General features: G+C 43.5%; 3 protein-coding genes across 4 annotated transcripts in view; 1 reads left to right on the top strand and 2 right to left on the bottom strand.

The window, feature by feature from the left end:
- Positions 1–23,411: 23,411 nt before the first annotated feature.
- On the bottom strand, positions 23,412–32,156 carry LOC139274882 (cytochrome c oxidase assembly factor 5-like). The gene is made up of 3 exons (XM_070891607.1): positions 31,837–32,156; positions 24,739–24,822; positions 23,412–24,209 (listed from the first exon to the last, which is right to left on the bottom strand). The coding sequence occupies exons 1-3, from the start codon at positions 31,936–31,938 to the stop codon at positions 24,168–24,170; spliced, it is 228 nt and encodes a 75-aa protein (XP_070747708.1). The 5' UTR covers positions 31,939–32,156; the 3' UTR covers positions 23,412–24,167.
- Positions 32,157–32,303: 147 nt separating this feature from the next.
- On the top strand, positions 32,304–60,502 carry unc50 (unc-50 homolog (C. elegans)). 2 transcript variants are annotated; one of them, XM_070891604.1, is made up of 6 exons: positions 32,304–32,426; positions 49,467–49,751; positions 52,399–52,519; positions 56,486–56,625; positions 58,560–58,661; positions 59,597–60,502. In XM_070891604.1, exons 2-6 carry the CDS (start codon positions 49,472–49,474, stop codon positions 59,731–59,733), a joined length of 780 nt encoding a protein of 259 aa, XP_070747705.1. In that variant the 5' UTR covers positions 32,304–32,426; positions 49,467–49,471; the 3' UTR covers positions 59,734–60,502. The 2 variants fall into 2 exon arrangements, with proteins under 2 accessions (XP_070747705.1, XP_070747706.1); XM_070891605.1 differs by having other exon boundaries at positions 32,425–32,509.
- A 5,607-nt stretch (positions 60,503–66,109) lies between these two features.
- The window catches only part of mgat4a (alpha-1,3-mannosyl-glycoprotein 4-beta-N-acetylglucosaminyltransferase A), a 281,493-nt gene continuing 275,513 nt past the window's right edge, over positions 66,110–72,089 (bottom strand). The window contains exon 15 of the mRNA XM_070892430.1: positions 66,110–69,617. Within this exon, the coding sequence (XP_070748531.1) occupies positions 69,591–69,617 (27 nt within the window). The 3' untranslated portion in view covers positions 66,110–69,590. The remainder of the gene's footprint in view (positions 69,618–72,089) is intronic.

Raw genomic sequence — 72,089 nt, 5'->3', positions numbered from 1 at the left:
TCACAAATAAAGCAGAGCCAGGTTCATACCTGTTTTAGTTTACAGCATTCAGTCTATCGAGTTATTACATACATAACATTTGGTGACAAGGTAACTTAAGAACCTTCGCATGCAAAAATGAGCATAATTGGAATTCTCAAGAGATTCGTGGAGGGAGAGGACTGGGCAGATTTTGTAGCTCGCCTGGACCAGTACTTCATGGCCAACAAAATGGAGGAACCCACTGACGCAGTTAGGTGCAGGGCGGTCTTCCTCACGGTTTGTGGTCCGAAAATTTATGGACTCATAAAGAATCTTCTCTCACCTGCAAGTCCAACGGACAAGGACTATGAGGAATTGTGTGCTCTGGTACGTGACCATCTCAAACCAGAAGAAGGCATCATCATCTCACGATATCGATTCTACAAGCACGTTCGTTCTGATTGCCAGGATGTGTCGGAATTCGTTGCCGACCTAAGACGTCTAGCTGGACCGTGTATGTTCGAAAACGCATTGGGAGACATGCTGAGGGGCTTCTTTGTAATCGGCATCAACCATGACGTGATCCTGCGTAAGCTACTTGCGACGGAGATGCTGGATTTGAGCAAGACCATCACGATTGCCCAGGCATGCATGATGACGGACAAAAACTTAAAGCAGATATCATTGAAAAATCGGAACTCGGCAAGTACTGTAAACAAGATTATGTCGTCGTTTGGCAGAACTGCGTATGGCAGGGCCTACACGACTGCGTATGCGAAACCTGTGGCTGCCCAAAGTCCGCCAATGGGAATGAATCCGATTTCACCGCGTTGTGGGGGCAATCATCAGTGTAGGTTTAAACAGTACATTTGTAAAGGCTGTTCGCGACTGGGGCATCTCCAGCGCATGTGTCCGCAACTGAGCAAGCGCGCTACGACACGTCATGTGGAGGATGATGACCAATATAGCACGGATCTGGATATGCAACCCGAGATACCAGAGGAGGAAGTGTATGGACTGTATTCGTTCCTAAGAAAGAGCCAACCGATAATGATTAATGTGAAACTTAATGGTGTGCCGGTACCGATAGAATTGGACACAGGTGCGAGTCAATCAATAATGAGCCAGAGGTCATTCGACAAGCTGTGGGATACTAAAGCTGTGAGGCCTAAGCTAAGTCCAGTCAATCTTCTGTCTGCACTAAGGAAGACACAAATAACCTCTCGAAAATATTAGGGGACCGAGGGTCTAGCGAGAAGGAGGAACTGAGGGAAATCCATATTAGTCAGAAAATAGTGTTAGGGAAATTGATGGGATTGAAGGCCAATCAATCCCCAGGGCCTGATAGTCTGCATCACAGAGTACTTAAGGAAGTGGCCCTAGAATTAGTAGATGCATTGGTGGTCATTTTCCAACATTCCGTGGACTCTGGATCAGTTCCTATGGATTGGAGGGTAGCTAATGTAACCCCACTTTTTAAAAAAAGAGGGAGAGAAAACAAGGAATTATAGACCGGTTAGCCTGACATCGGTAGTGGGGAAAATGCTGGAATCAATTATTAAAGATGTAATAGCAGCGCATTTGGAAAGCAGTGACAGGATCGGTCCAAGTCGGCATGGATTTATGAAAGGGAAATCATGCTGACAAATCTTCTAGAATTTTTTGAGGATGCAACTAGTAGAGTGGATAAGGGAGAACCAGTGGATGTGGTGTATTTGGACTTTCAAAAGGCTTTTGACAAGGTCCCTCACAAGAGATTAGTATGCAAAATTAAGGCATAGGGGATTGGGGGTAATGTATTGACGTGGATAGAGAACTGGTTGGCAGACAGGAAGCAAAGAGTGGGAATAAACGGGTCCTTTTCAGAATGGCAGGCAGTGACTTGTGGGGTACCGCAAGGTTCAGTGCTGGGACCCCAGCTATTTGCAATATATATTAATGATTTAGACGAAGGAATTGAATGTAATATCTCCAAGTTTGCAGATGACACTAAGCTGAGTGGCAGTGTGAGCTGTGAGGAGGATGCTATAAGAGGCTGCAGGTTAATTTGGACAGGTTAGGTGAGTGGGCAAATGTATGGCAGATGCAGTATAATGTGGATAAGTGTGAGGTTATCCACTTTGGTGGCAAAAACAGGAAGGCAGATTATTATCTGAATGGTGACAGATTAGGAAAAGGGGAGGTGCAAAGAGACCTGGGTGTCATGGTACATCAGTCATTGAAAGTAGGCATGCAGGTACATCAGGCAGTTAAGAAAGCAAATGGCATGTTGGCCTTCATAGCGAGAGGATTTGAGTATAGGAGCAGGGAAGTCTTGCTGCAGTTGCACAGGGCCTTGAAGAGACCACTCCTTCAGTATTGTGTGCAGTTTTGGTCTCCTAATCTGAGGAAGGACATTCTTGCTATTGAGGGAGTGCAGCGAAGGTTCACCATACTTATTCTCAGGATGGCAGGACTGACATATGAAGAAAGACTGGATCGACTAGGCTTATAGTCACTGGAATTTAGAAGAATGAGAGGGGATCTCATAGAAGCATATCAAATTCTGACGGGATTGGACAGGTTAGATGCAGGAAGAATGTTCCCAATGTTAGGGAAGTCCAGAACCAGGGGTCACAGTCTAAGGATAAGGGGTAAGCCGTTTAGGACCGAGATGAGGAGAAACTTTTTCACCAAGAGAATTGTAACCTATGGAATTCTCTACCACAGAAAGTTGTTGTGACCAGTTCGTTGGATATATTCGAAAGGGAGTTAGATGTGGCCCTTATGGCTAAAGGTGTCAAGGGATATGGAGAGAAGGCAAGAGTGGGGTACTGAAGTCGCATGATCAGCCATGATCATATTGAATGATGGTGCAGACTCGAAGGGCCGAATGGCCTGCTCCTACACCAATTTTCTATGTTTCTAATGCCAAATTGCGTACGTACACTAAAGAAGTCATAACGGTGATTGGCAGTGCAGTAGTCAAGGTGTCGTATGATGGTGCATTTCATAATTTACCGTTTTGGATTGTTCCAGGCAATGGTCCACGCAGTTTGGCAGGAATTGGCTAGAGAAAATCAAATGGAATTAGAACGATACCAAAGCATTGTCGGAGGAGGATAATACTCCATGTGCTCGTGTGCTGAGCAAGTTCCCCTCGCTGTTTGAACCAGGCATCAGAAAATTCACGGGAGCCAAGGTGGACTTGGATACAAGACTCGTCCATCATAAAGCTCGGGCGGTTCTGTACATGATGAGGGAGTAGGTCGAAATTGAACTAGACAGACTCCAGTGTGAAGGGGTCATATTACCGGTCGAAATTAACGAATGGGCCAGCCCCATTGTTCCTGTGTTGAAGAATGATGGCACTGTCAGGATTTGGGGAGACTACAAGGTTATGATCAACCGAGTTTCGAAGCAGGATCAATACCCGTTACCGAAGGCTGATGACCTGTTTGCAACGCTAGCCAGGATGAAGTCATTCACTAAACTGGATTTGACGTCGGCCTACATGACACAGGAGCTGGTCGAGACGTCGAAGAAACTTACGCGCATCAACACTCATAAAGGAATGTTTATCTACAACAGGTATCCTTTCAGAATTCGCTCGGCTACAGCCATATTTCAGAGGAACATGGAGAGTCTGCTGAAGTGTGTCCCTAGAACCGTCGTGTGCACAGATCGTGACACCGCTGAACATCTGAACAACTTGGAAGAGGTTCTACATCGTCTGGACAAAGTGGGACTCAGATTGAAACGTTCGAAGTGCGTCTTCATGGCACCGGAAGTTGAATTCCTGGGGAGGAAAATTGCTGCTGACGGCATCAGGCCTACGGACTCGAAAACCAAGGCCATCAAAAATGCACCCAAGCCTCAGAATGTGACGGAGCTGCGTTCGTTCCTTGGTCTACTCAACTACTTCGGTAATTTCCTACCGCGAGCACTTTATTAGAGCCACTGCACATGCTGCTAAGAAAAGGCGACAACTGGGTTTGGGGTGCATCTCAAGACAGAGCTTTTGAGAAAGCTACTAATCTGCTTTGTTCTAACAAGCTGCTGGTGTATTATGATCCGTGTAAGCATCTAATATTGGCCTGTGATGCTTCGTCATATGGAGTTGGTTGCATGCTCCAACAAGCTTTTGAGTCAGGTAAACTACAACCTGTTGCATATGCTTCTAAAAGTTTGTCAAAGGCGGAAAAAGCCTACAGCATGGTAGAAAAAGTAGCATGAGTCTGTGTATATGGGGTTAAAAAGATGCATCATTTGGTGTTCGGTTTGAACTGGAAATAGATCACAAGCCACTCATTTCATTGTTTTTGGAAAACAAAGGTATCAATACAAATGCATCGTCCCACATCCAGAGGTGGCCGCTGACATTATCTGCCTATGATTATATCATTCGCCAAAGACCTAGCACCGAGAATTGTGCCGATGCACAGAGCAGTCTGCCGTTGCCCACACTGGAGATGGAGATGCCACAACCTGTGGACCTACTGTTAGTCATGGATGCTTTTGAAAGTGAAGGAACCCCTGTCATGGTTCAAAAAGTTAAGACCTGGACCAGCCAGGACCCGATATTATCAGTTGTGAAACGTTGTGTCCTTAGTGGTGCTTGGTCTGCCATACCCAAGCAAATGGGTGATGAGACCAAACCTTACAACCATTGCAAAGACGAACTATCCATTCAGTCAGATTGTTTACTGTGGGATAATCGTGTTGTTATGCCTAAGAAAGGCAGAGGGAAATTTGTACATGATCTACATAGCACTCATCCCGGTATTGTCATGATGAAAGCCATTGCCAGGTCTCATGTATGATGGCCTGGAATTGACTCTGATCTGAAATCATGTGTGCATCAGTGTAACACTTGCATGCAGTTAAGTAAAGCACCAGTGGAATCGCCGTTGAGTCTGTGGTCGTGGCCATATAAACCATGGTCCAGATCCACATCGACTTTGCAGGTCCCTTCCTGGGAAAGATGTTTTTAGTTGTGGTGGATGCATATTCCAAGTGGATAGAGTGTATAATCATGTCATCCAGTACATTCACAGCTACTATTGAAAGCCTTCGTGTCATGTTTGCCACTCATGGTCTGCCCGACATCGTTGTAAGCGACAACGGACCTTGCTTCACTAGTCTGGAGTTTCAAGAGTTCATGAAACTCAATGGTATCAAACATGTGAGGTCAGCACCATTCAAACCCACATCTAATGGTCAAGCAGAGCGTGCTGTCCAAACCATTAAGCAGAGTATGAAACGTGTAACTCAAGGTTCACTGCAGACTCGCTTGTCACGCATATTGCTTAATTACAGGACAAGACCCCACACACTTACCGGGGTCACCCTGCTGAACTATTGATGAAGAGAGGTCTCAAGACCAGGCTCTCTCTTGTCCACCCTGACTTGAACGATCATGTTAAAGACAGACGTCAAAGTCAGCAGTGGTATCATGATCGTGCTGCTGTGTCACGCGACATTTCTGTTAACAATCCTGTGTATGTACTAAATTATGGTCAAGGTCCCAAGTGGATCACCGGTACTGTTATGGCCAAGGAGGGTAACAGAGTGTTTATTGTCAAGCTCAAGAATGGGCAAACATGCAGGAAACATGTTGATCAGATAAAGCTGTGGCATAGGGATGAACCAGAACAGTCTGAGGAAGACACAATCAGTGACCAACCAACCTACCCTCAGTCATCAGAGGACTCCGCTGTCATCAATGAATCTTGACTTTCAATCCCTGACGTGGTCATTGCCACTCCTATCAGGTTGGCTACCCAGCCCCCAGTCATAACAGACTCAGTACGCTCGCCCAAGGTTGGAGTTGAACGGAGATGATCAACTCGGGAGCGGAACGCCCCGGACCGTCTCAATTTGTAAAAAGACTGTTACTAATATCTTAAAGGAGGATATTGTCATGTATGTATGCTTGGGGTTACTAGCCACCAGGTGGCGCGACTGTCGGAGGTCATTGGGCTGTACACACATGTGTGCGGCCCAGGTATAAAAGGCAAGCCATCACGTAATGTATTCACTTTGGGCCCGAATAAAGCAGAGCCGGGTTCAGACCTGTGTTAGTTTACAGTATTCAGTCTATCGAGTTATTACATACATAACACATTTAGAACTGAGATGAGGAGGAACTTCTTCTCTCAGAGGGTCAAAAATCTATGGAATTCTCTGCCCAAAGAACTGTGGAGGCTGGGTCATTGAATATATTTAAGATGGAGATAGACAGATTTTTGAGCGATAAGGGAGTGAAGGGTTATGGGGAGCAGGCAGGGAAGTGGAGCTGAGCCCAAAATCAGCCATGATCTTTTTAAATGGCAGAGCAGGCTCGAGGGACCAAATGGTCTACTCCTGCTTCTATTTCTTATGTTCTTATGATTCCTTATGGGTGTCAAAAGAAAAGTCATCTATGAGAAATGCTGTGTCATTCCTCTTTGATTCTGTTTCAGATTTCCACCATTTGTAGGTCTTGTTTGAGTGACAAGCAGGCTGGTGACTAGTCACCATCTAGTTAGCAGTCACGAGTCAGGTAATTTGATTGAATTACCAAGTTATATCAAATTGAAAAATAATGGCTGTATAATAAATTAGTCTTTAAATTGATTAAATATCTTGGCAGAAATGTAGAATATGTATTTATGGTTAAATTATAGATAGGTACACAGTTCAAACCAAAGAAGTAACATGTAAAAACTGTAATTAATCCTGCATTTGTATAATACATATGTTTCCATTTGAGAGTTCAGGAACTGACGTATCCTATTAAAACACTAAATAACAGCTCAACTCCAATGTGTTTCCCAGATGTATTCATTAAAAAAAGCTTCCATCTCAGTCTGAATTTTGTACGCAGCAGTACTACTTAGCTGAAGAATTTTTTTTTAACACAGCGAGAGGTTAGGATCTGGAATGCACTACCTGAGAGGGTGGTGGAGGCAGTCTCAATCACGGCTGTCAAAAGGGAGTTGGTTAAGTACCTGAAGGAAAGTAATTGCAGGGTGATGGGGAAAAAGGAGGGGGAGTGAGACCAGCTGCAGTGCTCTTGCAGAGAGACGGCATGGGCTTGGTGGGCTGAATGGCCTCTTTCTGTGCTGTAACCATTCTATGCTTCTATAAGATACCCATAAGAAAATAACAGAACAAATACTGTGTTGTCTATATCTTACAAACAACTTAACATAAGAACGGGAGAAGGCCATTCAGCCCTGCCAGCCTGTTCCGCCATTCAATTAGATCACAGCTGATCTGTATTTTAACTCAATCTACCTACATTGATTCCATAACCCTTAATACCCTTGCCTAGCAACAATCTATCAATCTTGTTATTTTCAATTTTCAATTAACCTAGTCTCAGCAGCTTTTTGGGGGAAAGAGAGTTCCAGATTTCCACTATCCTTTGTATAAAGTGCTTTCTGACATCACCCCTGAACGACCTACCTCTAAATTTAAGGTTATGCCCCCTTGTTTTGAACTCCACCGAAGGAAATAGTTTCTCTCTATCTATCCTATAAAATCCTTTAATCATCTTAAACACCTCAATTAGATCACCTCTTGATCTTCTATATTAAAAGGGAACACAAGCCTAATCTATACAACCTGTCCTTATAATTTAACCCTGGTATTCTAGTGAATCTACACTGCACCCGCTCCAAGGCCAATAACCTTCCTGAGGTGCGGTGTCCACAACCGAATGCAGTACTTCAGATGGTCTAACCAGAACTCTTTACAGCTGTAACATAACTTGCACCCCTTTTTATTCCAGCCCCCTTGAGATAAAGGCCAACATTCCATTAACCTTTTAAAATTTTTTTGTATCTGTCCATGAGCTTTTAGTAATTTCTGTACACAGGCCCCTAAAATGCTCTGTTTATCCACAGTTCCTTGCTTCTCGCCATTTAGAAAATACTTTGATCTAACTTTCTTAGGTCCAAAGTGAATGATTTCTCACTTTCCCACATTGAACTCCATCTGCCATAGATTTGCCCACTCACTTAATTTATCAATGTACCTTTGCAACTTTCTGCTCCCTGCTACATTATTTACTGTGCCACCTAACTTAGTGTTGTCAGCCAAATTAGATATATGGCTCTGTATTCCCACATCAAAGTAATTTATAAACAGTGAAAAGATGTGCCCCAGTTCCAATCCCTGGGGCACACCACTAGTCACATCCTGCCAATTTGAGTACATATCCATTATCTCCAGTCTCTGTTTCCTACCTCCTAACTATTGTGTTCCTAACACAGATGAGAATGCACACAGGGAGGTTAAAGTAACAGTGACCTCAGACTTTATTAAGACACTCCAGAGTGAGGAACAGGCCTTAGGGGCCAGCTTATATACCAAGGGATGCTGGGGTCCCTTGGGACTTCAGGGGATGAGCTCCCTGGTGGCAGAACATGAGAGTGCATGCTTTACAGATACACAGCATTACTCCCCCCCCCCCAAAGTCAAAGTGAAAACTATTTACAAGGTGAGGCGGTCAGGAGCCTTTCTTTCCCTGGTGGACCGCCTCGGTACAAATGTCTGTTCTGGTGTGTTGGCTTGCCCTCGCTGGGCTGGCGTGTTGTTGGTCCTGCAGGGCTGCTGGGTGAGCCTGGCCTTGCTGGGCTGTTGGGCGTGATGGGTTCGAAGTCCTGGTCCGGCATGGTGTCGTTGATCCTTTGGGTGCGTGTTGTGGGCTCGAAAAAGGTGGTGTCTGCTGTGGGTTGTTCAGGGCAGTCTGGGAACCACAGCCTAATTTGGTCCAGGTGCTTCCTGCAAATTTGTCCATTGTCTAGTTTGACTACAAACACCTTATTCCCTTCTTTAGCTATCACCATGCCCGCGATCCACTTGGGACCATGTTCATAGTTTAGCACATACACAGGGTCATTCAGATCAATTTCCCGTGACATAGTGGCGTGACCATCGTTTACATTTTGTTGCTGCCGCCTGCTCTCTACCTGATCATACAGGTTGGGGTGAATCAGTGAGAGTCTGGTTTTAAGTGTTCTTTTCATGAGTAGCTCAGCCGGAGGCACCCCTGTGAGCGAGTGGGGTCTCGTGCGGTAGCTGAGCAGTACTCGGGACAGGCAGGTTTGGAGTGAGCCTTCTGTGACTCGTTTAAGGCTCTGTTTGATTGTTTGTACTGCCCGCTCTGCCTGCTCATTGGAAGCTTGTTTAAACGGGGCCGAGGTGACATGTTTGATCCCATTGAGGGTCATGAATTCTTTAAATTCGGCACTGATGAAACATGGCCCGTTGTCACTGACCAGTATGATAGGCAGGCCGTGGGTGGCAAACATGGCCCTCAGGCTTTCAATGGTGGTGGTGGCGGTGCTTCCCGACATTATTTCACATTCAATCCATTTTAAAAAAGCATCCACCACCACCAGGAACATTTTACCCAGAAACGGGCCCACATAGTTGACATGGATCCTGGACCATGGTCTGGAGGGTCAGGACCACAAACTTAGTGGTGCCTCTCTGGGCACGTTGCTCAACTGAGCACACACGCTGCATTGCCGTACACAGGACTCTAAGTCAGAGTCGATACTGGGCCACCACACGTGGGATCTGGCTATCGCTTTCATCATTACTATACCAGGGTGTGTCCTGTGGAGATCCGAGATGAACGTCTGTCACCCTGCCCTTTTTGGGTAGCACTATGCAGTTACTCCACAACAGGCGGTCTGCCTGAATGGACAGCTCGTCCTTTCACCACTGGAACGGGTTGATTAGCTCTTGCATTTCAACAGGGATGCTGGCCCAGCTCCCATGCAGTACACAGTTTTTTTTACTCGGGACAGCAGGGGATCTTGGCTGGTCTAAGTCCTAATCTGGCGGGCCGTGACAGGTGATTTATCATTTTCAAATGCTTCCATGACCATCAACAAGTCTGCGGGCTGCGCCAACATCAACAAGTTTGCATGCTGTGCCATTTCCACCCCCGTGGTGGGCAATGGTAGCCGACTGAGAGCATTCGCACAGTTCTTGGTGCCTGGCCTGTGGCGGATGGTATAGTTATACGCTGAAAGCGCGAGTGCCCACCTTTGTATGTGGGCTGAGGCATTAGTATTTATCCCCTTGTTTTCAGCGAACAGGGATATGAGAGGCTTGTGATCGGTTTCCAGCTCAAATTTGAGGCCAAACAGGGACTGATGCATTTTCTTTATGCCGAACGTACATGCTAATGCCTCTTTCTCAATCATGCTGTAGGCCCTCTCGGCTTTAGACAAGCTCCTGGAGGCATAGGCGACAGGTTGCAACTTCCCCGCAATGTTAGCTTGTTGTAATACACACCCAACTCCATACAACGATGCATCACATGCTAGCACAAGTCTTTTACACGGGTTATACAATACAAGCAGCTTGTTGGAGCATAAAATGTTTCTGGCTTTCTCAAAAGCAATTACTTGTTTTTTTCCCCATACCCAGTTCTCACCTTTACTCAATAACACATGTAGAGGCTCTAAGAGGGTGCTTAACCCCGGTAGGAAGTTACCAAAATAGTTGAGGAGTCCCAGGAACGACCACAGCTCTATGACATTCTGTGGCCTGGGTGCGTTCCTGATAGCCTCTGTCTTGGCATCTGTGGGCCGTCTGCCGTCTGCCGCGATCTTTCTCCCCAAAAATTCCACTTCTGTTGCCATGAAGAGGCATTTCGACCTCTTCAGCCACAGCCCTATGCGATCCAGGTTTTGTAGGTGCTCGACGGTGTCCCGACCCATGACCAATATGTCGTCCTGAAAAACCACCGTGCGTGGTACTGACTTGAGTAGGCTCTCCATGTTTTTTTGGAAGATCGCTGCAGCCGACCGAATTCCAAACGGGCATCTGTTGTAGATGAATAGCCCTTGTGCGTGTTGATGCAGGTGAGGCCCTTCGAAGACTCCGCCAGCTCCTGCATCATGTAGGCCGAAGTCAGGTTGAGCTTGGTGAACGTCTTGCCTCCTGCCAGCGTCGCAAATAGGTTATCTGCCTTAGATAGCGGGTATTGATCCTGTAGTGAGAAACGATTAATAGTTACTTTATGATCGCTGCAAATCCTGACCGTGCCATCACTTTTGAGTACTGGAACAATCGGGCTGGCCCACTCCCTGAATTCCACTGGGGAGATGATGCCCTCACATTGCAGCCTGTCCAGCTCGATTTCCACTCTCTCCCTGATCATGTGAGGTACTGCTCGGGCCTTGTGGTGAATGGGTCGTGCCTCTGGGACCAAGTGGATCCGCACCGTCGCCCTGGAAAAGTTTCCAATGCCTGGCTCAAAAAGGGAAGGAAAGTTGTTAAGAACCTGGATACATGAGGCCTCATCGACATGTGATAGCGCTCGGATGTCATCCCAGTTCCAGCGGATTTTGTCCAGCCAGCTCCTTCCAAGCAGTGTGGGGCCATCGTCCGGGACAATCCAGAGTGGCAGTTTGTGCACCGTGCCCTCGTAGGTGACCGTGACCATGGCGCTGCCAAGGACAGTGATGAGCTCTTTGGTGTACGTTCTCAGTTTTGTGTGGATGGGGCTCAGGGCTCGTCTGAGTGCCTTGTTGCACCACAGTCTCTCAAACATCTTTTTACTCATGATGGATTGGCTAGCGCCAGTGTCCAGTTCCACGGCTATGGGTAAGCCATTCAATTTTATATTTAGCATTATAGGTGGACATTTCGTCGAAAATGTGTGCACCCCATGTACTTTAGCATCTGCTTCCTCTCTCCGAGACTCGAAATTACTTTGATCCACCATGGACTGATCTTCCTCTGCCACGTGGTGGTTAGCAGGTTTTGCAGAGCTTGCAGCTCATCTGCAAGCTCGTTGGAGCTGCCCCATTGTTCCACAGCTCTTGCAAACATACCCTTTGAAGCGGCATGAATAGGCTGAATGGAACCCTCCACAACGCCAACAAGGTACGAATTGCCTTGCATTCATCCTTTGTTGTGGACTCTCAGTCATCTGGGTCACCTGAGGCCTGCTGGCAGTTGCAGACTCGTGGTTTCTGCCCTGTACATTTCTGCTCGCAAACACAGTTCCAGTTAATTTATGAACATTGCTAGCACTTGTGTGCTGAGAGATTTGTTTGGTGTTATCACTGGTGGACATAAACGCCTGTGCTATCGCAATGGCCTTACTGAGGGTCGGTGTCTCTACAGTTAAAAGTTTTCGTAGGATTGTCTCGTGGCCAATGCCCAGTACAAAAAAGTCTCTGAGCATCTGCTCCAGGTAGCCATCAAACTCACATTGTCCTGCAAGTCGCCTTAGCTTGGCGACGTAGCTCGCCACTTCCTGACCTTCAGATTGCTGGCACGTGTAGAACCGATACCTCGCCATCAGCACGCTCTCCCTCGGGTTAAGATGCTCCAGAACCAGTGTACACAGCTCCTCATACGACTTATCTGTGGGTTTCACTGGAGCCAGAAGTTTCTTCATGAGGCTGTAGGTCGGTGCCCCGCAGACCGTGAGGAGGACCATTCTCCTTTTTGCAGCGCTTCCTTCTCCGTCCAGCTCATTGGCTACAAAGTACTGATCTAGCCGTTCGACATAGGCTTCCCAGTCCTCACCCTCCGAGAACTTCTCCAGGATGCCCACAGTTTGCTGCATCTTTGCATTGGGTTTGTTATTGTGTTCCTAACACAGATGAGACTGCACACAGGGAGGTTAAAGTAACAGTGACCTCAGTCTTTATTAAGACACTCCAGAGCGAGGAACAGGCCTTAGGGGCCGGCTTATATACAGTGCTCCCAAGGGATGCTGGGATCCCTTGGGACTTCAGGGGATGAGCTCCCTGGTGGCGGAACATGGGAGAGCATGCTTTACAGATACACAACACTAACCAATTCCCTATCGAAGGCAATAGGTTGCCTCCAATTCCATGCATCTCATTTTTGTTAACAGCCTCTTATGTGTAACCTTGTCTCATGCCTTCTGGAAGTCCATATAATTAACATCCGTATACTCTCCCTTATCTACCACGTTAGTTACCTCCTCAAAAAATTCAACCAGGCTCATTAGACACGACTTACCCTTTACAAATCCATGCTGGCACTCTCTGATCAGCTCATGCTCAGTTAATAGATTAAAATACATATTTTATGTTATGCTACCTTTAATAATCTTGGCACAGAATCAAGGTAATTTGCTCCCCCAAGCAATAAAATAAGATCCCAAGATTCATTAATACTAGATTTGATTCAATCTTCCTAAAAGTTTAATTCATTATTCCTGTAACTGAAATTCCACCTCCTGCAATTAAGCAAAAATATGAAATGTTATAAAAAAGGGAGATCTGCTAGACACCCCTAGTTACAGTTTTTAAGTTTTAAAGCAAAACTAGTTTGAAGCTGGTTGGAGCTGACATTTTATGCAGAACTTCCCGAATGGCTTAGCAGCGAGCAAGCTGACCTGTGTCAACAATTGAAAAGAAAATATAAATTTATATTGAATTGATGTTTTCCACGAAAGGGGGCGTATTGTAACAAATATAGTTTAGTTGCCTATTAAGTTCCATTCCATCATCATCATAGACAGGCCCTCCATTCCAGTGACATAATGAATGGAGAGTACAGCCCACAGCCCACCATCGTTACTCATGTAATCAGTGGAGTGGAACCTCATGCTGGCACATCCTTGGGATGGGTGGGGCACTCTTCCATGTTACCTCTTAAGTGCATTTTGAAGCATTAAAACAGTTTAAAAAAAAGTACAAGTGACAATATTCCTCTATAACATTTCGTATTACACAATAGTTGAGTAGTATACTCAGCTCCTTTAAGTCATTATTTCCAAGTCACTTTTCATTGCTGTAGCCTCAAACAAGACTCCAGAGCAGTACATTCAGATGAGATGTTAAATTAAGACCCTGTCTGCTCTCTCAGGTGGACGTAAAAGATGCCATGGGCACTATTTCAAAGAAGAGCAGGGCAGTTATCCCCGGTGTCCTGGGCCAATATTTATCCCTCAATCAACATCACTAAAACAGATTATCTGGTCATTATCACATTGCTGTTTGTGGGAGCTTGCTGTGTGTAAGTTGGCTGCCACGTTTGCCACATTATAACAGTGACTACACTCCAAAAGTACTTCATTGGCCGTAAAGCACTCTGAGACGTCCAGTGGTCGTGAAAGGCACAAGTAAGGTAAGATAAGAAAATATTCTTTTTGCTAATACAAATGTAATTGTGCTGTAAAACCCATTAACTTACATTCAATTTAGTTATTTTTGTGCCAGAAATTTATTTTATCCAATAATTTAAAATGAGCCATGTAAATAATGCAAAGTGGAAATTTCCAGTCAGAATATTTGAAATAAGCAATTTTGAAATTAAGAATAAACTGTATACTATTTTATTATAGGAAACCACTAATATTTAAAACATTATATTTTAAATTCAAAATGTGATTCCAGCAAGAATTCATTTCAGTTGTTAGATTAAGATGTAAATACTTAATTCTACATTTTTAACTTACATAAAAAATTCACAGCACAATTGCAATGCCCCGCCCTTTTTATGAGGAGAATGCCACTCCCTTTATCGCTCCACCATTATCAGTCGAATTATAAAGGATCTCCCCCACATATTCCAGTGATAAACTTTCTGGACTTTACAGATCAAAGCATCAAAATTAAGCTCATTTCCCCCCACTTGATTTGCGTTTTCTCCTCCTCCTTTATCATGCGTCCCATAAACTGTCCAACACAAAAATGATACAATCCGTTTTTCGCAAACCTTAGAGGACAACCTAGCCAATTATATACTGCAAGGGATACATATTTAACATACCTCACAGCAAAAGGATAGTTGTATTACGTGTATTGTTATCCCTTGCACTCTGTTTGGTATGGCAACTGTTCTTCCTTTTCTTTCTTACTGACGTAAATTGCTGTGGTTTTGATATCCTCGCTGCACAGGTGTAGTGAGATGTTGATGCCCGCTGGTGGAACTCTTCAATCTCCTGCAGTATTATTCCACCACAGGCATCTTTTCTTGCTTTCAAGCACCCTCCTCTTCTGTACTGCGTCACTGAGATTAGCAGAGGGATCTGTTCTGCTCACCATTTAGAAAGCAAAGGACAACACACGCTCGCACACGATGGGTAAGATCGTTTGTTAGAGTCAAAAATCAAATTTACTCATTTACTGCCCTCTTGTGACTAAAGCAGTGAGTTACTACTGAATATCTAAGCAGGTGAATGGAAAGTGTACTCAATTTTGATTTTCAAACACCAGTATAGAGTTTGAGGGTACGGTAAGGTAGTATATTTCTGGACTAGTAATCCAGAGGCCTGGACTAACGATCCAGATGATCGTGAGTTCAAATCCCACCATGGTAGCTGGGGAATTTAATTAATTAATCTGGAATAAAAAGCTGCTATCGGTAGTGGTGATTTTGTTATTCCTTCCGGGATGTGGGTGGCATTATCGCCCATCTCTAATTGCCCTTGAGAAGGTGGTGGTGAGCCACCTTCTTGAACCGCTGCAGTCCTTGTGGTGAAGGCAGTCCCACATTGCTGTTAGGGAGCGATTTCCAGGATGATGAAGGAAAGGTGATATATTTCCAAGTCAGGATAATGTGTAACTTGGATGGGAACTTGCAAGTAATGGTGCTCCCATGCGCCTGCTGCCCTTGTCCTTCTAGGTGGCAGAGGTCATGAGTTTGGGGAGGTGCTGCCGAAGAAGCCTTAGCGAGTTGCTGCAGTGCATCTTGTAAATGGTGTACACTGCAGCCAGTGCGCCAGTGATGGAGGGAGTGAATGTTTAAGGTAGTGGATGAGGTGCCAATTACGTGGGCTGCTTTGTCCTGGATGTTGTCGAGCTTCTTGAGTGTTGTTGGAGCTGCACTCATCCAGGCAAGTAGAGAGTATTCTATCACGCTCCTGACTTGTGTCTTGTAGATGATGTAAAGGCTTGGGGAGTCAGGAGGTGAGACACTTGCCGCAGAATACCCAGCCTCTGAGCTGCTCTTGTTGCCATGGTATTTATGTGGCTGGTCCAGTTAAGTTTCTGGTCAATGGTGACCCACAGGATGTTGATGATGGGGGATTCGGCGATGGTAATACCATTGAATATCAAGAGAAGGTTGTTATGGACTCTCGCTTGTTGGAGATGGTCATTGCCTGACACTTGTGTGGCACGAGTGTTATTTGCCATTTATCAGCCCAAGCCTGAGTGTCATCCAGGTCTTGCTGACTGTTGGCATGGACTGCTTCAATCTTTGAGGAGTTGCGAATGGAACTGAACACTGCAATCATCAGCGAACTTCCACTTCTGACCTTATGATGGAGGAAAAGTCATTGATGAAGCAGCTGAAGATGGTTGGGCCTTCAACATTTGCAGTGGAAGCTTTACATAAACTTGACATGCTGCAATACACTCTCCCCAGAAAAGGCGCTACAGCAGTATCACTAATTAAAGTGTAATTAAAGGATACTGCCCTGGGGAACTCCTGCAGCTGGGATGATTGACCTTCAAAAACCACTGCCCTCTGAAATGGCCTAGCAAGCCACTCAGTTGTATTCAAGAAGGTGGCTCACCACCAACTTTTCGAAGGCAATTAGCTATAGGCAATAAATGCTGGCCTTGCCAGCGATGTCCACATCCTGTGAATGAATAAAAAATAGTTGTATAGATACTAATAAACTCAAACTATAGGAAGGGGAGAAACACAAAGGTGTGAAATTGCTGTATCAACATATAGGTAAAAGTTAATGAAGCATGTGAAAAATTATATTCCTTTTCTCCAAATGACAAAAGCCATTCAGCCAATCATAGCTTGCCCATCCAGAAAGATCCCATAGTTTCCCATCACAACATTCAGCTGTTAGTTAAACAGGATTTTAGCCTCCACTACTCTGCCTGAAAGTCTATTCCATGTGTGGATCACTCAATGTGCAAAGAGGACCTTCCTGATGTCTGTCCTAAATTTTTCTTCACCAGTTTCAACCTTGTCATACTATCATGATTTCATTTGAAATAGTGTTTAGAATTTACCTTTTAATATTTTATGATCCCATGATCATACACACACACAGAGTCAAAACCAAATGTATTTTCAGGTGAAACGGGGTTAGAGCTCAGGGGACAATTGGACCAGAGCATGCAGACGTAATCAGGCCCCCTTTAAAGATCATATTTTAAATTTCTACATCCATTTATAATGGTACTGCCAATGTAAACTTGTCACACTTTAATTAGTGATACTGCTGTAGCACCTTTTCTAAGAAGAGTGTAATTACAGCATGTCAAGTTTATGTAAAGCTTCCACTGCAAATGTGGATGTATGAATTTATAATAGAAAAATCTAGTAGGAAGTGCATGCACACACAAGATTAACATATATAGATACATCTTTATGTAGTCTCTCAATTGCCCCTATTGGAGGCTGAAAAGCCCAAATTTCTCTTTTCTCCCATGTCAGACCTCAGGCACCAGAGATCAATCTTATGGCTCTTCTGCGCCACCTCCAAAACTTGAATGTCTCCTTCCTGTCTTTGTCACCAAAACTAGACACCAAGCTCAAGGTTTTCTTTGACCTGCAGAAATGATTGCTGGCATCTTGGCAAGTGCAGCTAATCAAGCAACATTAGCTCTTGATCACCCTACCATTTTGCCTTTCATGTAGTATCACATAAATAAAGCATGAAATGCTGCAAATGGTGTGCTTCTAAAATAACAATTATCATGGCGAAGCCATATGGGTTTGCTGGCATAGATTCCTGTAGAGAAGGGATGCTTCCACCAACACTGTATCTGCCAAAGCAAAGTTATTTCATTTTTTTTAAGCAGGTGTAAGTAATGGCATAAGGAAACAGAGCACCTCTCAGACAGTCTGACCTTTCTTGCATCCTATATATATCTACCTCTTCGGAAGATCAGTAAAGGCTTCCCAGGTGCCAATTAAACTGCAGAATAAAATATTACGGGCAACTGGCACAAATGCTCATTAAATGCAAGGCACAGCAGGAAAGAAAAACAAAGGGCCCAGAAATGGCCTAAAATCACTTACCAGAAATACAACTGGCTTTTTAAATGCCCTTTTAATGAAGGTCTTGCCCAAGCTACCCTTACTGCCAGTTTAGCCAAAGAATGGAAAGGCCAGTGGGGGTCTTCAATAACCTTTTGAATAAGTTTCTAGCTTCCACCTACTCTGTACGCCCGCTCAGTCAAAAAGGTAGGCAGGCCTAATAGTAGGCTGAATCCAGATAGAATTAATTCCTGAAAATGGGCAGGTATGGTGTATAACATGTTCTAACATCGGCCCTGTATCTAATAATAAACTCGATGCAGTCAGTGAAGTAGGAAAATGTTTGGCTACAGAATTATCATCCTGTACCTTGATGAGCAAAAGTGTACAGAAAAAGCTAGTTCAAAATTAAGCAAGTCTTAAATGATTTTATCTTGAATTCAAATTTCATCTCTAAGATTATAACATTCAAAGTTGTTTATTGTCCCATATCAAAACAACTTGGATTTATATAGCTCCTTTAACATAGTAAAAGATCCCAAGAATAATAGGAATGCATAATGCTGTTACTAAAAGTGGTACTAAGCTGTTCAAGAAGAACTGCATGAACATCTTTTACAAGGCATATGCTCCACACCGCTTCCGACCTCCAGTCACCTGAATACTCATTTTTAGTGGGATATGGCATTTGCTGAAGCATTCACTCACCTTAATGTGAGGTCATTAAACTTTTCTCAGCAGTAGATCCACATCCTTGGAACACACTGGTGACCGTGACGGAATTAGCAATCTCCCCCCGAGCCTTCTGCAAGTGGCCTTAGATTGCTTCCTGGCCTGCAGGAACAGTACAGCCCACCTTCTTTGATTTGACCATGACCAAGACCTCCACTGCAGCTTCCAAGAAACTTCGTGCTTGCTCCATTGGTTGCTGAGCAATGTCTTCAGCTAGAATGATAAACGAGGTGCAACAGCAACAAAGCATCTCCCGTTTTGCGCAGAGAGCCTAGGCCAAACATTACTGGCCATTAGACTGCACTTTATATCGCCCCCCTCGAGAGCTAAGCCAATCAGCAATGCATTTAGTGCCGAGATGAGCGCACCAATCATTATAATGAGCAGGCAGCGATCACTTTCAATGGGTGCAGGAAAATAGCACTGGTCCTTCACACTGCCAGATCAGAAGCGGCGAAGAGCGGAGGTCAGGAGCGGCGAGGTCTGGAGGTCGGAAGCGGAGAGGACGGACGAGGCACGGAGGAGTGGAGAGGTCGGAGTCCAGAGGTAGAGCAGCGTGGACAAGACCAAGCGAAGGCGCAGCACGGGCCAATAACGAGGCTGTGAGACTCACATAGCGTACTATGAATTCCACGTCGCAGGCCAGTGGGAAGGAGGAAGGAAGGAGGACAGTAGGAGTATGTTTGAGTTTGTTTGTATGTATTAGCACATGCGGCAGAGCCTGGTCTCCAGTCATCTTGGATCCCCTTGCCACTGGACCAAGACCTTGCTCGGTCAAGCTTGTGTTGTGGCTGGTGTGCAACGGCCACCCCACGTTAAAATAATTCACGCACAGGCATCTTCCACCATTTAAAATGAGTTCATCAGTCACCTGAGTACTCATTTGTAGTGTGGCAGCAAGTCAGCCTCGACCCCGCGGGACTGCCTATGATGAAGGCACATGATCAGTGCATACAGATATCATTTGTTGCACTTCCTATATGTTCATATGCTTCTTGCATAAACATTTTAGAAAGTTAATTTTGTTTAAAGTATTTATGTATTTTATTCTGAATTTCATCAAAGACTAAATGTAGCCAAATAAATTGTGGAAACATTGTAATTGTGGTGCTGATAGACTACAGCAGTTCTGTCAAATACACTAGCCACTAGTGGCTAATTGGCAATACAGAGGTGGGGAATTGCATTTTTGATTAGTAAATAAAAAAGTAATAGACACGGTTGTTGAGCATGTGATTTCAAGACTGATATTTATGCTAAAATGATGTGTAACATGGCTGAATGTGATTTCAAGACTCATAGTCTTATGCTAAAATGATATGTAACACAGCTGGAAAAAACAGACTTCAGCACCATGGAAACACCAGCAACATTGTATGGAGACGGGGGCAGCCATCCTGGTCAGCTTGACCAATGAGAAAAATCACTCCAGACAAACAGAAAAAAAGTGAAGCCTAATCCAGCTCCAACAGGGTATACCATGGCAAAGGACAAGCAGCAACCAACTGCGTTCTGCCTGGAGAGCAGGGGTAGATCTGACAAGCCTCTTTGCTGAGAATGTTGACTTGCACAATCACTCTGATGAAGTCCAAATGGATGGACAAAACCTAGAAGCTGCATTAAGATGTACTGTATCTGAAATTTATGCCATAATTTAAAATGTTGGTGAAAGAGATACTACAAAATTTCCCACTGAATGATAGTAGATGTTTGTACTTCATGTGTATATTTAATTAACATTCACCTTTTATTGTATGCAAGGCATTTGCTACTAAAATTAGTGCATGTGGCGAACACCGTCACGATGACCACATCTGTAGCTAATTAGCGACATCTATTGGACAACACTGGGCCACAGGTATCCGTTTGATTCATACCACTTTCAAGTTAGAAGTGTGGGTTCAAGCTCTACTTCAGCACACAATCTAGCATGATACTACAATGCAGTACTAAGGATTAGAAGTTCAACCAAGGCCCTGTTTGTCTGTTCAGATGAACATAAATTATCCCATAGCATTATTCAAAGAGAAGTGTTTTCCCAGTGTCCTGGCCAATATTCTTCACCTTAGGCAGTCCCCCGGAGTCAAGGATAACTTGCTTTCACACTAAAATGAGTTCTAAGGTAACTGATGAGACCAATGTGGGATCTAGTCTCTCACATGTGGGGCAGATGGTGGTTGGTGAGACGGGTGGCTGGGGTGCTTGATTTGTCGTACACTCCTTCCGCTTTTTGTGCTTGGCTTCTGTGTGCTCCCGGTGAAGAGACTCAAAGTGTTTGGTGCCTTCTCGGATGCTCCTCCGCCACAGGATTCCCACGAGTCTGTGGGGATGTTGCATTTTTTCCAATGAGGCTTTGAGGCATTTTCTCTGCCCTCCTGGGACTCGCCTGCCTTGACATAGCTTGGAGTAGAGTGCTTGTTTTGGGAGTCTAGCATGTGGACAATGTGGCCCCACCTACAGGAGCTGGTCGCGTATGGTCAATGCCTCGATGCTGGGGATGTTGGCCTGAGAGAGAACACCGTCGGGGCACCTATCCTGCCAATGGATTTGCAGGATCTTGCGGAGACGGCATTGGTGGTACTTCTACAGAGCTTTGAGGTGCCTACTGTACATAGTCCATGTCTCTGAAGCATCTAGGAGGGTGGGTATCACTTCTGCTCTGTAGACCATGAGCTTTGTGCCGGGTTTGAAATCCTGGTCTTCGAACACTCTTTTCCTCAGGCGGCCGAAGGCTGCACTGGCACACTGAAGGCGGTGTTGGACTTAGTAGGCTCCCAAGATATGGGAAGTAGTCCACATTGTCCAAGGTCTTAACGTGCACCTTGATAACCAGGGAGGTGTACTGCGTGGCAGGAGAAGGTTGGTAGCGAACCTTTGTCTTACTGATGTTTAATGTGAAGCCCAGACTCTCATATGCTACGGTGAAGGTGTCAATGATGGTGTGGAGTTCGGACTCTGAGTGTGCACAAACGTAAACGTCATCTGCATATTGTAATTCAATGACAGAGATTGGAGCAACCTTGGATCTGGACTGGAGGCATCAGAGGTTGAATAATTTTCTACTTGTCTTGTAGATTAACTCTACTCCAGTGGGGAACTTGTTAAGGATGAGCTGAAGCATTGCAGCGAGGTAGATTGAGAAGAGCGTTTTTTGCGATGACAGCAGTGTTTGTCCCCGGTCTACACTTGTATTGGGTCTGTGGTGGATCCGTTGGTAAGAATCATGGCTTGCATCATGAAGCAGGCAGAGCATGGTGACGAATTTTTGAGGACAGTCAAATTTGAGAAGGACACTCCATAATCCCTCACAGTTGACAGAGTCAAAGGCCTTTGTGATGTCAAAGAAAGCCATGTACAGAGGTTGACACTGCTCCCTACATTTTTCTTGGATTTGTCACACAGTGAAGATTATGTCCATTGTGCCCCTTAGTGGGCGGAATCCACATTGCGACTCTGGGAGGAGCTAGTCAGCCACTAGGAGACGCCAATTGAGGAGGATTCTTGCAATGATTTGCCCTGCGTCATACAGCAGGGAAACTCCTCTGTAATTACCGCAGTCAGACTTGTCCCCTTTTTTGAATATGGTCACGATTACGCCGTCTCTCAGATCCCCTGGAATGCACTCCTCCTTCCAGATTAGAGAGGGCATGGATTTGCACCAAGAGTACTTCTCCGCTATGCTTCAGTACTTCAGGGGGGAATAACGATGGAGGAACAGCAAACAGCAGCGACCTGCAGCCCCTGCACACTGTGCAATGGAAAATAACTCCCTGCTTCAACCAGAAACCCTCTCTGCAACTGCAAACCAGCTCTCTTTCCTTTGCAGTGACACGGAAAAGATGTTGACTCTTTTCTAGACACCAGTACCTCTCTGGTACCTCATCAAGTAGACATTTTTGTGTATGAGCCTTGACGAATTGGGCGTAGATGGTTTGTGCTTGTGCAGGCGCAGAAATACTCAGTCCTCCCTCAGACCCAGGAGACCACCATGGGCAGTTCCCTCATGACTCAAATCTAGAAGAAACACAAGAAGTTCCCCTTTTCTTAAACCAGAGTGAAAATCACAAGACAAGGCTTTACCTCAAATTCAAGGGAGGAAGAGAGATTCGAAGCCGGGTGAAAGTGTGCCTTTATATCCTGGCCCAACGACTGGGCATCGGGAGGCAAGGGATGAAGAAACTGGTAAAAACATGCAGTACCGGGGGCCACAGGTAGCAAGGATTGGCAGGCGACGGGAATTGGAGGAGCAGTGAGGAGTGGCAAGGAGCGGAGGATCAGCGGACAGCGAGAATTGGAGAATCGGCGGACGGCGAGAAACGGAAGATCAGCAGGCGGCAAGGATTGAAGAATCGGTAGGCGACGAGGTAGGGACCCAGGAAAGACTCCACACGGGCCATCAGCCAGGTCAAGACCCAGGGAAGACTCTGCATAGACCAGCAGCGAGGTCGGGGGGCCGAGGCCATCAGCGAGGTCGGGATCCAGGGAAGATATAGCACGGACCAGCAGTGAGGTCGGGACATGAGGCTAGAATATACGTGGCCAATATTAATCTCTCATAACTACTAAAAACATTTATCTGATTTGGTTATGTTGTACCTTGCTTTGTGCTAGTCAGCTGCTGTACTTGCATACATAACAAGTGACTGCATTTTTTAAATGTAATTAGCTGTCTGAAGCACTTTAGGATGTCAAGACATGAATGGAATACCGTCAAATAAATTACATATTATTTACCTTTCAACATCAAAAAAGCCACATTACAGCAGACAGCCAAATACAAAAAAATGTAAAAGTAAAAACAATTAATAGTTGCTAACTTGATTCCCTTTTGCTAACAGTGTTGAATATAATTAATTGTCTTAACTAATTATAAAGCAGTACACAGTATTTGCACAATGTTGAATGATACATATTCACTTATTCTACCAACATGCCTAGAATAGTTTTTATTTAGAGTATCAGAATTAAATCCATTCGCTGTGTCTTGCAAGCAAGGAAAGAAGCTACACCAAATAGTTATATTCTGATTTCTAAAAGCTCTTCAGCAATGTCCCATTTAAGCTGCGCAGCCCTCTGGAGTTCCGGCGAAGTCGGCTTACAGGCTTTTAAACAGGAAAAACCAGACATGCATGATATATTAAACGGGCCGTGCACCCAAAAAAAATTAAAGAGAACATTGCTCTTCAGTAAATACAACTATCCCTGTAATATTAGTAGTGCATATAGTGTACAAGTCTTATACAGGACATGAACAGTTGTTGAAATTTATTTATTAACTCTTGGAATCATTTTCTTTCTTAACTGGTGTCTTACAAAATAATTTCAGAAGACAAAGTATCAACACAGGCATTTTGCATGAATAATAATTGAACATATATTTAAAAAATATTCCTTTACTAATTTTTCCACATACATATGAGAACACTCAAACATTGAATACAACACTGATTTTCTAAACCAAATGTGAGCATTATTTTATTTATACAGTCACCCGAAGCCATCACCGTACATAAATTCTGCAGCATTACTCCACTTTGGTTGGGTTGCTAATATCCTTTTCTTCCTCTGAACCGAGTTCGGCTATCCAGCTTTAAAACAAAATCCGTAGGGTATTAATGAAATGCAGTATCTAAACACAATTGTAGCAATATGTTTACAATGTTTACAGAGAAACTCTCCCATGGTTCAAACTTAAAATTTTGGATATCCAAATCTCTTGGACACACTATAACCTTATAATGTAGTCCTAGACATTATTTATTCCTTATGAAGTAAACTTAAAATAAAAAAACCCTGAGAATGAAGTTGAAGCATTTTATAAAATCATCTGAAATCCACGATTGTTATAACATCAGAGTTGTCATCCTGCTTCTGTGGGCAACAGTGGGAAACAGTCACCAAATCAAAATACAAGTTTCAGACATGATATACAAGAGGGTTGGAAAATCTGCTAAACACCAACTATACAGTTTAGAAAGAAATAAAACTGGCTTTATAATTTTATGAAATCTAAATAGTTCAGAGATCAATAGGACCACCCCTCTCCCAAAAAAAATGTAGAACAAATATGTTGTGTATATAAAACAGTTTAAAAATTAGCTATTTAAAATTACATACCATTGATCTTTTACATTCAAAGAAAGTAAGCTGTAATGCCTTGCAGTGTCCTTCTTTTAAGCATTGTTTTGGTGTCTTTCCTTCCTACTTGAAATACAAACGAGTTAAAATGTAAGTAAATTGGAATAGATTTGACCCGATTATAGTCCAATAAAAAAAAAAATCGATACTGATCAGAGTTAGTTAACTTGGCTACTGGTATTTGGGCAATAATTCTGCAAGGTACTGCTCCCAGCACGAAGGTATGCTAGCACAGTTGCTAACCGTCTACGTTCAGAGCAGACATCTTGCTTTTTTTCCCCCCAGTCATTGAATGATATAGCACAGGAGGCCATTCATCCCATCATGCCTGTGCCAGTTCTTTGAAAGAACTCTCCAATTAGTCCCACTCCCCTACTCTTTCCCCATAGCCCTGCACATTTTTCTCCTTCAAGCATTTATCCAATTCCCTTTTGAAAGTTACTACTGAATCTGCTTCCACCGTCCTTTCAGGCAGTACATTCTACTGTGTTCCTATCACAGATGAGACTGTACACAGGGAGGTTAAAGTAACAGTGATCTCAGTCTTTATTAAGACACTCCAGAGTGAGTAACAGGCCTTGGGGGGTGGCTTATATACAGTGCTCCCAAAGGATGCTGGGATCCCTTGGGTCGTCAGGGGATGTGCTCCCTGGTGGCGGAACATGGGAGTGCATGCTTTATAGATACACAACACATTCCAGATCATCATAACTCGCTGCATCAATGTTTTTTTCCTCATGTCACCTTTAGTTCTTTTATCAAGTACCTTAAATCTGTGTCCTCTGGTTACTGAACCTTCTGCCACAGGAAACAGTTTCATTCTGATAAATCTCCTCTCCATGGCCTTGACAACCTTCCTAAAGTGTGGTGCCCAGAATTAGCGACAATACTCCAGCTGGGGCCTAACCAGTGTTTTATAAAGGTTTAGCAGAACCTCCTTACTTGTGTACTCCATGCCTCCATTTATAAAGCCAAAGATCCCATATGCTTCTCCTGCCACCTTCAAAGATTTATGAACTTGCATCCCCAAGTCTCTGTTCGTGCACTCCCTTTAAAATTGTACCATTTTGTTTATATTACCACCTCTCATTCTTCCTACCAAAATGAATCACTTCACACTTGTGTTAAAGAAAGCTAAAAACCTATTTAATTTGCTTCAATTGCTGATTTTGTAATTTTAAACTTAAATTTATTATTGTATATTATGTAATTGTAATTAATTATTCTGATTTTACTATTGTATACTCTATATTGTATTATTTATAATGTAATTTGAATTTCATTTTTTTAAAGTTTTTTTCACCTGTGTCTATCTGCATGCGCATTTTAACACCGCTTCAGACCTGAGCCTTTTACGCTTCCTTCTCCCGCTTTTTCTCTTCCTCTCCCTTGTCAATATCTAATGCCTTGTAAGCCTGTTGTGAAGCACCTTGGGACGTTTTAAAATAAAAGTTATTATTATTTTAAATTTCATCAGCCGCGTGCCTGCCCATTTCACCAGTCCGTCTACGTTCACTAAGTCCAGCTCATTACTAAAGTAAAAAAGAGCAGTGATTCTAATCCAGACCCCTGGGGAGCACCACTGAATACTTCCCGCCAGTCTGAAAAACAATGTTCACCTCTGCTTTCTGTCCCTTAGCCAATTCCTTTTACATGCAGCCACTGCCCCTTTAATCCTATGGGCTTTAATATTGCTGACAAGATTATTATGTGGTACTTTATCAAACGCCTTTAGAAAGTACATGTACACAACATCAACCACAGTACCCTCAACAACCCTCGCCGTTACTTCATCAAATAATGTTTTGATCCCTGCCCATTCCATTTGCCGTGGCCCCTAAAAGAGTGTTTTCTTACTTTGGCTGATTTTTTCCAGAAAGTTGAATTATTTGCCTCCTACAGAATCTTACAGCATAGAAGGAGGCCATTTGGCCCATCGTGCATGTGCCACTCTTCGAAAAAACAATGCAATTAGTTGCACTGCCCCACCCCTTTTTCATAGCCCTGTAAATGTTTCCTCTTCCAACTATATATCCTTTTGAAAGTTACTATTGAATCTGCTTCCAGCACACTTTCAGGCAATGCATTCCAGATAGGGCCCTCAGAGCACGATGACTCATAGCAATGCCTGGGCCACCCCCACGACCCTGCTCCCAGTATCTCTGACATCTCAACACCCTGCCCCTCCCACTGGCCAAGTCTGCTCTGATGTAACTAGATGCTACTTTGATAGAGTCAGCAAAAGAGCAGACCAATGGCAGTAAGAAATGGGAAAGTTTTCAAATCCAATAATGCTACAATGCCCATAGTCAGTGAGACTAATTTCAAAGGTTACCAATCAATACATAAAGTAAGAGGATCAATAAAGTGTACTGGAAAGGGCAAGTGTATGACTTTTTTTTTAAAAAATCTATCAAAAGTAGACTCTTTCTCCCCTCCATCCCTTTCTCCTTTGTCTCTCTGTTGTTCTTGCAATTGGTGTTGATTTCCTATGTGCAATGTCACAGGAAATCAACCAGTAAGACCATTGCAGAATAAATTATTTTTGGCTTCAAATGCTGGATCACAGTGTACTTCAAAATGCAGCAAAAATTTTAATGAAATTTAGATTTCATAGGTGGCATGCTCCCAGACTCCCCCACTCCCATAAATGTTGCACCATGTGCACTCACTATCCATTTCAAAAAGTTTCTAAATCAACCAATGCAAAAATACACTGCGTGTACTTCATTTCCCTACAATACAACTGATGGAATATTGGGTATAATAGAAATTTACAGCAGATATAACTGCAGGTTGAACCTCCCTTATCCGGAGCCCTCGGGACCTGACCTGTTCCCGATAAGGGATTTTTCCAGTCGAGGGGTGGTCACGTTAAATTGGATGGTACGGGTACTGAGCAAGGGGATATTGTGGCTGGCTGGCTTGGGGCTGGGAGTGCAGCAGAGAAATCATATGTTGGGGGGAGGGGGGAAAGAGGGGGCGGTGGAGTGAGGGGTCAAGCCAGCGACTGCGGGAGTCAGCAGCGAGGAAGGACTTCAATTTGTTCATGTTGGAGTTCTGCGCATGCGCCACCCGGTGGCCGGTAATGGTTCCGGACGAGGGGTGGTTCCCAATAAGGGAGGTTCAACCTGTATAATATTAAGCGGTCATGACAAGTTCAGGTCCCCATTGTACCTACTACTTTTCATACACTATACACTTCAAAAGTTTCATACATTGTATGCAAAGCCATTGGAGTAAAGTTTTCACAAAAAGCAAAATACAAATTAAATTGCAGAAAGTGAAATGAAAAGGAATTTAACTTATTCAGCGACCTTGAGGTAGTGGCATTAACCATAAGCTTTTATTAAAGACCCAGCTTAGAGAGCCCTATACAGCCAGTGCCTCACTGCTAACCTGGCGTCCCTTGATGACCCTGAGACACAGAATGCCCACAGCGCTTGGTCTGCCCTCCAGGCCTCCATAATCAATGCGTGTGAAGAGACGCTCGGTCACTCAACCAGGGCTGGTTTGATGAGAATGACCAGGAGATCCAAGAGCTAATATAATCGCAAGCGCAGGGCATTTCTGAGCCTAAAACAACCCAACTCAGGGGCAGCAAAACAGCATTACAGACAGCTTAAGGCCGAGGTCCAACAAAAAACTCATGACCTAAAGAATAGATGGCGGGTGGAGAAAGCACAGGAGATTCAGCAGCTGGCCGACAGCCATGATGTGCGAGTTTTCTTCACTGCAGTCAAGGCCATCTACGGCCCAAACACCCAAGGCCCCACCCCACTGCTGGCCAAGAACGGGAAGACACTAATCAGTCAGGACCCGCTGGAAGGAGCACTTTGAAGATCCCCTTAATCGAGACTCTGCCTTTGACTTGAGTATCCTCGACTCCATCCTGCAGCATGCTACCCGCCACCATCTCAGCAAAACCCCAACCCTGCACGAGGTAGAAAAGGCCATCCACCAGCTTAACAACAAGGCAACGGAAGCGGGTGGAATCCCTGCTGAGGCACAAAAGTATGGCGGAGAGACACTATTGGCACGAATGCATGACCTCATCTCTCTCATCTGGAAGGAGGAGAGCATGCCGGGAGATCGCAAAGATGCAGTAATCGTGACCATTTTTTTAAAAAAAAGGGGACAAGTCCAACTGCGGCAACTACAGAGGAATCGCCCTGTTATCAGCCACTGGGAAAGTCGTCGCTAGAATCCTCCTCAACCGTCTTCTCCCTGTGACTGAGGAGCTCCTCCTGGAGTCACAGTGCGGATTTCGTCCTCTTCGGGGTACAACGAACATGATTTTTACAGCGCGACAGCTGCAAGAATAATGCAGGGAACAGCACCAAACCTTGTACATGGCCTTCTTTGACCTTACAAAGGCCTTCGACACTGTCAACCGTGAGGGACTATGGAGCATCCTCCTCTGTTTCGGCTGCCCCCAAAAGTTCATCACCATCCCCCACCTGCTCCACGATGACATGCAAGCTGTGATCCTGACCAACGGATCCATTACAGACCCGATCCACGTCCAGACCGGGGTCAAGCAGAGCTGCGTCATCGCGCCAACCCTCTTCTCAATCTTCCTCGCTGCAATACTCCACCTCACACTCACAAGCTCCCTGCTGGAGTGGAACTAAACTACAGAACCAGTGGGAACCTATTCAACCTCCGTTGTCTCCAGGCCAGATCCAAGACCGTACCAACCTCTGTCAGCGAACTACAGTACGTGGACGACGCATGCGTCTGCACACATTCAGAGACCAAACTCCAAGTCACAGTCAACATCTTCACTGAGGCATACGAAAGCATGGGCCTTACACTAAACATCCGTAAGACGAAGTCCTCCACTAGCCTGACCCCGCCGCACAGCATTACCCCATAGTCATCTGCACAATGTGGACTCCTTTCCATACCTCGGGAACCCATTATCAACAGGGCAGACATCGACAACGAGATTCAACACCACTTGCAGTGTGCCAGCGCAGCCTTCGGTCGCCTGAATCAAAGTGTGTTCAAAGATCAGGCCCTCAAACCTGCCACCAAGCTCATGGTCTACAGGGCTGTAGTGATACCCGCCCTCCTGTATGGCTCAGAGACGTGGACCATCTACAGTAGACACCTCAAATCGCTGGAAAAATACCACCAACGATGTCTCCGCAAGATCCTGCAAATCCCCTGGTAGAACAGACGCACCAACTTTAGTGTCCTCGACCAGGCCACTATCCCCATCATCAAAGCACTGACCGCACTCAACCAGCTCCGCTGGGCAGGCCATATTGTTTGCATGCCTGACACAAGACTCCCAAAGCAAACTTCTACATGGCAAGCGAGCCCAAGGTGGGCAGAGAAAACATTTCAAGGACACCCACAAAGCCTCCTTGATAAAATGCAACATCCCCACCAACACCTGGGAGTGCCTGGCCAAAGATCGTCCTAAGTGGAGGAGGTATATCCGGGAAGGCACTAAGCAGCCGAGAGCATGCAGAAACCAAGCGCAGGCAGCGGAAGGAGCATGCGGCAAACCAGTCCCACCCATCCTTTCCTTCAACTACTGTCTGTCCCATTGCGACACAGACTGCGGTTCTTGTATGTTAAAAGAGTGGAAGCAAGTCTTCCTTGATTCCGAGAGACTGCTTATTATGATGATGATTTATTCAGAGTTGAGCATTTTTGGTTCTCAGCTTTTTTGGAGTTGCATCAGCTTTTTTGAAGCTGTTCAGCTTTTCCATATTTTGCACATTTATATGCTACAGGTAGTAGCAAATGTGGGTCATAAAATGCAACAAAACTATGTTAATTCTATCTTCACTATTATGCTCATCACTAATGAGACTGTGCCAGAGCCTTGTCACAAAATTGCCACTATTATGTAATTCAAAACACAACCTTTACATACATATTTAACTACTCTAAATCTAAGAATCAACTCATTTTTAAAAAACTCCGTGATCACAACATTTTGGCATAAACTATACACTGCATTTTACAAGAAAGTCACCGTGACACACTACATATTTTTTAAAAGCCGATTGATCATACAGTACTGCGTGCGTGTGGTATTTTGAAAATACCAAGCAGTAGATGACTAGTAGTAAATCACATCACAATAATTTGATCAATTGGTTCTTCTGATTATAGACCAAGGGAAAACTCCAATGCATTATGCATTTCAGCTGAACAGCCTTACATTTAGTGACAGATATTTGCTATACCCATGGTCAGGAAGATCTGCCATTCTCACATACAGCACAGGATGCCCTTCGTCCCATCGTGCCTGGGCCAGCTCTTTGAAGGAGCTAACCAATTAGTCCCACTCCCCTGATCTTTCCCCATAGTCCTGCAAATGATTTCCTTTTCAAGTATATAAACAATTCCATTTTGAAGGTGACTATTGAATCTGCTTCCATCATCCTTTCAGACAGTTCATTTCAGATTATAACAGTGTCAGCTGTGGCTTAGTGGGCAACACTCTTGTTAGAAGGTTGTGGATTCGAGTCCCACTCTGGAGACCTAGCACAAAAATCGAGACTGACACTCCAGTGCAGTACTGCATTGTCGTCGGAGGTGCCGTCTTTCGGATGAGATGTTACATCAAGGCCCTCTCAGGTGGACATGAAAGATCCCATGACACTATTTCAAAGAAGAGCAGGGGAGTTATCCCTGGCATCCTAGCCAATATTGATCCCTCAATCAACATCACAAAAACAGATTATCTCGTCCTTGTCACATTGCTGTTTGTGGGAGCTTGCTGTGCGCAAATTGGCTGCCGCGTTTCCTACATTACAACACGTCAAAAGGACTGTGAAATTGGCTGTCAAGTGCTTTGGGGCGTCCTGTGGTCGTGAAAGGCGCAATATAAATGCAAGTTTTTCTTTCTGCATTTATACAACACCTTTAACGTAGAAAACGTCTCAAGGCGCTTCACAGGAGCGTTATCAAACAACATTTGACACCGAGCCGCACAAGAGGAAATTAGGGCAGATGACCAAAAGCTCGACCAAAGAGATAGGTTTTCAAAAATATCCCCTCCTTCATGAGTAATCATTTTTTGAAACACACATTTTGGATGTAATTTCACACCTTGCGCACGCAGTCGAGTTGCAGCAAGCAGCTCCTCAGGTCTTCCCTCACCCCGGAGCAGGCTAGGTTGTCCTCCTCCTTGTCTTCGTAATATTTCGGCATCACTGCGCGTCCCTGAAGTGAACGCAAGAACCGACCGCGCACGCGCACACCTGGCGGAACGCCGGCCCGAGCTTCCCCGCCGAATATTCCAGAGCAGGCGCGTGCGCCCACCGCCTCGCTTCCCCTGCGCTCACCCGCTCACCCACCCACTCCTCAGTCACTGCACCGAGTTATTTTATCACGCGATTGCCCCAGGCCAACCTGTCCCGCGCACTGAATCCTGGGACAGCGGCAACGTCAACTCCCGCGCTGCACCCTGGGACTAGTAGTTTTGGTTCGGAGGGCGCCCCTCGCTGCGCGGGGTGGCAGGACTTCAACTCCCAGGAATGCGTCGCACTCAAGGCCACGCATGCGCGCAAAAGGGGTTGAGGGGGGTGACGTCAGCGTCGCTGCGTGTAAGGTTTATTTTCTGATCGGAGTTGAGGGAAGAAGCCAAGCGAGGTTGGGGAGGTTGTGGTCGATCCTTCGTTTGCTCGTCCGCCTTGGAGGTACGATGTTAATAGCAAGGTGGTGAAATACGGTGGGCGGGTTGAGGTTGGAGCAGTATCCGTCATCGCAACCAGCTTCTCAGGTAGGCGGAAGACAGTGGGCCTCCGCTGAGCACTGGTACAGACTGCGATCGGCCAGCAATGTCCCTGACAGAGGCGCTGCACTGATGGACTGCACCTTATGGACACTGGAGATATGAGAGTCTAACTGTCCCCCATGGTGACACAGTAGTGTGTTGAATAGTCCAGGAACAACAACAATGTACATATAAAACGCCTTTACCGTCCCAGGGCGCTTCACAGGAGCGTTAATCACTCAAAACTTGACCACAACAACTTGTATTTATATAGCGCCTTTAACGTAGTAAAACGCCACAAGGCGCTTTATAGGAGTGTTTTAAGATAAAACAAAAACATTTGAGAGATTGGCAAATGGGTTTGGATAGGATATATCCAATTCTGAGGGGACTGGACAGGTTAGATGCAGGAAGAATGTTCCCGATGTTGGGGAAGTCCAGAACCAGGGGTCACAATCTAAGGATAAGGGGTAAGCCATTTAGGACCGAGATGAGAAACTTCTTCACTCAGAATTGTGAGCCTGTGGAATTCTCTTCCGCAGAGAGTTGTTGATGCCAGTTCATTGGATATATTCAAGAGGAAGTTGGATATGGCCCTTACTGCTAAAGGGATCAAGGGGTATGGACAGAAAGCAGGCAAGGGGTATGGACAGAAAGCAGGAAAGGGGTACTGAGGGAATGATCAGCCATGATCTTATTGAATGGTGGTGCAGGCTCGAAGGGCTGAATGGCCTCCTCCTGCACCTATTTTCTATGTTTCTGTAAAAGATTTACTGCAATGGTTCCAGGGATAAAAGAAAAAGTTGCATTTATATACCACCTTTTACAACCACTGGATGTCCCAAAATGCTTTACAGCCAATAAAGGACTTTTTGAAGTATAGTCACTTGTAATGTAGGAAATGCGGCAGTCAATTTGCGCACAGCAAGCTCCCACAAACAGCAATGTGATAATGATCAAATATTCTGTTTTTTTTAAGTGTTGTTGATTTGAGGGATAAATATTGGCCAGGACGTCAGGGAGAACTCCCCTGCTCTTCTTCGAAATAGTGCCATGGGATCTTTTATGTCAACCTGAAAGAGCAGACAGGGCCTTGGTTTAACTTCTCATTCGAAAGACAGCATCTCTGACAGTGCAGCACTCCCTCAGCACCACACGAGTGTCAACCTAGATTATTGTGCTCAAGTCTCTGGAGTGGGACTTGAATCCACAAGTTTCTGACTCAGAGGTGAGGATGCTACCAACTGAACCACAGCTGACACTTGATAAGGGATTACAGTTATGTGGATAGACTGAAGAAGCTGGGATTGTTCTCCTTGGAGCAGAGAATGCTAAAACAAGATTTGATAGAGGTGTTTAAAATCATGAAAGGTTTAGATAGATTAAATAAAGACAAACTGTTTCCAATAGTTAAAGGGTCGATAACGAGAGGGTACAGATTTAAGGTGGTTGGCAAATAAGCAGGCAACGCGAGGAAAAATCATTTTTACGTGACTGGTTAGGATTTGGAATGCACTGCCTGATTGGATGGTGGATACAGATTCAATAGTAGCCTTCAAAAGGGAATTAGATAAATACGTGAAAGAAAAAATTGCAGGGATATGGTAGAGGCGTTTAAAATCATGAAAGAGCCAGCGAGTGGGACTAACTGGATTGCTCTTCGAAAGAGTCGACGCAGACTCGAAGGACCAATTGGTGGCCTCCTGTGCTGTACTATTCTGATTTTATGACCAAAAGCTTGGTCAAAGAGGTAGGTTTCAAGGAATTTCTAAAAGGAGGAAAGAGAGGCGGAGAGTTCTAGGGAGAGAATTCCAGAGCTTAGGGTCTTGGTAGCTGAAGGCACGGCTGCTAATGGTGAAGTGATTAAAATTGGGGATGCACAAGAGGCCAGAATTAGAGGGACGCAGATATGAGTGGTAGGGCTGGTGGAGATTACAAAGATAGGGTGGGCCAAGGCCATGGAGGGATTTGAAAACGAGGTTGAGAATTTTAAAATCAAGACGTTGCTTAACTGGGAGCCAATGTAGATCAGCGAGCATTGGGGTTATGGGTGAACAGGACTTGGTGCAAGTTAGAATACAGGCAGCACAGTATTGGATGACTTTAAGTTTATGGAAGATGGGAGACCAGCAGTGCGTTGGAATAGTCAAGTCTATAAGTAACAAGGCATGGATGAGGTTTTGAGTAGCAGATAAGCTGATGCAGGGGCAGAGTCGGACGATGTTACGAATGTGGAAGTAGGCGGTCTTGGTGATGGCACGGACATGTGGATGGAAGCTCATCTCGAGGTCAAATCTGACAGAAGTTAGGAACAATCTGGTTCAGCCTCAGACAATTGCTAGGGCTAGAGATGGAGTTGATGGCTAGGGAACAGTGTTTGTGGCGGGGACCGAAGACAATGGCTTCGGTCTTCCCAATATTTAGTTGGAGGAAATTCCTACTCATCCAGTACTAAATGTCGGACAAACAGTCTGATAATTTAGAGATAGTGGAGGGGTCGAGTGAGGTGGAGCTGGGTGTTATCAGCATACATTTTTCAGAGGTATTTTTTAAGGGTGATCAGTTGAAAAGTAATGAGAAGTTAATTTTATTTAATTAAAAAAATGTTGTGAATTCAATAAGGGACACCACTGACTATGTACTTCCAATTATTTAATGTATTATGCTACCATTCTTCAAGGATTTCATGCAATGATATGCTTTTGAAGTAATGCATTGGTTATATGCAAGCAAATCTGGGCATATAGGTCCATTTTTCTGGATACTATTGAAGAAGTGATTTCAGAGGATTTCTCCCCTTCATATTTGTTACCCGAGTAGTGACCGTTTTCTGAAAGGTGCACTTCAGAAACCCCCTCTCTTCGTATGCCACAGATGGTCTCTAGCTTCATTTGCTCAAGCGCCATTTTGAGCTTGAGCAAGTTTGCCTGAGACCTTCTGGTAATGGACTATACATTATTATTGAACTTTGCAGTGATTGCAAATAATTCTTAGGCCGGAATTTTCCTTACCTTGGCGGGTCCGGTGCAGCCGATGTCTGTGGTGGATCCCAATCCCGCTGGACAGAATGAAATTACCTTAATGGGGCCTATTAAGCCTGTCCAGCATGTTACCCGGCCCAATTAGATGTAGCGGATCTGGTGACGTCATTCATGACGTGTTTTAAGCCGGGATCCCTAAAGGGACAATGGCCACATTGAATTTTTAATTCAATCTCTTTACTGTATAATAATGTAATAAAAGTTAAAAGAGAAAACCGGGAATTATAGACCAGTTAACCTGACATCGGTGGTGCGGAAAATGCTGGAATCAATTATTAAAGATGTAATAGCTGCGCATTTGGAAAGCAGTGATAGGATCGGTCCCAGTCAGCATGGATTTATGAAAGGGAAATCATGCTTGAGAAATCGTCTAGAAATTTTTGAGGATGTAACTGGTAGAGGTGATGTGGTGTATTTGGACTTTCAAAAGACTTTTGACAAGGTCCCACATAAGAGATTAGTGTGCAAAATTAAGGCACATGGGATTGGGGGGTAATGTATTGACGTGAATAGAGAACTGGTTGGCAGACAGGAAGCAGAGAGTGGGAATAAACGGGTCCTTTTCAGAATGGTAGGTAGTGACTAGTGGGGCACTGCAAGGTTCATTGCTGGGATCCCAGCTATTTACAATATATATTAATGATTTAAACGAAAGAACTGAGTGTAGTATCTCCAAGTTTGCAGATGGCACTAAGCTGGGTGGCAGTGTGAGCTGTGAGGAGGATGCTACGAGGCTGCAGGGTAACTTAGACAGGTTAGGTGAGTGGGCAGATGCAGTATAATGTGGATAAGTGTGAGGTTATCTACTTTGGTGGCAAAAACAGGAAGACAGATTATCATCTGAATGGTGACAGATTAGTAAAAGGGGAGGTGCAGCGAGACCTGGGTGTACATCAGTCATTGAAAGTAGGCATGCAGGTACAGCAGGCAGTAAAGAAAGCAAATAGCATGTTGGCCTTCATAGCGAAAGGATTTGAGTATAGGAGCAGGGAGGTCTTGCAGTTGTGCAGGGCCTTGTTGAGACCACACCTTGAGTATTGTGTGCCGTTTTGGTCTCCTAATCTGAGGAAGGACATTCTTGCTATTGAGGGAGTGCAGCAAAGGTTCACCAGACTGATTCCTGGGATGGCAGGACTAACATATGAAGAATGACTGGATCGACTAGGCTTATATTCACTGGAATTTAGAAGAATGAGAGGGGATCTCATCGAAGCATATAAAATGATGCAGGAAGAATGTTCCCGATGTTGGGGAAGTTCAGAACCAGGGGTCACAGTCTAAGGATAAGGGGTAAGCCATATAGGACCGAGATGAGGAGAAACTTTTTCACCCAGAGAATTGTGAACCTTTGGAATTCTCTACCACAGAAAGTTGTTGAGTCCAGTTTGTTGGATATATTCAAAAGGGAATTAGATGTGGCCCTTGCGTCTAAAGGGATCAGAGGGTATCGAGAGAAGGCAGGAGTGGGGTACTGAAGTTGAAAGATCAGCCACGATCATATTGAATGGTGATGCAGGCTTGAAGGGCCGAATGGCCTGCTCCTACACCTATTTTCTATGTTTCTATGTTATATATGCGTGACAAAGAAATATTTTAATAAAATTTATTAAGTAATATAACTCCATCTTCAAATATGATCAAGAACATAATTTTAAAAGTACATTAATTGTGACGTTACTGGTGCTTTAGTCACAAATCTATAGATTTCTGTATCAGTAACTGGTACAAATAAAAGATGTGTGTGTATAGGTAATATATTTAAAATCTGCTTAATTTTATGTAAGTGTAAAAGTGTGGATTTACAATCTTATGCAAATTCCGCAGAACAGCTGCGGAATCCCTGACACAGTGCAAGTGGTGCTTACAATGTGTTTCTGGGATTCCTGCAGCTCTTCCGTTGAAGTTAACAATGGACAAGTGAGAGAACCTCCGCTCTAAAATCTCAGACTGAAAAATTACATTAGTCATGTTCAGGGACTGGAAGCAAATTGAACCAGTGGAATGAATGATGAGAATTAAATTGTTATGGTTGATGACTTGATTTAATGTGTAACTGGACAATCACAGTATACTGTGAGGAAAAACCTGACCAGAAACACACACATTTATTTAAATGGTGTAAGTCATTTTTTTATAGTGCAGATCAATTCACTGTAATTACTGTTCAGTTGGAAGGCAACAGCCAAGAATGGCCAGTGAAACATTAACATTCACCAGTAGAACAGAATCACCATCAATCTGTTAGCAGATGAAATAAACATGTTTTTATTTTGATTTGTTTTCCATACTGTCAAGTATTCAGCTGGAGCAATGGCCACGGTCACACCTCAGGTTGACAGATATGGTTCCGAGCTGTGTGAATCTCGTGGCTGTGCAGTGAAATTTAAAAAGTGGGAGGAGGTGGGGTGGAGGAAAGGCTCTTAAATGCCTGTAAAGTACCTCATAATTATTTCAATTGGGTCCCCCGCAGTTGCAGATCGTTCCTGACCCACTGTCCAAAAAAACAACTTTCCTACCTGACCCGCCACTGATCGTGCCTGCTACTACCACGGAAAATTCAGCCCCAAATCTTTCAATGTAGGCTTTATGATGGTGTGCACTGAGTTTTGATGGCTAATTAAAAACAAATGCTAAAAGGGAGTGAGTATAAGGTAATAGTCCCACTTCAGCAGTCAGGTGATGTTTTATGATGTCATCTGACCTACCTCCCAACAGCCTAAACAAGATTGTGAGCATGTTGTTTGAGGATTTGTGGGAATGGACTCCACTAACTATTGTGGCTGTACAAAGTCACTATATTGTTTCGGTAAGTCCATGCATTTTACACTGAGTCGGTCTGCTGCCTGGTAATCCTGTAGAAATTATTTTAATTTTGATGTTGATTTCTTGAAACTGGAAATAGAATTTTTAAGGTGGAGATAGACAGATTTTTGAAACTTAAGGGAGTCCAGTGTTATGGGGAGCGGGCAGGGAAGTGGAGTTGAGGCCGAGATCAGATCACCCATGATCTTATTGAACGGCGGAGCAGGCTCGAGGGGCCAGATGGCCTGCTCTTATTTCCTATTTCTTATGTAACTATTTGGTATGGAAAAAACAAATTGCACATTAAAAGTTTTCCTGATTTGGTGTTCACAATGCTTAGTATTTTAACTTATTTTTTGTAACAACTTTTTGTATAGTCGCCATGCAAATTGGTGTCTGCTGATGTAATCTAACCATGCAGGAAACAAAATTCAGTTATCTTAAAGGCTGGGTCTCTCTTCGCTTGAAAAGAATGCTGAGGGGTGATCTAATAGAGGTCTTTAAAATTATGAACGGTTTTGATTTGAGTAGACAGAGAGAAAGTTTCCACTTGTGGGGAAGAGCAAAACTAGAGGCCACCAATATAAGAGAGTCACTAAGAAATCCAATAGGGAATTCAGAAGAAACTTCTTTACTCAAAAAGTGTTGAGAATGTTAGTCGCTACTACAGGGAGTAGTTGAGGTGTAAAATATAGATGCATTTAAGGGTAAGCTAGATAGCATATGAGGGAGAAGGGAATAGAGGGTTATGCTGAGCGAGTTAGAGAGGAAGGATGGGAGGAGGCTCAAGTGCAGCATAAACATCAGCATGGACTAGTTAGCCCAAATGGCCTGTGCCAATCAAGGTATAACAGTCCATTCAGCCAGCCTCTTTTCTCCATCTAATTGGATACCTTAAATTCAAATATGAAAAAGATAGGCAAGCATAATGTTGCCAAGATGCACAGGGTTGATTAACAGTTGGGATCCGAATGTAGAGTGCTGCATGGAAGTGATGTGTAGTATATGGAGAAAGAGTCAGACTGAACACTGAACTCAAAGTAGTGTGTGACCATAGTCTTTTATTGCAGGTCTCCAGGGTGCCTCTTCAGCCTGCGAAGCCTCCTTAAATACCTGTGTTCCCAAGGGATTATGGGATCCCTTGGGACTCCAGGGGATGAGCCCTCTGGTGGCGGTACAGAGTAAATACAAGTCCACATATATATAACAACACTCCCTCCCAATACAATAGTGTAACTATTTACAATGTGAGTCGATCTGGGGCCCTTCTTGCCCTGGTTGATCGTCTCGGTGTGAAAGCTGCTGTCGTTGAATCATTTGTTGGGCCCTCGCTGTGCAGCTGACCTTGTTTTGCTGCCTGGTGTGTTGGGCCCTGCAGGGCTGCTGCGGGTGATGAGTTCTGCTTCGTGGTCAATCGTAGTGCCGGTTGCCACTGACGTGTATGTTGGGAGATCAAAAAAGGTTAGGGTCCAAGGTGGGTTGCTCAGGATAGTCTGTGAATCTGAGTTTGATTTGGTCCAAGTGTTTCCGGTGAATGAGTCCATTTGAAAGTTTGACCCGAAACACTCTGCTCCCCTCTTTGGCCACGACAGTGCCGGGAAGCCACTTGGGACCTTGTCCATAATTTAATACAAATACAGGATCATTGACTTCAATCTCGCGTGACACATTTGCGCGATCATTACCATGATCGCGCAAATGTGTCACGAGATTGAAGTCGGAGATCCTGTATTTGTTGAAGCCGCCTGCTCTCTACCTGTTCATGTAGATCAGGGTGAACTAACGAGAGCCTTGTATTAAGTGCTCTTTTCATGAGCAGTTCAGCAGGTGGGATCCCAGTGAGTGAGTGGGGTCTCGTGCGGTAGCTAAGCAGGTCACTGGATAGGCGCGTCTGATAGGTGAGCCTTCAGTTACCCTCTTCAAGCCTTGCTTGATGGTTTGCACTGCTCTCTCTGCCTGACCATTGGACGCAGGTTTAAACAGGGCAGATGTGACATGTTTGATCCCGTTACGGGTCATGAATTCTTTGAAATTAGCACTGGTAAAACATGGCCCGTTGTCGCTCACCAGGACATCGGGTAAGCCATGAGTGACAAACATGGCCCGCAGGTTTTCAGTAGTGGTAGCGGATGTGCTAGCCGACATTATCTTGCATTCAATCCACTTGGAGTACGCGTCTACAACCACAAGGAACATTTTACCCAAGAACAGGCCTGCATAGTCAACATGTACCCTAGACCACGATTTGGAGGGCCAAGACCATAAACTTAGCAGCGCCTCCCTGGGTACATTGCTTAACTGCGAGCATGTATTACATCTGTGAATGCAGGACTCTAAGTCCGCATCGATACCGGGCCACCACACGTGGGATCTGGCTATCGCTTTCATCATTACGGTGCCTGGGTGGGTACTGTGGAGGTAATTGATGGTGTCTCTGCCTTTCTTGGGGACCACTACTCGATTGCCCCACAGAAGGCAGTCTGCCTGTATAGACATTTCATCTTTGCGCCGCTGGAACGGCTTTAACTCTTCCTGCAATTCCACTGGGACACTGGCCTAGCTCCTGTGAAGCACACGACTTGAGATAATAAGGGGTTCTGGCTTGTCCTGGTTTTGATCTGCCGGGCAGTGATGGGTGATTGCTCACTCTCAAATGCTTCCATAACCATGGCTAGATCTGTGGACTGTGCCATTTCCACCCCCATGGTGGGCAGTGGCAGCCTACTGAGAGCATCGGCGCAGTTTTCTGTGCCTGGCCTGTGGCAGATGGCGTAGTTGTATACGGACAACGTGAGCGCCCATCTCTGTATGCGGGCCGATGCATTGGTATTTATCCCTTTATTCTCGGAAAACAGGAATATAAGTGGCTTATGGTCAGTTTCCAATTCAAATTTTAGCCCAAACAGGTATTGATGCATTTTCTTTACCCCATAGACACATGCTAATGCTTCTTTCTCAATCATGCTGTAGGCACTCTCAGCCTTCGACAGACTCCTGGATGCATAAGCAACCGGTTGCAGTTTCCCGAAATCATTAGCTTGTTGCAATACACACCCGACGCCATATGACGACGCATCACATGCTAGTACCAAACGCTTACATGGATCATACAACATAAGCAATTTGTTTGAGCATATCCATTTTCTCGTTTTTACAAAGACGTTTTCTTGGCTTTTGCTCCAAATCCATTCGTCCCCTTTTCGTAGTAAGACATGCAGTGGTTCTAGCAGTGTGCTGAGACCTGGTAAGAAGTTACCAAAGTAGTTCAGGAGTCCCAGAAACGACCGCAGCTCCGTCACATTCTGTGGCTTCGGTGCGTTCTCGATTGCCTCCGTCTTCGAGTTGGTCGGCCTGATGCCCTCCGCCGCAATCCTCCTTCCCAGGAACTCCACTTCAGGTGCCAGGAAAACGCACTTCGAGCGTTTTAATCTGAGCCCCACGCGGTTGAGTCGACTAAGAGTCTCTTCCAGGTTCTGCAGATGCTCGACTGTGTTCCGACCTGTGACCAAGCTGGACTGTGTGCAGGACGGACTTCAGTAAGCTTGCCATGTTTCTCTGGAATATCGCCGCCGCCGATTGGATTCTAAGCGGGCATCTATTATAAACAAAAAGACCTTTGTGTGTGTTGATGCAGGTGAGGGCCTTCGATGATTCCTCCAGTTCCTATGTCATGTAAGCTGAAGTCAGATCCAGCTTCGTGAACGTCTCTCCTCCCACCAGCGTTGCAAAGAGGTCGTCGGCCTTTGGTCGTGGGTATTGGTCCTGCAGGGAGAAACGATTGATAGTTATTTTGTAATCGCCACAGATTCTGACGGTGCCGTCTCCCTTGAGAACTGGGACAATAGGACTGGCCCACTCATTGAACTCAATCGGGGAAATGATGCCCTCTCTTTGCAGCCGGTCTAGCTCGATCTCTACCCTTTCTCATCATATATGGTACTGCTCTCGCCTTGTGATGGATGGGTCGCTCCTTGGAATTTCCCGATGTTTGGTTCGAACAGCGAAGGAAATTTTTTAAGACCTGGGCACACGAAGTCTCGTCAGCAGGCGGTAGCGCTCGGACATCGTCCCAGTTCCAGCGTATCTTTCCCAGTCAGCTCCTGCCGAGCAGCATGGGACCATCGCCCGGTACCACCCAGAGTGGTAGCTTGTGCACCATTCCATCGTAGAAGACCTTTAAGGTAGCACTGCTGATTACAGGAATCGGTTCTTTCGTGTAAGTTCTTAGTTTCGTGTGAACTGGAGTAAAGACTAGCCTTGAGGCCTTGTTGCACCACAACCTTTCGAAAGTCTTTTTGCCCATGATGGACTGGTTCGCGCCCGTGTCTAGCTCCATTGACAGCAGGAGTCCATTTAGTTCAACATTCAGCATTATTGGGGGACAATTCGTAGTGAATGTGTGCACCCCATGTACCTCTGCCTCCTCTATCTGAGGCTCTGGTTCGTTGTGATCCTCTGTTGATCTGTCCTCCTCTGCAACATGGTGGTTTGCAGGTTTAACAGACTTTGCAGCTTGCCTGCACGCTCCTTGGAGGTGTCCCATTGTTCCACAACCCTTGCAAACATACTCTTTGAATCGGCATGAATGGTAACGATGATCGTCCCTGCAGCGCCAACAAGGTGTTAATGGCTTTGCATTCATCACCCTTGATGGTGGACTCTGAGACATCTGCGGACGTGTAGTTGCAGGTATGTGTGAACGGCCTGTACGTTATGATTCGAAAACAACATCACTTTGTTCACAGTACTTGTAGCAGCACTTGTGTGCTGGGAGATTTGCTTCGTATTGTCACTGGTGGCAATGAATGCCTGGGCTATCGCTATGGCCTTACTAAAGGTTGGGGTCTCTACAGGCAAAAGTTTGCGAAGTATGGTTTTGTGGCCAATGCCAAGTACGATAAAGTCTCTGAGCATGTGCTCCAAATGTCCTTCAAATTCGCAATGTCCTGCAAGGCGTCTTAGCTCGGCGACATAACTCATCACTTCCTGGCCTTCAGAGCTTTTGTAGGTGTAGAACCGGTACCTCGCCATCAGAACGGTTTCCTTCGGGTTCAAATGCTCTCGAACCAGTGTGCACAAATTGTCGTATGATTTCTCCGTGGGTTTCACTGGAGTGAGCAGATTCTTCATGAGGCCATATGTTGGTGCCCCACAGACAGTGAGGAGGATCGCCCTTCATTTGGCAGCACTCTCTTCCCCATCTAGCCTGTTGACCATGAAGTATTGGTCGAGTCGCTCCACAAAAGTTTCCCAATCATCTTCCTTCGAGAATTTCTCCACGATGCCCACTGTTCTCTGCATCTTTGGGTTTGCTATCTGTATCTCGTCGCCAGTTGTAGTGTATGGAGAAAGAGTCAGACTGAATACTGTGAGCTCAAAGTAAAGTGTGACCGTAGTCTTTTGTTGCAGGTCTCCAGAGTGCCTCTTCAGCCTGTGAAGCTTCCTTAAATACCTGTGCTCCCAAGGGATCCCATAATCCCTTGAGACTCCAGAGGATGAGCCCTCTGGTGGCTGTACAGAGTAAATACAAGTCCACATATATAACAATAAGAACATAAGAAATAGGAGCAGGAGTAGGCCATCTGGCCCCTCGAGCCTGCTCCGTCTTTTAATAAGATCATATCTGATCTTGGTTTCAACTCCACTCCCCTGCCCGCTCCACATAACCCTTGACTCCCTTATCTTTCAAAAGTCTGTCTATCTCCACCTTAAATATAATCAATGACCCAGCTTCCACAGCTCTCTGGGGTAGAGAATTCCAAAGATTCATGACTCTCAGAAGAAATTCTTCCTATTTCTACTTTAAATAGGCGATCCCTTATTCTGAGACTATGCCCACTAGTTCTAAATTCCCCCACAAGAGGAAACTTCCTCTCTGCATCTATCCTGTCAAGCCTCCTCAGAATCTTATACATTTCAATAAGATCACCTCTCCATCTTTTAAACTCCAATGAGTTAGATGATGGAATTGAGTGTAATATCTCCAAGTTTGCAGATGACACTAAGCTGGGTGGCGGTGTGAGCTGTGAGGAGGATGCTAAGAGGCTGCAGGGTGACTTGCACAGGTTAGGTGAGTGGGCAAATGCATGTGCAGTATAATGTGGATAAATGTAAGGTTATCCACTTTGGGAGCAAAAACATGAAGGCAGAATATTATCTGAATGGCAGCAGATTAGGAAAAGGGGAGGTGCAACGAGACTTGGATGTCATGGTACATCAGTCATTGAAAGTTGGCATGCAGGTGCAGCAGGCAGTGAAGAAGGCAAATGGCATGTTGGCCTTCATAGCTAGGGGTTTTGAGTATAGGAGCAGGGAGGTCTTACTGCAGTTGTACATACAGGGCCTTGGTGAAGCCTCACCTGGAATATTGTGTTCAGTTTTGGTCTCCTAATCTGAGGAAGGACATTCTTGCTATTGAGGGAGTGCAGCGAAGGTTCACCAGACTGATTCCCAGGATGGCAGGACTGACATATGAAGAAAGACTGGATCAACTGGGCCTTTCTACACTGGAGTTTAGAAGGATGAGAGGGGATCTCTCAGAAACATAAAATTCTGACAGAACTGGGCAGGTTAGATGCAGGAAGAATGTTCCCAGTGTTGGGGAAGTCCAGAACCAGGGGTCACAGTCTTCAGGATAAGGGGTAAGCCATTTAGGACCGAGATGAGGCAAAACTTCTTCACTCAGAGTTGTTAACCTGTGGAATTCTCTACCACAGAGAGTTGTTGACGCCAGTTTATTAGATATATTCAAGAGGGAGTTAGATATGGCCCTTACGGCTAAAGGGATCAAGGGGTATGGAGAGAAAGCAGGAAAGGGGTACTGTCGAAATCTCGATCTCCGAAAAGAATGACTCCGACACTTACAGCTCCGGTAGAAGTTTCTTTAATTTACTTGCTCGCAAGGGGTAGGTTACACTCAGTCAAGGGCTAAGTGAACACCTCCGCAATGGTTCAGTTTAACAAGATATTTATACAGTAAAACCAAAGTTATGGCCTTTCCCTGTGTATTGCTCTGTCTCACAGTCAGTGAATACAGATAGAGTTAATTACTATATCCTGGTCCTGACATGGTATCCAGATATTTCCTTTTGTCAGGGTTATCAGTTGGCTAGCCAGCCATTACTCCATGAGTCATAGGTAATGGGCTATCACCTGTCTTGTATTGTGTCAGGATTGTTCCAATTTCCTGGTCAGTTTATCTGTTTGCATCAAATGGATGAGGTCTCGGAAAGAAGATAATGGCTAGAAGATAAGGGTGGGGTGACATGGAACTCCTGTAGTGTAGACAATAGGAGAGCACCATGGGGGGGGTTACTTGTCTCAGCATGACTTGTCTCCTAGCTGTCTGATGGCCATCAGCCATCTCAAACCAGGTTTAGCTGTTTATGCAAGCTGACTGCTAAAATGCAGAAAGTTCTGGAAGGGCCAGGACTCCATTTTGATCAAAAGGCACACAAATACCGTATGGTATCAGCTTAGATAAAAATACATTTCCACAGTACTGAGGTAAATGATCAGCCATGATCTTATTGAATGGCAGTGCAGGCTCGAAGGGCTGAATGGCCTACTCCTGCATCTATTTTCTATGTTTCTGAGTATAGGCCCAACCTGCTCAACCTTTCTTCATATGAAAATCCCTTCATCTCCGGAATCAACCTCGTGAACCTTCCCTGAACCACGTCAAATGATAACAATAAATAAGGAGACCAATACTGTACGCAGTACTCCAGGTGTGGTCTCAGCAACGCCCTGTACAGTTGTAGCAGGACTTTTATATTCCATCCCCTTTGCAATAAAGGCCAACATTCCATTTGCTTTCCTAATTACTTGCTGTACCTGCATGTTAATTTTTGAGTTTCATGTACGAGGACCGCCAGATCCCTCTACTGTACCATTTTGTAATCTCTCCCCATTTAAAAAATAATTTACCTTTTTTATTTTTCCTACCAAAGTGGATAACCTCATATTCTCCAATATTATACTCCATCTGCCAAATTTTTGCCCGCTCACTTAGCCTATCTCAATCCTGTTGCAGATTCTTTGTGTCCTCCTCACAACTTGCTTTCCCACCTATCTTTGTATCAACAACAAATTTGGCTACATTACACTCTGTACCTTCATCCAAGTCATTAATATAGATTGTAAATAGTTGAGGTCCCAGCACTGTGGCACCCCACTAGTTACAGTTTGCCAACCTGAAAATGACCCATTTATCCCGACTCTTTATTTTCTGTTAGTTAGCCAATCCTCTATCCATGCTAATATATTGCCTGTCTTGTGCAGTAACCTTTTATGTCTTGGGCGGTCCCTCGTATCGAGGATGACTTGCTTCCATGCCAAAAAGGGATGAGTTCACAGGACCTAATATTTCAGGTCCCGAACCACATGTTGAAGGGTGGAAGATGCCTGTGTGTGGATTTTTTTTAACCTGCACACCAGCACAGAGCTAGGTCTTGGTGTACTGGCAAGGATTAACCAAGACGACTGGAGACCAGCTCTGCTGCATGGACCTAGTGCACACACATATTGGTGGGCTGGTCCATGCTGCCCCTGGTCCCTCGCCTCTTCTGGGTGCCGAACTCGCGCCTCTCCTGGACCCCAATCATATCACTCCACAATCACTCGGCACTCCTGCGCCCCGACCTCGCCGCTCCTGCTGTACCTGCCCATGCTCCAATCAGCGACCTGGATTATGATGACGAGCAATCCAGTCGTCCTCTTCACTGCAATCGCCCTCCTGCACCAGCTCTCGCTGCTCCTTGAACTGGTACCCCACCACGCTCACCGCTCCTTTCGAGGCCCCGACTCGCCGCAGATATTTATGCCATTTATCACCACATTAAAATAAAATTTAGTGTGTTGATATTTTATTTCAAAGGAGATAATAGCAGTAAGTGAGGGGATAGTCAGTGGGTAGGAGGAAGAATTGATAATGGAAGAATGGGAGTTTGCACAGCATTTTGTTCAGTGCACCAGCCCAGTAATATTTGAGGACAATCCATTGAAATGGAGAGGGGTGGTGTCATTTTCAGCTTACCGCCTGAGCATAGGAATTGCCCAATTTTCCTTTCATTGATTGTGGGTATCTGACCCACAATGCCAGTTTTATGCTCTGGCAGCAAGTTGAAAATTACTCCATGTTATTTTCTTCATTGGAAAGACAGGCAAACTTGCACCTTTCACAACCACCAGACGTCCTAAAGTGCTTTCCAGCCAATTACATTCTTTTTTGAAGAGTAGTCACTGTGGTGATGTAGGAAATGCAGCAGCCAATTTGCGCTCAGCAAGCTCCCACAAACAACAATGTGATGATGACTAGATAATTTTTTTTTAATGTTGATTGAGAGATAAATATTGGCCCCAGGATAACTCCCCTGCTCTTCTTTGAAATAGTGCCATAGGATCTTTTACATTCACCTGAGGGCAGACGGGACCTCGATTTAACATCTCATCCAAAACACGGCACCTCCGAGTGGAATGTAGAAAATTCACAATAGTCTTACTAAACTAAGAGAAAATTCTGTTCTTGTCATAATTTTGAGTTTGGATCAGCAGTGCTCCTGAGTTCTCAATGGGAAAATGAGACTAGCCTTTTCAGAGCCTGTCAGGAATATCAACCAACCACTCCTAAGTATATTTTTCACTAAAATTAAAAGCAACTAAAACCATTTGTCTCAATGCAAATACCTGTTCAAAAATAAGATTACAGTCAAATTTTACAATTGGAGGAAGAATTACTCTTAGCAGGATGTTTAGTGACATTGTAAATTCAGTTTAAAAAAAAAGTACAATTTAGCTACACCCAGTGACCAAAACAACTCTTCTTCATGTACACTATTATGCATGATCATTATAAAATATTTAATGACATCATTGTGATTGGAATTCACTCTTCATAATTGTATATTATTCCTCTGCTTTGGTGTGTTGAAGATTCCCTTTGGCTTAAAAAAAATCCCCAAAAACTGGCAACCACCTACTTTCTAAAATGTAACATAATTGCTGTAACAGTTTTTATTTGCTCATGTTTGAAAGATAACTGTTTATTCATCATCAAGTCAAGTCATAGGCAGCCCCTCATATCGAGGATGACTTGCTTCAACGCCAAAAAGGGATGAGTTCACAGGTGTTTCAATGAAGGAGCTGACATTCCAGGTCCCGAATTCCATGTTGAAGGGTGGAAGATGCCTGTGCGTGGATTTTTTTAACGTGTGGTGGCCGTTGCACACCAGCCACCACACTGACTTGACAGAGCTAGGTCTTGGTCCTGTGGCAAGGATTAACCAAGACGACTGGAGACCAGCTCTGCTGCAGGGACCGAGTGTGCACACATACAGCAGTGTGGGCTGACCCGTAAAAATAATGGCTTTGCATGCGCCGAGAAATTCTTACAGACCATGGGGCTGACTACTCGTGTTCTAATGTAGGGTGCTACATTACAAGTGCTTTGGGACATTCGGTGGTTGTGAAAGGCTGTATAGAAGTGCTAATCTTTCTGCCCTTCACTCTGTAGTTGTAGCCACCAGATGAGGGGAAAACCAGAGGCTGAATGTTAAATAGCGCTGAATGTCAAATTTAGCAAGTACATTTTGCAACAAGTACATTTTGCAACAAGTACATCTTGCTTCTGCATGCATCCTCACCATTCATATACACAGGACCTCTGGAATTTAGCACTTATTTCTGCAACTTAATGGAGAATTACATGTCTATACCAAGGGGAGATTGACTATGATGTCAGTTTCATATTCAAGTTCTGTAGGCCCACACAGCTATTACACTTTTCTGTTCTTCAGATATTTATTCACCGACTGATTTAGAATATTCAGTTTCATCTTGCTTTAGCTTGGAAATAGGACTGCTACCTGTCCATTTATGTGGCACCTTATCGAATGCCTTCTGGAAATCCAAATATACCACATCCACTGGTTCCCCCTTACCCACCCTACTCATTACATCCTCAAAGAACTTCAGCAGATTTGTCAAAAATGGTTTCCCTTTCATAAAACCATGCTGACTCTGCTTGACGCGTTATGATTTTCTAAATGTCTAATTTTCTAGATGGTTGGAATTGTAATTTATGAAATAAACTGATTTAAGATTTGTGCTTTTTTTGGCAGCAAGCATGTTACCAACAACGACATACAGCCCCACCAGTCAAGGGAATGGTGCACTAAATTCCCGGGATGCTGCACGACATACAGCTGGAGCCAAGCGGTACAAGTACCTCCGGCGGCTCTTTCGTGTTAAGCAGATGGATTTTGAATTTGCCATGTGGCAGATGTTGTACCTGTTTACATCCCCACAGATGGTGTATAGAAATTTTCATTACAGAAAACAGACTAAGGACCAGTGGGCCAGAGACGACCCTGCCTTCCTTGTTTTGCTCAGTATCTGGTTATGTGGTAAGTGTCCTTTTGGAAAAGTTCTGTTGCAAGCAGCCCTATTATTGGACATGAATGGTGATGTAAAATAGAGCATACTGTCTGTTGCGTGATTACACAAGGATGCTGCCATTCTAAACTTAAATCCTTTGAATTTTAAAATAGTATTTTTGTAGTAAGATTGAGAGTAAGATATAGCGATTCTTTGACACTAATTCCAATCCCTGCTTTTAATCTGTACCCATTCCTGTTTTTTTTCTTTAAATATCTATCTAAATCCCTCTTGGGTTTTATAATTGATTTTAACTGGAATAGCCACTTGTAGCAATGCATTCATTTCCTAATAGTCCTTTGTGTGAAAATTCTTCTAATCTCCTCCTTCATGCTCACGTAGTAATCCTAAATTTATGCCTCATTACCAATTCACCAAACAGTGAATTTTCACTCTTTACCTTCATTCAACCTTTGATTCTGTTAGATCCCCTTTTAGGATTCTCTGCTGCAGTGAATTTAACCCTAGATTTTCAAATCTCTAATCATAACTGTATTCTTTCTTCCTGGTATCATCCCAGTAAAATGATTATACTCCTTCCATGGTTCTAATATTGTGTTGTAATTATAGAAGAAGTCTGGAACTTGTAAAATACTATGGGCTAGAAATTGTTTTTTTGGTGAAAGCGGTATTTTTTTTTGCCACAAATACCGCTTTCACTCCGCTACCACTACGAGGCTTAAAATTCAGGCTTCATTCTCTGGTTGGCAACGAGTAACTAGTAGGGTGCCGCAGGGACAGTGCTGGGACCCCAAGTATTTACAATCTATATTAATGACTTGGAAGAAGGGACTGAGTGTAACATAGCCAAGTTTGCTGACGATACAAAGATGGGAGGAAAAGCAATGTGTGAGGAAGACACAAAAAATCTGCAAAAGGACATAGACACGCTAAGTGAGTGGGCAAAAATTTGGCAGATGGAGTATAATGTTGGAAAGTGTGAGGTCATGCACTTTGGCAGAAAAAAATCGAAGAACAAGTTATTATTTAAATGGCTTAAGATTGCAAAGTGCTGCAGTACAGCGGGACCTGGGGGTACTTGTACATGAAACGCAAAAGGATAGTATGCAGGTACAGCAAGTGATCTGGAAGGCCAATGGAATCTTGGCCTGATTTGCAAAGGGGATGGAGTATAAAAGCAGGGAAGTCTTGCTACAATTGTACAGAGTATTGGTGAGGCCACACCTGGAATACTGCGTGCAGTTTTGGTTTCCATATTTATGAAAGGATATACTTGCTTTTGGAGGCAGTTCAGAGAAGGTTCACTGGGTTGATTCCAGGGATGAGGGGATTGACTTATGAAGAAAGGTTGAGGAGGTTGGGCCTCTACTCATTGGAATTCAGAAGAATGAGAGGTGATCTTATCGAAACGTACAAGATTGAGGAGGCTTGACAGGGTGGATGCAGAGAGGATGTTTCCACTGATGGGGGAGACTAGAACTAGAGGGCATGATCTTAGAATAAGGGGCCGCCCATTTAAAACAGATGAGGAGAAATTTCTTCTCTCCAGAAGGTTGTAAATCTCTGGAATTCGCTGCCTCAGAGAGCTGTGGAGGCTGGGACATTGAATAAATTTAAGACAGAAATAGACAGTTTCTTAAACGATAAGGGGTTATGGGGAGTGGGTGGGGAAGTGGAGCTGAGTCCATGATCAGATCAGCCATGATCTTATTGAATGGCGGAGCTGGCTGGTGGGCCGTATGGCCGCCTGCTGTTCCTATTTCTTATGTTCTTGTGTTCAATTTGCGCAGCGGTAAAAATCGGTGTTGCACAAGAAGTCGTGACGCAAACCGCAAATTTTCTGCAACTTTACACCGAGGCTGGTACCGCTGCGGGAGAGACCTTGGGAGGGGGGAAAACGCCAAAAACAATTGCAAAAAAAACAAAAATAAAACATCATAAAATATTCACAAGACACGTAAATATCGAATCGCTGAAAAATAATTAAAGAAAAACTTTAACTTGCCTTTTTTGCAGGTCTTCATACCTGCGGCTGTTCCAAGGGCTGCAACGCAGCTTTTTTTCCTGGTGCTTTTTTTCGCGCAGAATACGCGTGCGCGCTAAGCCAAATTTTTGGCGAAAGCGCTATTTTGAGTCTTGCACGGCGGCAGTCCTCTTCCCAGCAGTATTTAAAAACCGCCACCGCAAGACTTCTCCGAATTTTCCGTCGCGTCATTTTCTGCCAAAAACGGCAAAATATTGGCAAAAAAACGGGTGCAAGATTGGAGAATTTCTAGCCCTAGGTGTCCTATATTGCAGACTTGCTATAATGGCCTGACTTTGATCCCATCACTTAATGTGGTTGGGTATTACTCTGCTGCTTTTGAAGCATGTAATCCTTCAATAAAAAAAAATGTTCAATCTATAGGACTGTAAGTACCACGATTCACCAGCAGAGAGTATGAATTGGGTACCAACGTCATAAATATTCAGCTGGTGACTTTGGAGCTTGTGGATAATGAGAGGCACATGCTCTATAGTAATGCTCCCCCCTGTAGGTGCTTGAGAAGATTCAGCTGCAGAAGTGGATTGAAAATTCTGATTACCAAAGTGTGTATATGTTGTGATGAAAATCTGGAAGAATTCAACATGAGAATGATTTATTTTCCTTTGCAGTCTCTACCATAGGTTTTGGATTTGTGTTAGGAATGGGATTTTTTGAAACAATAAAGCTTTTACTGTGGGTCGTCTTCATTGATTGTGTAGGAGTTGGACTACTGATCGCAACGTTAATGTGGTAAGTTTTACAAACACTTCATGTTAATACCTTGTACTGGCTACGTGCAATCAATAGCCTGGTCCTGTGTTAATGCACTACTTACACCACATGTACCTTTCAGCAAGGGACTCTATAGCTGACTAAACTTATAGCAGCCATAGTCTTAAATGTAAAATATTATCATTTAAATATCATCGGCATCTGCTTGCCTGAAATTCACTGCTTGCTTAATCAGTGAAAACTTCAGTGGCTTGACCAGCGGCAGTATAAATTATAAACTGTGCTGTTTTGTAGTGTCAATGACAGTATCTGCATAAAGAAATGCTGTAAATTAAAGAGAAGTGAAGTTACTAAGTATTGTATTCTCTATTTTGCTGGATTTTTAATTTTATATTGCTGTTTTTTTTTTACGAATTCTGTGTTGGGTATAGTCTTGAAATAGGCTCAGGAGCTGAACTGGTGCTTTAAGTAAAATTACTTTTGAGATCTTGTACTAAAAAAAAATTCAAATTCTCCTGCATTTGAATTGGCCAATTTTAATAAAACAACACTGGAGGTGTGTTAACTTGGATTGAAATAGTGTAAATTAACAGCGAGTTCAAATGAATGGACTTTGAATTATGATGAGACTCTGTGGGCCCGAACTTGATGAGAGTTCCGCCCACAGCCATGGAGATTCCACCTGAAAACATTTTGTTTAAAACATATTCCTCAGGTGCCGCCCAGGTCCCGCTCGGCAGGAGATTCCTCAGTGAAGTACCGCCGGTGCAACTTCCTGCCGCCCGCTCATGCCTGAAGCTCAAAAACAGGGATAGCCCTCATGCACAATCCTCTAAGATCGTGCTCACACCCGCCAGAACGACCGCTGGCAAAAAAGGTGGTCTGTGCTGGCTGTGAATCAGGCGGCAGGGAGAATCGCTCCATGTTGCAGCGCTGCACATCCCGGGTAGGGTCCATATGCTGTACCATTATCAGAGGCTCAGAATTAGTTATGTGATCGACCTTAACCTGTGTAGAATGAGTTCAGACATGTAAATGAGAAGTACTCCGTTGAAGGAAAGGTGTGGTGGAGGAAGCAGCAATGAGTTCTGAGAAATGGTAAAGGCCCTACAAGAGTTTTTAGACCATTGCAGGCAGAACACAGTTATTGACAGAATGTGAGTACACAGATGGTAAGGACTTCTGTCAGAGTAAATAGGCGATCATGCGACCATGTAATGCTCTGGCAGGTCGCAGCATCGCCTCAAGTATAGAAAATGGAAAAAGATAAATAATGGACTGCAAGGTCACTGAGGAACATGTGATATCGGGTGGAACTCCGCGATGGTGGACCTAAGAAAAAGTGGACTGAAGTGCAAGCCTTGATGTGTGCCCTGCAAGTAGCGCGACACGCTCATTGAATGGCAGCCTTCCTGCATTGATGACCCTTACTTGTCGAATCGCAATCGCCTGCTGACAGGATCCATTAATCATTTGCATCATATGTGGAGGGCAAGAGGTTCCTCATACAGCAATACACCTGAAGGAGATTTGTAATTTTCTCAGAACGCACCCCAGATAATGTAAAAATGAGACACTGACCAAGAGTGGGTGAATAATGTGACTGTTGAATAGTGCAACATGCCAAAGTGACAGAACATGCAAACAATTGAATCCAGCACTGGGCTTCTTGGAAGCTTTTTTTGCACTCATTGTTACTTTCCTTGATGGATGGTTGATGATTGATTTGTATCTCTCGCTCCAAAACTGACCCCCCCCTCTAATTGGCAGGTGCAAGTGAGAGCACTGCTTTTATGAGCAGCTGTGCCATCAGCTCCAATCGTAGCAAAAGCTATGTCATCACGCAGAGGAAACTACAAAAAAAAATTCCAAGTCTCGCGCATGCGCGGTGCATGGCCTCTGATATTTGCCAAGTCGAGAGGCCTGCACCAAGCGCCCACTGCTGCCTCTGCCACAACTGCGGCAAAACTGGCCCCAGTGGCAGCGGGCGGCAGAAAGGTACGTTCTGCCTGGGTACTGCTGAGAAATGGGCGAGCCTTAGCCTTCACCAAGTTCAGGCCCTATTTCTTTTTCCCCATTGTATATGCTATCCTGAGGTTAAAGCTACTGTATTGCTCCCCTGGTAGTTCTGTGGCTAAATGCATCGTCCACCAAAGCACTCATCCATTTTGGTTAGTAAGGTCTATGGTTGAATCTGAAGTTCAGTGTCTGGTCTTTCTTGAGTTTGCTAATGTCAGCATTCTAGACATATGGGATGAAAGAATCGGCAGGTCTCCTCTTCCTGATCTCTACCCACTTACTTCTGCTGGAAGGACCATTTTAAAAGTAGTTCTAAACTATCAGTATATTTTACATTAAATAATATTGTGATCACGACTCCCTAGATATTCACCCATGCTTACTTCTCTTATCTGCTCCAGTTCATTTTGCATTACTAGGTCTAGAAGTGCTTCCTGCCTTGATGGGCTTCTTATATATTGGGTCAGAGAGAAGCCTTGCTAACACTTGTTTTTAAAAACTCCATTCCCTTTTCCCTTTTACTCCCTCCTTGCCAGTTTTACTAATTTCATAGATTTACCTACATATTTCTCCCTCCGTTTTCTTTGCACTGTTCTATTGTCTGCAGTATACCCCTAATAGTCTGATCAATACCATCCTATTCTTTATCTCAGTCCGCATGGATTCTGTTTTTATCTCTGTTGGTTATGTCCTTTCTTGCTAGTACCAGTTATTTCTGATTAACACTGCTACTCCACCACCTCCCCCTCCTATATATTATATATAAATTGTAGTCTGCAGTTTTTAACTATCAATCCTGTCCAAGCTGTAGCCATGTTTCCGTTATCACTATTGCATCTGTTTCCTCACTTCTAATTACTGTCTCCAGTTCTCCTTTTTGTTGGCGCTCTGTACATTGCTACACAGGCAATATGCTCAATTATTTTGACTCCTATAACCTTTTCATTTCTTTTGTACTCTGACCTTTGCGCTCTCCTTTTTCCTATCTTTAGGTTATTATTATTTCAACCCTTCCCTCCCCTTTATTAGTTTAAGTTCCTTTCTACAGTCCTATTTGTCCTTTCCACTGGGACCTCCAGCTCAGTTCAACCTGTCCCAGCAGTACAGCTTCATCCTGTCCCAGTACTGGTGTCTTTTCCCATGAACTAGACCCCCTCATTGTCACCACTCTTTCAGCCACACATTCACTATCCTGAGTTGTTTATCCTGGTGTTAATTAGCACGCAGGTTGGAGTATTGCCACCCTCGAGGTCCTAGCTCCTGTTACTCCCCTAATAGGAAAAAAACAGGGATAAGGTCCTATGTTGTTAGTTCCGACATACCATGACAACTATTCTTCCCACTCTCCTTCCAAGTTCCTTTCCAGACCTCCTGGACTCTTGATCGTAACTGGAGAGGATATGCCCTAATTATTGGATCCCCTAAGACTACAACCTTTCTATTCTGCTACCCACCCCCTCTTGAATCGCCTCCTGCTCAACAGTGCCAGGCATAAACTATACAGATGTTCCTCCCCCTCCCTTATGTGTTGGGTTTGTGTGATAGAGATAACCAAACACCTCTGTTCTTGCCAACTGCTACTGGTTCCCAATTCACCAGTGCATTGATTTCAAAATTCTCATCCTAGCCTAATATTCCCTACATGGCTTTGCCCTGCCTACCTTGAACTTCTTCCAACCCTGTGCCCCAGCTTGTAATTCTCCTTTGGCTCTAGTTTATTGTGCTGCCTCTTTTTTCCCCTGCTTTACTCCATTATCAGTGTTAAACTCTGGAATTGTCTTCCCATCCCCACCCTTTTGCTCCAGCATGTTTTATCTTCAAAACCTAACTCTTTGACTACAACGCTGTTCTTATTGTTTACCCATCAAGTATTGAGACCATCTATACATTGAAATGTTATGATGATGATGATATAAGTCCAAGTTTCTGTTCTGTAATGTGCACGTTGTTATATTTTGTTTCTAGGTTTATTACCAACAGATATTTGATGAAGCCGCAAAGTAAAGGCTACGATGTGGAATGGGGATATGCTTTTGACATTCATCTAAATGCTTTCTATCCACTTCTTGTGATCTTGCATTTCATTCAACTGTTCTTTATTAACCGTAAGTCTCCTGTTTTCTTGTTTGAAAACCTTTTACTTTCCCAAGCATTATAAAATCCTTCAGTTTTGTTCCAGATTTTAAAAAACATTGAAAATTTAGTGTTTGAGGGGAAGAAATGGTTCTTGAAATTTTATGGGCTTGAAATTAACACTGGTTTGGCACAAATGGTGATAGTGGAAGTGCATGCATACTGATGCCAACACTTACTTGGAGTGTTGTGCTTCACAAGTTGCTCACAAGTCACAAGGTGGCTCATTTGAATGTATCTTGTGAGAAGCTGAGCCATACGGGTTCCAGGTTTGATCTCGACCCGAGCTGCAGTGGGGCTGAATAATAATGTTTGGGAAGAGAAAAGTTGGTCAGAATTCCCACATTGATCGCTATCCAGCAATCCCTGCTGGAAGCACACATGTGCTGGCATTGGTCAACAGGATGGGCTCAGTTGTGATGTTCCTGAGTCGATTTAGTCTGATGTGCTCACCTTCAGGGCTGACACATGAACAATGGTTATTTGGGCAAGGTGCTGGAGAGTGCCTAGCAAACTCTATGCCAGCTAGGAGTCAAGTCCTTCAGTAGAGGAGCCAATTGGTGGGAAAAGAACCAAAACTTTTTAAAGCAAGAAACGTCCCTGAACTCCCTTCTCAACAAAAACAACTTGCCTTTAACATAGTAAAATATCCCAAGGCACTTCACAGGACAAACAAAATTTGACTCCGAGCCACATCATGAGATGTTGGGGCAGATGACCAGAAGCTTGGTCAAAGACGTAGGTTTTGAGGAGAGTCTTAAAGGAGAAAAGAGAGGTGGAGAAATTTAGGGATGGAATTTCAGAGCTCGATTAATGTCTTCCGTTTTTTGCAATATGTGTACAGCAATAACTTATCATTACCGGTCTTGTCTAAATGTAAGCTCAGATGCAATCACTAAATATATTCTCAATTTACAATGCAGATATAATTCAATTGCAGTGATGTAATTTATAATGAACCATGTGTTGTATGGGAAGGAACAGCTCCATAACTCTCATCTCCAGATTTCACCAAATTATCTTCAATGGCTTTTCTTGTAATGAATTTATTCCAAATTTTATGACCATCGGTTAAACTGACAGTCCAGTTGCACTAAAAAAAAAAGGTCTAAATTCGACTAATGCTGATAGAAAGGTTGTTCCATAGCAGAATTCAAGTAGGTGGCCCATCGTCCTCTTGCGGAAACTAGGGATGAGCAATAAATGTCTCGATAGCAATGCCCACGTCCCGAGAATGAACAATTTTTAAAAAAGAATTAAGCTTTTATAACAGGTGGTTCTCTTTGATTTTTGTGGATAGGTTTCACGTTAGTAAATGCAAAAATGTGGGGGGGAAATTAAGCTTGAAACATATGTCTGGTGCCAGCCACATTGAGAACGCAAACTGTTCATTTTCATTACCTGTGTGCATTTGTCATATTTTCAACTGGAAATCACAAGCAGAGCATTGGTGCTGAATACAGTATCATTTGCTTGTTCAGTCTGCCTGACTTAGTGATATAACATTTATACTGAATAGGTGCAATGTATTTTCATTGGGGATCATTTTGAATTCAGGTATACAGGGGTCTTGTTTTTGAGGATGCTAAGTGAAATGAGATTAACCATTCTCGCATCAGCTGATCCAAGTTATACCACAAAATTGCATCAATATTAATTCAGTACTGTTGAGGTATCTGAACGAGAATTTATCTATAAAATAACTGGTTTGGGCTGCATTAACACATTTAATAGAATAATTCTAGGTGCCCAGGTACTTGCTGCATTTTGCTGTCAGATCTTTATTCATGCATCTATTGTAATGGAAACACTTGTGATGCAAAATGGGCTAATATACATTTTATGTGCAGGTAGTTATAGGTATTTCAACATTTTATTTAATTAACCTTCAATATTTTCTTTGCAGATATTATCATCAGAAGTGGATTTATTGCTTACTTTGTTGGCAACACCTTCTGGCTGGTTGGCATTGGATATTACATCTATGTCACTTTTCTTGGATACAGTGGTAAATATAAGTTTTAACTGCACTTTTATAAACGAAATTGCAGAGTTAATTCCTTCACTTACATTCATTTTTTTTATTCTCTAAATATAGCATTCTCAAGCACCAACTCTTTCCCCCCCCCCCCCCCCCCCCAGTATTGCACTGCTGTCTTCGCCGCCCCCCCAGTATTGCACTGAAACATCCATTTTGTGTGTGAGCCTAGGCAAGCATGCCTTTGCCTGACATCTACATGTGCTTTCCAGCAGAGGTCATGCAAAGCAATTCGAATAGAATTCTGGTTAATTTTCCTTTGTTCCTAGCATAAGGCTAATTGTAGCATTCACAATCAATTCAGCCCATACCTGCACCTTTCCTAGTTGGTATGGCTCCATATTGTACCTGGTGGTGCATGTACCTATTGAGCCATCTGTGACCTCAGACGAAGATTTTTGTGGCAATAGTATCAGTTGCACTTGGGGATGATTGTCCCTTTCTCCTCTTTCTCTTTCTCCTCCACCCCCCCCCCCCCCCCTCCTTTCTGTGGCAAATCAGTAGGTACTTGCTCCTCAACTGTACAGCACAGCTGAGATTGGGAACTCCCATCTGGAATCAGACGAACTGTATCAATGGCCAATGAATCTATACTAGTTTAAAATGTGTGTCCAGATGGCATTAACAAAATGCATAATTATTGGTTGCTGGATTACAGGAAATAGACTGGAAGTGGTCCATATAATGATCCGCATGCTTTATTTTGCTTAGTCCAGTTTTAATTTCTAGTTGCATGTTTATTTTACAGTACAGAAACAGGTCATTTGGTTCAACTGGTCTGTCTGGTGTCTATGCGCCTCGAGAGTCCCCTACCATCCTACTTCATCTGACCCCAATCTGCATATCTTTCTATACCTTTATCCCTCCTGTAGCCATGTACTTACCTAGCATATTTCTTCCTTCAGCATTGCCATTTCTGAAGAACACAGTTGCCCTACTATATCCATTTGCTCTCCTCATCGTTTTGTACTTGCTGTCACTGGGGCTGGGATGGAACTTCACCAAAGGATTGTGCTGGTTCTACAAGTACCGAGTGCAGTAGAAGACAGATAATATAATTCATTTGCTCAATATTGCAGTTCCTTTTGCTGTGTTGACTATGTGTAATGCAGCTTTGACATTTGTATAAGTTGTAAATAAGTTCTGTACATACTGATACTTGCATATCCAGAGACATTTGAGAGATAATTTCAAGAGTAGAACAGCTTTGTTTTTAAATGTTTGAATTGTGGCAGAACTTTTTCTACAGTGTGAATGGTAGAATGTAACCTAGCAACCAGACCAGATTGTATATTTATCAAACCTTTGGAAAGTACATTCCTTTAACAGCAATAGTTTTGATAGTTTAAAAAAAATCATACGTTTTATTAGGAAGCTTTAATAAACATTTCCTTTGTGGTTTTCCCTACTTTGGCTATTAGGTCTTTGAATTTATTTATATGGGGATGCAGGAAGAAGAGTGAGCAGCCCACCTGGATGGGACTGGGAGGCACTTATTCGTGGGTGGGGAGAAAGGAAAGGGGGGAGGAAAAAGTTGTCTTTTTTCACTTTCAAATTATATTTTTTCTTGGTCTTAGTTGATATCCTCCCCTTTCCAGCTAGTTCAAAGTATACAATGGGCTAAACTCGCCACAAGCTCACCACACCTCTTGTGCAAGCTGCAAAACTGGTTTATAAATGTAAAAAAAATAGTGGGTGATTGAAAACAAATGTTCAGGTAGTATTATCTGACCCGGTATGTGTGTTAACACGTGTGAGGTCTGATGAAAGTTCTGCATTTTTAACAAAAATAAAGCACTGATATGAACAAAGTCTTGCTTCAGATTTCCTCTGTGAACTTTATAGGTATTATTAATGGATAAGTTGCCTGTGCACAACAGAACTGACTGACTTCACCAGGTAATATGAGGGCAACAACAACTTGTATTTAAATAGTGCCTTTAGCATAGTAAAACATCCAAAGGTGCTTCATGGGAGCATTGTCAAACAAAATTTACCAAGCTACTTATGTTGAACAGGTGACCAAAAGTTTGGTCACAGGGTTTTAAGGAAGGTAGAGAGGTTTAGGGCTTGCCTGTTGAAGACATAACCACCAATAGTGGAGCGATGAAAATCAGGGATGCACAAAAGGCCAGAATTGGAGTAGAGATAAGGAGTGAGTGAGGCATTTGAAAGCATGGATAAGAATTTTAAAATTAAGGTGTTGCTGGACCAAGAGACTTTATAGGTCAGCGAGCACAAGGATGATGAGTGAACAGGACTTAACGGCAGCAGATTTTGGATGAGCTCCAGGTTATAGCAGGGGGGAGGCCAATCAGGACAAGTCTACAGTTAACAAAGACATGGGTTTCTTGAGCTTTGGGCCTGCAATAGACTTGGGCACCAGAGATTAAATATTGGGTTTCAGGAGCCAGTGCCTGCTTTATCCCAGGCAATGGTTTATTTGCTTTTCATAGCACTCTTGTCCAGCACCCATTCCAAAACACACACACTTGTGGGGCTGAACTACTGCTCAGGTGCTCCAATCCCATAATGGAGCAATGCCTAATTTACATAAGTCAAGGTGTGCAGCTTTAGTCCCCTTTGCACTTGCTACCCACATTAGGCCTCTGCACCTGATCTTCTGGGAGTGGATGCCAGTTCTCTGCATTTGGCACAAACCATTCCAATTATCCCATTGAGTTTTAGGATTATTGCCATTGGCTTATCTGGTAATCATCCTAAAAAGATTAAGGGGGCAAATTTTTGAAGGGGTTTGCCCTCTTGTCCACAGCAGCCATGGAAAAATGTGCAAGTCTTTCATCTAGCACCACTTCGTTTATCGCACTTCCTGTGTCAGAAGTTTGTCCCACCTGGAGCTTTCTACTGCTTTAAAAAAATAACAGAGCAGTTAGGCTTTCTGATACCAGAAATGCAAGGGTACACTCATCAGGAGAGAAGGCTGAAAGGTGACCTAATGGTCTTTAAAAATCATGAAAGGTTTTGATAGAGTAGATATAATGTTTCCATTTGTAGGGAAGAACAAAACTGGAGGCCACCAATATACGTTAGTCACCATGAAATCTAATAGGAAATTCAGAAGAAACTTCTTCACCGAGTGGTGAGAATGTGGAACGTGCTATCATAGGGAGTGGTTGAAATACATAATGGGTCCGTATGGCCTACTCCTGTTCCTATGAGCCTGCTCCACCATTCAATATCATGGCTATCTGATCATGGACTCAGCTCCACTTCCCTGCCTGCTCCCCATAACCCCTTATTGTTTAAGAAACTGAATAAATTTAAGATAGAAATAGACAATGGCCCAGCTGCCACAGCTCTGAGGAAGTGAATTCCAGATTTACAACTGAAGACATTTCTCATGTTTTAAATGGGCAGCCCCTTATTCTAAGATCATGCCCTCTAGTTCTAGTCTCCCCCATCAGTGGAAACATCCTCTTTGCATCCACCTTGTCAAGCCCCCTCAATCTTACACATTTCAATAAGATCACCTCTCATTCTTCTGAATGCCAATGATTAGAGGCCCAACCTACTCAACCTTTCCTCATAAGTCAACCCCCTCATTTCCAGAATCAACCTAGTGAACCTTTTCAGAAATGCCTCCAAAGCAAGTATATCCTTTCGTAAATATGGAAACTAAAACTGCATGCAGTATTCCAGCTGTGGCCTCACCAATACCATGTATAGCTGTAGCAAGACTTGCCTGCTTTTATACTCCAGCCCCTTTGCAATAAAGGCCAAAATTCCATTGGCCTCCTTGATCACTTGCTGTACCTGCATACTAACTTTTTGTGTTTCATGCCCAGGTCCCACTGCACTGCAGCATTTTGCAATCTTTCTCCATTTAAATAATAACTTGCTCTTTGATTTTTTTTTCTGCCAAAGTGCATGACCTCACACTTTCTAACATTATACTCCATCTGCCAAATTTTTGCCCACTCTGTCCTTTTGCAGATTTTGTGTGTCCTCCTCACACACTGCTTTTCCTCCCATCTTTGTATCAGCAGCAAACTTGGCTACATTACTCAGTCCCTGCTTCCAAGTCATTAATATAGATTGTAAATAGTTGGGGTCCCAGCACTGATCTCTGCAGCACCCCACTAGTTACAGTTGCCAACCAGAGAATGAACCATTTATCCCAACTCTCTTCTGTCAGTTAGCCAATCCTCTATGCTATTATATTACCCCCAACTCTGAACTTTTATCTTGTATAGTAATCTTTTATGTGGCACCTTGTCAAATGTCTTCTGGAAGTCCAAATACACCACATCCACTGATTCCCCTTTATCCACCTTTTTGATACATCCTCAAAAGAATTCCAGCAAATTTGTCAACATGACTTCTCCTTCATAAATCTATGCTGACTCTACCTGACCGAATTTTGCTTTTCCAAATGTCCTGCTACTGCTTCTTTAATAATGGACTCCAACATTTTCCTGCTTTTTGTCTGCCTCCTTTTTTAAATAGGTGCATTACATTTGCAGTTTTCCAATCTGCTGGAACCTCCCCAGAATCCAGGGAATTTTGGTAAATTACAACCAATGCATCCACAATCCCTGTCGCTACTTCTCAAGACCCTAGGATGCAAGCCATCAGGTCCAGGGGATTTATCTGCCTTTAGTCCCATTATCTTACTGAGCACTGCCTCCTTAGTGATTACCCAAGTCCAACTACTCCACCCCCACCAAAGTGTCTTACCCCAGTCCAAATGCTTGCCTCCCCCAGCCAAAGTGCCTTATCCAAGCACAAGTGTATCCCCCCCTCCACCCCATAGACGGGGCATTGTGTATGGATTGTTAACAGGTTTATTGGGTATAAAGTGAATAATGACAGTGTCGTGACTTCTGGATATCATCCATTCCAACAATGTCCCTTGTAGAGGGTTGGAAGAACATGATCCATCTTTCCTGAGTTCCCCCACCCACCACCACCCCACCATGCGTCTCTCCTCCCAGTCTCTTTTCCTTCCCCCCTCCCACCTCCCACCAGCCTCTCTCTATGCTTAAACAAAGGGGACTACAGTGGGATGAGGGCAGAGTTGGCTAAAGTAGACTGGAAACAAGGACTAAACGGTGGCACAATTGAGGAACAGTGGAGGACTTTTAAGGAGCTCTTTCATAATGCGCAACAAAAATATATTCCAATGAAAAAGAAGGGCGGCAAGAGAAGAGATAACCAGCTGTGGATAACCAAGGAAATAAAGGAAAGTATCAAATCAAAGACCAATGCGTATAAGGTGGCCAAGGTTAGTGGGAAAATAGAGGATTGGGAAGATTTTAAGCAACAGCAAAGAATGACTAAAAAAGCAATAAAGGGAAGATAGATTACGAAGGTAAACTTGCGCAAAACATAACATAGTAAAAGCTTTTACAGATATATAAAACGGAAAAGAGTGACTAAAGTAAATGTTGGTCCCTTAGAAGATGAAAAGGGGGATTTAATAATGGGAAATGTGGAAATGGCTGAGACCCTAAACAATTATTTTGCTTCCGTCTTCACAGTGGAAGACACAAAAACCATGCCAATAATTGCTGGTCATAGGAATGTGGGAAGGGAGGACTTTGAGACAATCACTATCACTATGGGGGTAGTGCTGGACAGGCTAATGGGACTGAAGGTAAACAAGTCCCCTGGTCCTGATGAAATGCATCCCAGGGTATTAAAAGAGATGGTGGAAGTTATAGCAGATGCATGTGTTATAATCTACCAAAATTCTCTGGACTCTGGGGAGGTACCAGAGGATTGGAGAACAGCTAATGTAACGCCTCTGTTTAAAAAAGGGGGCAGGCAAAAGGCAGGTAACTATAGGCCGGTTAGTTTAAAATCTGTAGTGGGGAAAATGCTTGAAACTATTAAGAAATAGCGGGACATCTGGATAGGAATAGTGCAATCAAGCAGACGCAGCATGGATTCATGAAAGGGAAATCATGTTCAACTAACTTACTGGAATTCTTTGAGGATATAACGAGCATGGTGGATAGAGGTGCACCGATGGATGTGGTGTATTTAGATTTCCAAAAGGCATTCGATAAGGTGCCACACAAAAGGTTACTGCAGAAGATAAAGGTACGCGGAGTCAGAGGAAATGTATTAGCATGGATAGAGAATTGGCTGGCGAACAGAAAGCAGAGAGTCGGGATAAATGGGTCCTTTTCCGGTTGGAAATCAGTGGTTAGTGGTGTGCCACAGGGATCAGTGCTGGGACCACAACTGTTTACAATATACATAGATTACCTAGAGGAGGGGACAGAGTGTAGTGCAACAAAATTTGCAGATGACACTAAGATTAGTGGGAAAGCGGGTTGTGTAGAAGACTCAGAGAGGCTGCAAGGAGATTTGGATAGGTTAAGCGAATGGGCTAAGGTTTGGCAGATGGAATACAATGTCGGAAAGTGTGAGGTCATCCACCTTGGGGGAAAAAAAAAAAAACAGTAAAAGGGAATATTATTTGAATGGGGAGAAATTACAACATGCTGTGGTGCAGAGGGACCTGGGGGTCCTTGTGCATGAATCCCAAAAGGTTAGTTTGCAGGTGCAGCAGGTAATCAGGAAGGCAAATGGAATGGTGGCCTTCATTGCTAAAGGGATGGAGTACAAAAGCAGGGAGGTCCTGCTGCAACTGTATAAGGTATTGGTAAGGCCGCACCTGGAGTACTGCATGCAGTTTTGGTCACCTTACTTAAGGAAGGATATACTAGCTTTGGAAGGGCTACAGAGACGATTCACTAGGCTGATTCGAGAAATGAGGGGGTTACCTTATGATGATAGATTGAGTAGACTGGGTCTTTACTCCTTGGAGTTCAGAAGGATGAGGGGTGATCTTATTAGAAACATTTAAAATCATGAAAGGGATAGACAAGATAGAGGCAGAGAGGTTGTTTCCATTGGTGGGGGAGACTAGAACTAGGGGGCACAGCTTCAAAATACGGAGGAGCCAATTTAAAACCGTGTTGAGAAAGAATTTCTTCTCCCAGAGGGTTGTGAATCTGTGGAATTCTCTGCCCAAGGAAGCAGTTGAGGCTAGCTCATTGAATGTTTTCAAGTCAAAGATGGATAGATTTTTAAGCAATAAGGGAATTAAGGGTTACGGGGAGCGGGCGGGTAAGTGGAGCTGAGTCCATGACCAGATCAGCCATGATCTTATTGAATGGCGGAGCAGGCTCGAGGGGCTAGATGGCCTACTCCTGTTCCATGTTCTTATGTTCTTATACCCAGCCCCTCTCGCTCTTTTTCCCCCTCTTCCTTCCCCCTGCCCCCCAGGGCTTGTTGCGTGTCAAAAAAGGGCAGTGAGGGGGTGGGGCTTGACAGACAGCTGACTGTCAAAAAAAAAAGTGCAGTACAAATAGTACCATTAAAAAGTGTCAGATTTTGCAAGCTGCAAAGAACATTCCATACTCTGACTTATTCAATGCCAAAACTGACATTTAAAATGTAGCAATTTATTACACAATGGAAGGAAGTTAAAGCCAATTATACAGAACATTCTACACTTCATTACAATTCAAGGTATAACAAGTTCAACTTTATTACAATTATGTTCATTGCAAAGTTATGGCAGATTTATGACAATTATGTAGACCAATGATGAAAGGCACATCGACATCAACAGAAGCCGGTGCATTGTAGCATTGTTACAAACACAAAGCATAAACATATCCATAAAAATAAGCAAAAGCATTGAATTTCAAGGAGACTGATCTGTGGCACATTATGTAAAAGGGATCATTTATACTTGATTCACAATAAATCTATATTTAATTTTTTTTTTAAAGTGCTACAGATGAGCCCTCTGATTTCCGTCAGTTCTTATTTACTAGACAACAGTTGATCTCAAAATGTTGCTTTACCAAGATTTTAAAAATCAAATCACTGTGCAAATAGGGTTTGGCAGCCAATCACCTCAAATAATACAACCAGCAAAACTTCACCTTTATTTTTCTAATTTTAAATGCAATGATTGTAGGGCTGGAACTTGATTTTCAAACAAATGTACTGTACTGTATTTTTAAAAAAAAGAAGATCCTGTATTCATCCTACAGTTGCAGAATTTGATGGAACTTTGTGAACAATGAATACAGATCTATGGTGTAGTTCCTAGCAGCAAAAGTGCAAACAGAATGAACTTGGCTATAAAACACATTATCCATCCTGAGGACATTCCAAGGCGCTTCACATCCAATGAATTACTTTTGATGTGCCCCCACTTGCTGTATAGACAAATAGACAAACTACTCAGCAAATTGTGGAGGCTGGGATTTGCAGCTTTAATACAACATGGACCACTGTTGAGTCTTAAAGGAAAAGCACCCGAGGATTATTATTTCACCCTCAACTGACTTTTAAATGACTTGGCAAGAAGAAGCCGCAACAAGAAAAATGTCACAAGGCAAAGATCACGCTAGGTTTTTAAAATATATTTTAGTGCATTTGATATGATCTGGCCCCTGGACAAAAGGCCAGCCCACAGCAAACAACAGGGAAAATCGTATAACTGCAATTTACACAGGATGTTGGGGAGGGGTGCGGTGCAGAGAAGTCATAAATAGATCTGCAGAATCGTGTATTCTGAACAATTTGATTCTTGACTTACATTCAGAAATATTCCATTTATGGTGACTTGATTAACTAGTAATTTGACTACAGATGCAGCTCGTCGAACTTTTGATTTTAAAAGTGATTTAAATCCATCATTTGTCCTACTTTATCTGCTGATGAAAATGGCTTTATACAAATCTTGCATAGGCTCCATGTTATAAATAATTGAGAAATATATTATTTTTTTTCCAGTCATTACAATGCAATGGCCTACTTATTTAATAGCTACCTCATAAAACCAGTACATCTAGTCATTCGAGCCCCTCAATGAGAACGCTTCTGATGAAGGGCCTGCACCCAAATCGTTAACATGTCTTTTTACTTTGCAGATACTGACTGGACGACTGTGGATTTCCAGCATTTTCTGTTTTTAGTTCAGAGTCCATCAGTATTTAGGCTGTTCATCTTATGACCATGAACTGTGCAAACATAATGATTGTGATAGTGGCACTACTAAAATGCACATTTTGAAGCAAAACATTAGCTTGAACTGTGACATTTTGTTGCTCATCTCTTCATGAAGGTAACTTTTTTTCTCAATATTGTCCAGGTGTTCTTTTATTCCCTCTCTTTCTCTCCCCCTCTCCCCCAACATATATAAACTACCAATTACTTTGCAGTAGTTGATAGGAAGACAGAACTTAAAACCTGTCATAAGCTTTTCAATATTGTTATTCCTTCTCCCCCCTCCAAGAGTTCACAATGCCAAGATTGTCCAATTTCAATAGAAAAAAATAGCATAACTGGAAACATGAATGACCACTTACAATCTGCCACCACATTTCATATTACACTCATTGGTGGTCACAACTTTGACGATTCAAAGCAGTTACCATAATTATTTATCTCCTCCCCAGCAAAGAAACCCCTCTTCCAGTAACTACATTTCAAAACATTGTTGAAACCATAACTTTAATGTACAATTGATGATGATCAGCATACTCTCGCACATTGCCTGCATCATCTTGAAGTAGTTTCCCAGCAGAAACTGAGGGGATTTTATTCAAAGGGCTCACACCTTTACAACTGATTATGGTTAAGTAAATACTTTGGACAAAGTTGGCAGCCAGCAACCAGCATTTAAAAGAATCAATACAATATACATGGAAAAACACCAATAGTTAACCCCACGTCCAATTTAGCCATTTGATGCTTCCAAAAATAAAATCTGCAAAAGTGCACTTTTGCTAAGAAAAATCATCCACGCTACGAGAAAAAAAACTGCAACGTTATGGATACTTTGTTTCTTTTAAAGTGAGGACACAAAGCTGCAATGAAATGGCCGACCCGATACTTTTAAGAGGTTGTTTTTTGCCTTGTGGGTGATGCATTTCAGAACTACAGAAGCGATATACTACTTTTCTAAAAATGCTTTTAAGAGCTTATGAAGAATATTTTCCAATAAACAAAATGCAAAATAGCAAAAGAGATTTTCACTTCTTCTTGCCCTCCTGGTTAGTGAGTAACATGTCAAAAGGTGTATGGAAGAATTGTTGCCTGCTATCAGCTCAATACTACCAATATTAACCAGCTGTAGTAACATGGTACTTAAGGCACATAAGTTCTTACACACCTCAATGCTGCTGGAACCACTGACGTAACATCCCAAGAAAACTGGCAAGTTTCAACATTCACAAGTCAAGGCTTTGAAAAGGCAAATTTTTTCCTTCATAAAATGAAGCATTTCTTCAGAAGTTAACATAATTGTCTAGAAATTAAATACAATATTTCACTGATCAAGAATCTACAACTACCTGAAATCCCTCAAAACGCGACACAAATCTGCCCACTGCATATTTACAATAAATTAAAGGTAACCAGCCCTCCCCCACCCACCCTCTCTCCCCTGTTTGTACAGTGTCTGTCCCTGATCCACAAGTTAATGTTTAAAATTTGTAAGACATTTAACCTCTTTATACAGAAGTAGTCTCGTTTGTTTGCTTATTTTTACTCAATATTTAGGAATATTATACTGGTAAAATGGGTAACAAAAAATACATTTACACCTTAGTTAGACTCAAGATGGGAAGAACAATCCAGTAGCTTCAGCTTACCAAAAAGGTTCAGCTGATAACTCTTCAAAATTAGAATCGTTACATAGAAAATTTACAGTAGATTTCACAGGAGGTAGTGTTTGGAAACAATGAATATCCACGGTGATCAGACGATGAGGCGATGTATCCATGAATTCTGTGATCTGTATCAACACTCTTCTTTATTAAAGAGAACTATTAAGATATTAAACTGCAGAGGGACAATTTGTTTTATAAAACAGATTCATTCGCAAACTTCTTTAAATACTGTTTAACTGGCAGCTTTTTTAAGATGCAGCTGAAATGGAAAAAATATATAAATTTATAAGCAAACAGAAAAGGGCTCCATAGTCATAGAAACAGTGAACTTCATGACAATTTGGCTCAATTGTTTTGAAGCATTCAGAGCACATTTTGAAGCATGCAAAGACATTTTATTTTAGTTTAACCGCCTCTTGGCCTACAGCCCTCAGATCTCTGCGCTCCTCCAATTCTGGCCTCTTGCACATCCCTGATTTTCATCACCCCACCATTGGCGGCTGTGCTTTCATGTGTCTAGACACTAAACTCTGGAATTCCCTCCCACCTCTCTACGTCTCTCTTCCTACGAGTCTAGTCGCTCCTTAAAATCTCTCTCTTTAGAGGCCATCAATACAAGATAGTCACCATGAAATCTAATAGGGAATTCAGAAGAAACTTCTTTACCCAAAGAATGGTGAGAATGTGGAACTTGCTACCACAGGGAGTGGTTGAAGTGAATAATATAGATGCATTTAAGGGGAGGCTAGACAAGCATATGAGGGAGAAGGAAGTAGAGGGTTATGCTGATAGATTTAGATGAGGAAAGATGGGAGGAGGCTCGAGTGGCGCATAAACACCAGCATGGACTGGTTGGGCCAAATGGCTTGTTTCTGTGCCGTATAACATATGTAAATCTTTGGCCAAACTTTTGGCCACCTGTCCTAATATCTCTATATGGCTGAGAGTCAAATTTTGTCTGATAACATTCCTGTGGTGTGCCTTTAGATGTTTTTACTATATTAAAAAGGTGCTATATCAATGCAAGTTGGTGTAGTTGTAGTGAGAAAAAACTATTTAAAAAAAGATTGTTTTATCCATTATTTAAAAACGCATATTTTGCCAGTGTCTACTCCTGCAGTTTGTTTAGTCTAGCAGTTGAGAGATGCTCACAGGGATCTATCTATATCTGAAATCAATGATGCCCCTGTTGAGGCCACATGACTTGTATTCCCCATAGGAAATCATCATCATCATCATAGGCGGTCCCTCGAACGAGGATGACTTGCTTCCACACCAAAAGGGGCGAGTTCATAGGTCCTCCATTGAAACATCTGATATTCCAGTCCTGAACTCCAGGGGTGGAAGATGCCTGTGCGTGGATTTTTTTTAATTTTTTTTTTTTTTTTTTTTTTTAAACGTGTGGTGACTGTTGCACATCAGCCACCACATGGGCTTGACAGAGCTAGGCCTTTATCCAGTGGCGACTGGAGACCGGCTCTGCTGCACAGACCTAGTGTGCACACATATTGCAGTGTGGGCTGGCCCGTGCTGCTGCCCCTGGGCCCTCAGCTCTTCTGGGCCCCACACCCTTATTGCCGCACCTCCGCCACGATCTCTCGCCACTCCTCCGCCACAAAACATTCGGCGCACTTCTGCCACGACCTCTCACCACTCATCTCGTCACATCTCAGCCACGATCTCTCACCATAGGAAATATAGAATCACAGATCGCAAAGTGCTGATTTACACTCTCTGCAGCAGACCCTCCCCTCCTCCACTGACTGACCTGGTTTTCTATGCAATTAACAGGTTAAACTTAATGGTGATAGGCTGACAATTGGTTCTTGGCTTTTTCCAATGCCACCACTGCTATTTACAACTCTGATTGGAAGAAGCAGTGGAATAAAACGACCGTGAATTTTAACTAAATATTGTAAGAGCATTACAGCATTTACTGATCTGGATGATAACGCACAGCATTCTGTTCGTAATTAAAGCACTTTTTAAAACTAATCTGTGGATTGAACCATGATTCAGATGCGATGTTAGTCTGTCCTCTCCGGTTAAATGTAAAAGATCCCATGGCACTATTTTGGAGAAAAGCAGAATATCCCTGAACCATCATCACTAAAAAAAAAACCCAGATGATTTATCTGGTCATTATCTCCTTGGTATCTGTGGGACCTTACGGTGTGCAAATTGGCCTCCACCTTTCTTACAGCAGTGACACTTCAAAAGTACTTCATTGGCTGTAAAGCACTTTGAGGCATCCTGAGGTTATGAAAGGCTCTATATAAATGCAAGTCTTTCTTTAATTTCAAATGTCAAAGAATAACTCTCCACAAGAGGGGAGTTGAGGAGATTTATTTTCACCCAGAGGGTGATGGTGGTCTGGAACTCACTGTCTGAAAAAGTGGTAAAGCAGAAACCCCCATTATATTTAAAAAGTACTTGGATATGCACTTGAAGTACCATAACCTACAAGGCTACGGACCAAGAGCTGGAAAGTGGGATTAGGCTGGATAGCTATTTTTTGGCTGGCACAGACACAATGGACCGAATGGCCACCTTCTTACATAAGAATATAAGAAATTGGAGCAGGAGTAGGCCCTATGGCTGGCCCTTCAAGCCTGCTCCGCCATTCAATATCATGGCTGATCATCGAACTCAACTCCATTTTCCCATCCGATCTCCATATCCCTGAATTCCCCTAGACTCCAAAAATCTATCTATCTCAACCTTGAATATA

The sequence above is a fragment of the Pristiophorus japonicus genome, chromosome 10 (assembly GCF_044704955.1).
Source record: "Pristiophorus japonicus isolate sPriJap1 chromosome 10, sPriJap1.hap1, whole genome shotgun sequence".
In the NCBI taxonomy this organism is placed as follows: Eukaryota; Metazoa; Chordata; class Chondrichthyes; family Pristiophoridae; genus Pristiophorus; species Pristiophorus japonicus.
Note: the sequence above shows the minus strand (reverse complement) of the source record. Positions and strands in the feature narration are given on the sequence as shown.

Bases quoted from the DNA above. Each gene is read 5' to 3' on its own strand.
- LOC139274882 (XM_070891607.1), bottom strand. From the start codon at position 31,938: ATGCCGAAATATTACGAAGACAAGGAGGAGGACAACCTAGCCTGCTCC. The intron at 24,823-31,836 runs GTGTGAAATTAC...TATTTCAAGTAG, and splicing joins AACTCGACTGCGTGCGCAAG to GAAGGAAAGACACCAAAACA. The intron at 24,210-24,738 runs GTATGTAATTTT...TTTGTTTTAAAG, and splicing joins TTGAATGTAAAAGATCAATG to CTGGATAGCCGAACTCGGTT.
- unc50 (XM_070891604.1), top strand. From the start codon at position 49,472: ATGTTACCAACAACGACATACAGCCCCACCAGTCAAGGGAATGGTGCA. The intron at 52,520-56,485 runs GTAAGTTTTACA...TTTTGTTTCTAG, and splicing joins CTGATCGCAACGTTAATGTG to GTTTATTACCAACAGATATT. The intron at 58,662-59,596 runs GTAAATATAAGT...TTCTTCCTTCAG, and splicing joins CACTTTTCTTGGATACAGTG to CATTGCCATTTCTGAAGAAC.